At 29.0% G+C, this 53,750-nt stretch overlaps 1 protein-coding gene across 1 annotated transcript; it reads left to right on the top strand.

The window, feature by feature from the left end:
- The first annotated feature begins 28,640 nt into the window (after nt 1-28,640).
- LOC118042553 (pseudo histidine-containing phosphotransfer protein 6) lies at nt 28,641-30,048 on the top strand. The gene is made up of 5 exons (XM_035050254.2): nt 28,641-28,890; nt 29,014-29,144; nt 29,259-29,402; nt 29,570-29,642; nt 29,767-30,048. Exons 1-5 carry the CDS (start codon nt 28,822-28,824, stop codon nt 29,824-29,826), a joined length of 477 nt encoding a protein of 158 aa, XP_034906145.1. The 5' UTR covers nt 28,641-28,821; the 3' UTR covers nt 29,827-30,048.
- The last annotated feature ends 23,702 nt before the right edge of the window (nt 30,049-53,750 follow it).

The raw sequence follows: 53,750 nt of genomic DNA on the forward strand, positions 1-53,750 counted from the left end.
TTAGGAGAAATTAAACCATTAAGTATAATATTTCATTTTCTAAACTAAATAACAAAAAATAAAAATAACAAAAGAAAAATATGTTTTTCCTAAAAACCTCCTTCATTAGAGGGTATATATACACCTAGAAAAGTATACTCTTGTCATAAATTAAAACAAAGTAGAGACTTCATTTTTGTCACGCATCAAAAAATGTCATGAGGCATTGATGATTAAAGCTAGCCTTTTCTAATCTCTCTTCAAGAAAATGCTTAATATAAGCTAAAATATGTTATTCAAAGAGAAAAATATATCAAAGAAGAGCTACAAGTTACCTCCATTCTTATATCATTAAAGCTTGCTAACACATACAAAATTGCCAAAAATCTCAAAAAAAGCTACAAGTTATCTCTGTTCTTATATCATTAAAGCCTGCAAACACATACAAAATGGCCTAGTATTAATAGAAATACCACTCCATTGACATTTTGAGAGACTTCTATATATATATATATATATATATATATATATATATATATATATAACTTTGTGATAATAAGGAATTTATTATATTAATCTTTGAATGGATGTTTATATAGTTAAGGAGTTGTATTATTTCTGAATAAATCAAACCAACATAAATGAATTTTTTTATTATTAAAAAAAAATTAGAAACAATTATATACCCTTCAATATTTTTTTAGGTACATTATAACAAATTTTATAAAATGACAATGTTTTAGCTGTAAATTACATATTATATTAAAAATTACAAATCTTATATATGACATTCATATATAGGCATATAATAAATGGTATGATTATTTGAGGTCTAGAATATAAATCTAAAGAAAATCATACATGCACTAAAATGTGAAAATAATCCACCACTTCTTCAATTGACGCAATCAATATTGGTGCCATGATAACCAAATTCCCTCTTAACTAAACCAACTAGTATTGTTGGTTATTAAGATTGGGAACAAATCATTTTGGATATACTTTCTAATGTTACAACGGTATTTGTATTTGCATAAAATATTTTACTTAATTTGTTTGGTGAGATTTTTTCTATTTATTTTAGCTAAAATTATTAGTATCAATCTCTTCATCATTATCATTACTTATATGCCACCACTGCTAATATTATTTTCTTTAATTTTAGGGTAAATTACCTAAATCTTTTATAATTTGATGGCAATAACATTTTGCTTTCTCATTTTTCAATAATTATAAATAACATCATGAATCAACTAGATTATTATTCACATCATCAAGAACTTGTGAATCCTAAAATACTAAACTATTAATTTAAACACATAATACTCAATCATCTCACTCCCTCACCCCTTTTTTTCTATACACCATTGAAACCTAAACTGAGCTCGCTATCTTTTCCAACAAATCAACCATTCATCATCATCTTTTGCACCAAATCAATCTTTTACCACCACCATATTCTTCAAATTGAACTTGTCATTACAATCATCTAAATCGTAGTACATTTACCCATCAAACCATCACATGTTGTCATCTTCTATACTAAATCGATCCTCCTCCACCATCCTCTTCAAATTAAACTCATCATTACAATCACTAACTTGTAGTCTAACACCTACCAAACCACTACAACGACCATCTCCTTTATCAAATTGACAGTCCACTATCATCATCCTTTTCAAACTAAATCAACTACTATAACCACTTTACCCACATCCACTATAACCACTATTGAATATCAAAACTAAACCAAAACTACCTAGCCACAACCACTATGATCATTAATATCAATAATGATAACACCAACAAGGTTTTCCACAAGTCTTCCCTGTTTTCTCTTTCTCCTATCATTTCTTTTACAGACATCAATAGATGTTAGGCTTGAATTTTAGTGTAATTGATGATACTGACTATCTATTATATAAATGCTTATGAGAAATTAACTTGTATAACTTACTTTTTTATTATCCAAATATTTTTATTTTTTATATATACTAGGTTTATTATTGCAAAAGATGTAAGGCTTGATAGAAGGAAAATTAAAGAGCTACCTCTGTTGGAACTTGAGGGCTTGATTTTAATGGAGGAGATAATAGCTTATAATGGTGATTTTAGTGGTAGTGAAGGTTGATAGTGTTTGAGAGAGAGGTAAAAGCTATTTCAATGATGATGTTTTTTATTTTTTTGAGGGAATGGTGGTTGGTAAAGGCCCATTTTGGTTTTGTTAAAACTTGAGGACTTGATTTTAAAGGAAAAGATGATGGTTTGTAATGGAGGTTTTGGTGTTAGTGGAATTTTTGGTGTTAATAAAGGTTGATGGTGTCTGAGAAAGAGGTTAGCATTGGTTTTAAGATTAATTAGTTTTGTTTTTTAGGGGATGGTTGCTAGAGTGGATTTCTTTTATGATATTATGCTTAGTTTTTATGGTGAAAATAGTGGTTGCTACAGATTGTGGGATATTGGGTTAATTTAGAAGTGGTGGAGGGAGATGATACTAGTGGATGATTGGTTTGGTGGTTTTAATTGAGATGTGAAGGGCATTCTAATTATTAAGAATAAGTAAAAAAATATGATTAATGATATTTTTATAAATTTTTTGAACTTTTTTTATGGATTCTAAAGAAAAATTTATGTGTTAACATAAATTAAATTACAAGATGCTAGGAAATTTTATGATACACAAAAAATAACTAGTGATATCATATTAATTACTTCATAGGATTTGCCTTGAAGAAAGAGACACATACAAAGAGGAAAGAGAATAAAATTCATGATATATCAAAATTGATAAGAATATCTCTACCTAGAATATTTCTCTCCTTATTATATTTATTTTTTTCTTTAAAGTGTGTCATAAGAAATAATTAATAGGATAATACTAGTTACTTTATATGTACCATAAAATTCTTTAAGATATTATATAAAATTCTTTAGGATATCATGTGAAATTACATTACAAAGTATATATAGTTAGATGTAATTTATATTAAAAAAAATAAAAAAAATAAAGATGCAAAGTGTTATTATAAATCATATAAAAAGTTTTAGGTGATTTATCATTTACTTTATCATCATCATTATTTTATTAGCATTCCATTATTGTTTTATTTTTTATATCTTTACTTATCAAAAATAAAAATAAAAATTATATTCATATGTGTGTTATGAATTATTTCATGCAAAGCAATACTCTTTGAAAAATATTAAATCTTAAAGTACAATTTTCTCACTAAATTCAAGTTCTTGTATGTGTATTTTAGAGAAGAAAATCAGTCTATTTTAAATTTGTGAAAATCCTAATTTCATCATTGATGTTTATATGTATGTATGTGTTTATATATATATATATAGAGAGAGCATTTAACGGGGCAATGATGCCCCTCTTGTACTCTTGCCGCGTTATTCCTGCAGACCAGCATTAACCGCTTCAAGCTCGGCTCGGCTAAGAAGCTGTATTTGCAGTGTTCTTGTGGGGTGGTCCCCATGATAATCAAGGATGGCCCCACATCATCACTAGTAGTCCCCCTCTATCTGATGCTTCGATTATTTTTACTTGCGTAACACGTGAATACGCGCTCTTATGCACACGTGGCGAGAAAACATTGGGTGGTCACCTGTTGAGAGAGCCGTCTCCCACATGGAGGGGGAAATCAAAATCAGCTGGGTCAGCAATTAGCATTGGTAAGGGACCATCCGATTGATTTAGTTTTCGAACATTATCTTCAACCAATCTTCTTCTTCTTCTTCTTCTTCTTTATTTTTTTTATTTTTTATTAATATAAATACCTAAATTAGCTTGTGCATATCTCAACTAATTCTACAAGCTTTAAAATTAATAATCATATAAATTTTCAATAAACATTATATTAATAATCACAGAACTTAAACTTAAAATTACATGAAAAATAAATCTTTTAATTCTAAATTTTTACTATTAAATTACTTACTAGATGAATACACCCAATCAATCTTAATCAAAGACTCCATGCACCAATTGTGTTTTTGTTTTTTTTTTTTTTTTGTTGTTTTCTTTTTTCTGTCTTGTCTTCCCTTCTAATTCTTTTTGCCCTGTCTATTAAATTACAATTCTGATTCCACCGAGGAGAGAAATTATATTAATAATATTGGATCAAAAACTTGCTTGAAATTGCCATCCATGTTGTTGTCTGTATTCTTTTTTTTTATTATTATTATCTTATTTTCCGCCCGTGTGATATAGCATTAATCCATTATTAAATGAGAACATGTACATGTCTCAATAATATTCTTCCTATATGCTAATACATTACTTTAAATGTAGATTATTTGTTTAATACCTAATCCGACAAAAAAGGTTTACGAGTTGGATTTAAATTTTCGTAACATATAAAAAATGTTTAGGTTGCTAGGAATTATTCAATATTAAGATTGAACCCGATTCAATATGTTAACTTTAAAAACTCTTGAATCAAATCCTTATTTTTTATGAGTTTTAAATTAAATTATGTGAGAGTTGTTTCGATGTAATTCAGTCAATTCGATGAGTCCAAAACTAACATAAATGACTGATAAAAATATTTTTTGACTTTTTAAAAAATCTCAAGATGATATTTGTTTTTTAATATTAAAACAACTATATATTATATTAACTCGTGTTTCGTAACTTAACCTGTCAAACCCTCCATTCTAAATCAATTTGATTTAGTTATCGGGTTTGATTTAATTCAAAATATCTTTTTAAAAAAATTGATTGAGTTGAATTTTTTTATCCAAAATTACTAATTAAACTATTTTTAACCTCTACTTTGATATGTCAGCATAGGTGATAAAAGGTGTTTTAGGTGATGGATACCTATTGAAAAACATAAATAAAATATAGTTTTGAGAGGTAATTTATTCTCCGTTGATGTAAAAGTTAGTCCAATAATAATTGTTACCCTTGAATAAAAAAAATATGTATATAGTTTTGACCAAGAAAAGTATTTTGTGTTTCGGTCAAGAAAATAATTGCAATACCTAAATCTAATTTTAAAGTTTTTTATATATAATGAGTTAGTAATACAAAGGGACTGACCCGGTAATTTAGAAGGTCTGCTCCCTTATATCCATTTTATAAGATTGGCATTAAAGTGAATATATATACATTCCTCTGCCACGTTACTATTAGGGATGTGTATGGAATTAGTTTTTAAAGTATTTTTTATCTAAAAATATATTAAAATAATATATTTTTTTATTTAATTTTTTTTATATTAATACATTAAAATGATCTGAAAATACTAAAAAATATTAATTTAAAATAAAAAATAATTTATTTAAAAAATATATATTTTTAAAATAAAAAAAATAAACCTGCCTTCGACTCCATTTATATATAAATTAGTAGTTGATATGGTTAAAATTTTTTTTTAAAAAAAAAAAAAAAAAGCTTTAACAAGCATGCATGAGTGGATTTTACTTACCTGCCTGATGTTTATTAATGATCAAAGGATAGATTTCTCCTATTAAAACATGGACAACAAGACAAGGCTTTCTTTTTCTTTTTTTTTCTTTTTTTCTTTTTTGTTTGGAAGCAGATTGGTGGCTGCTAGGTTTCCATTCTTCCTCGAGATTTTGTCGCGTTGAATGGCATTGCCTCAACAACCCAGAAACAAAGGGCCAAGAGCCCATGGGAAGGGATAGCTAGTAGGGGCCCTCGCCCCTTATCCCTTTCAAATGAAGGGTATTTTCTAGAACAAGCTATCCGTGTATTCTCCAAGCTGGCCGCTTGCCCTCCAGGACCCAGGATTGCGATGTTGTCCCTCACGTGTTTCAGACACTGGGCCCAGTTCATGGGTGTAAAACAAAGATAAGCCGAAATAATAATTCTAAATCAGCCCCCTCTTTTCTTTTCTTTTTCTAAAATCATTTTCCAATCTCAATATTTTTTATTTTATTTTTTTACCTCGCAAAAGAAGTCACAAAGCCAAGTTCAAGTCCTCTCCCTTATAAAAACGAGGGTAGGGGCCGTGCAACGTGCGGTGTCTCCCCATCGCAGAAGTTTATTTTCAATTCTCTTGCCATCAATAGCAAGACCAGACAATGCTCAAGCCAAGGAAAATGACAGTGTCGTCCTTTTCTCATCTCAACAAAATTTTGTCTAATACATTACAATGGGATATTTTTCGTAGTCTACCACAAAAAAACAAAAAAAAAACAATATTAAATGAGCTCAGTCTTTTTCTGGGGCTCTATACATTAAAAAATATGTTGACTGTAACAGTGTAAATGCAATTTTACATTGATTAAGCCTGCACTTCAGGGTAAAAATATTTTTTTAATGGGATATATTTGTCATTGTGAAATTGATTGGGAACAAAATAGTCCAGCTATTTTTTTTGTCACAATACAATGACAATTTTGCTCTTAATAGAAAAAAAATCTTTGGACGAGGGGCTCTTTTGTCTTTTTATTAAAAACAAATGGCACACACTCATAAAGGAGGTTGGTCGGGTTTTGGTGGAGGCTTTTTTTTCCTTCACTCTTTTCTCTTTTATTTTCTAGAAAAACACGACTGAATTTTCAAAAGAATATTTGTATCATCTAGTTTGTAATCTTATCGATTTTATTCCTTCTTCTTTTAATTATTATTTATTTGACTTTTGATATTTGGATTTTTTTCAATTTTATTCTGTAGCATTTTATTCAATTTTTTTTTGGTCCCTTTATTTTTAATTGCTCTATTTCTATACTTTATACTTTTCTCGAATAGAATATATCAGAATGATTGTTGCTGCTGCTGCTACTACTACTACCACTACTACTACCACCACTACTACGACCTGCTGCAGCTAGTAGTAGTAGTAGTAGTAGCTACTACTGCTACTCTTGCTGCTGCTGCTACTGCTACTCCTGCTACTGCTACTGCTGTAATGACTTTTAATGCATTTTTTTTCTAAATTACTCAAATCTAAACTGAGGCAATCTCTTCATCCCCATGGTTAACATGTTAGAAATTACACTTTGATTCACCTTCAATCCAAATTGTAGCAGTGATAACCAAACTTACATATTGTATAAATTTTTTTATAATTTCATTTCTTTTAATTTTTTGCATGTGTTTTTCAATTTATTTTTATTTTTTTATTACTATATTCTTATCCTTTTCTTGATTTATCCTTTTTTTTTTCAATTTTATCCCTCGACATTTAATTTTATTTTGTTTTCTTATCTAGTTTTGATCCTCATTCTTTCAATAACTTTTTTAAAATCATTTTTTTAGTTTTTTTTTCCAACTTAGCCCCTCATTATTTTCTTTTATTTTGTATACCATGTTTTGTTTGCATTGTTTGAGTTTTAAATTGTTTTACGGTTATATATTTTATTTTGTTATTTTCTTGTGGTTGCCTTTCAACAGAGCAGTCTTTTATTGAAAATTATTTTTTTAAAAAATTCATCTTTTGACATTGATTATTAAGCCCTTACCTTCATTTTTTTAATACTTTTTTTTTTTGTTGAGTTATCAAGATCTTATATCTCAATCAACCATAGTTGCCTCAAATATGTTTCCCCTTGTTTTTTTTTTATGAAATTAATTTTTTTAACAATTTTATACTCTAGCGTTTAATTATTGGCTCTTGAGCTATGTAATTTTTTCACTTCTTTTCTATTGGGTTATCCTGAATACGAGTTAATTAAGTTAACCTTGGTTAACTTGCATTTTCTTACTCAAAGTTCTGTTATTTAACTTCGGTGCTTTTGGTTAGGTACTTTCTTTGAAAGTCTATTTTTTTTTTATCTCGATCTTATATCACAAGTGGCAGGTTAGTCAAGTTAACCTGAATTGACTTGGTTTTTTTTTTTTTTTTTTATTGTTTTTTTATGAATTTTTTTTTTTAATTTCATCCTTTTGTATTAAATTATTTTCCCTTAGACTTTGTCATTTTTTTTGCCTCTTTCTATTTTGTTATTTTGAGAGCGAGTTGGTCAAGCTAACTCGGGTCAGCTTCCATTTTTGTTCATAATTTTTTTTTATTTAACTCAGGCCTTTTTTATTAGACCCTGCTTTTAGAGATCTAATTTGTTTTTCTTGATCTTATGTCGCATGTGACAGGTTAGTCGAGTTAACCCGGGTTGACTCGAATTGGTTTCCCTAGATTTTTTCATGACTTTTTTTTTTTGAATTTATCATTTTGCATTAAATTATTTACCCTTGATTTTTTTTTTCACTTTTCTTATTGTTTGATTATTCCGAGAGTGGGCTAGTAAAGTAGACTTAGATTAACTAAGGTTTTTGAATATTTTTTTTATTGAACTTTGATTTTTTTTACTAGGTCATCCTTTTGAATTTTTTTTTATCTCAATTTCATATCATGGGTTATTGGTTCGTCAAGTTACCTTAAACTGACTCAAGTTTTCTTCATCGGCGTTGTATTTTTTGAAGTTTTTTTTTTTCAATTTTAACTTCAAACTATTAGACCTTAATCTTTACCATTTTTTTTATAGGTTCTTTTGATCTTATATTTTAAGTCATAATATTTTAATTAATTTAATTTGAATTGTCTTAGATTATTATCACTTAAATATATTTTTTAAATATTAAAAAAATTTAACATGACTTATAGCATAGCATGACAACCTATACACAAGAGAGGTTAGATAAGTGTTTTATTGACACTCTACCTTTGAATAGTTAAAATTGCTCCTGCCTTTCTCACCAACCTCCTACATAATGAATACCTACAAGAAAATGTAAAAACTCGGTAAAGAATCAAGTAGATTGGAAGGGTTTTATTTTTATGAAACTAATACAATTTGGTAGAAATTTTGGGAATATAACATAAAATAAAAAAAATATATTTAAAAAATATCATATTTTCACATAAATCACGGTTGAATTAATAAACCATTAATGAAGTGGTTGAATTAATAAACCGCTAATGAAAATGGCGGTTGAGTCTTTCGTTTCAATGTCTTGGATGCTTTTACTTCGTTCATGTCCCTGTACCTTTCCAGCACCCTTCTTGGACCCCACATAGATTGAAAAATACATCTTTTTTGTTTTTTTTTTTTCTTGATAATGGTTCTATCTCATTTTCAAAGCTAGACTTCAGATCTTATATTTTAAGTCATAATATTTTAATTAATTTAATTTGAATTGTCTTAGATTATTATCACTTAAATATATTTTTTAAATATTAAAAAAATTTAACATGACTTATAGCATAGCATGACAACCTATACACAAGAGAGGTTAGATAAGTGTTTTATTGACACTCTACCTTTGAATAGTTAAAATTGCTCCTGCCTTTCTCACCAACCTCCTACATAATGAATAACTACAAGAAAATGTAAAAACTCGGTAAAGAATCAAGTAGATTGGAAGGGTTTTATTTTTATGAAACTAATACAATTTGGTAGAAATTTTGGGAATATAACATAAAATAAAAAAAATATATTTAAAAAATATCATACTTTCACATAAATCACGGTTGAATTAATAAACCATTAATGAAGTGGTTGAATTAATAAACCGCTAATGAAAATGGCGGTTGAGTCTTTCGTTTCAATGTCTTGGATGCTTTTACTTCGTTCATGTCCCTGTACCTTTCCAGCACCCTTCTTGGACCCCACATAGATTGAAAAATACATCTTTTTTGTTTTTTTTTTTTTCTTGATAATGGTTCTATCTCATTTTCAAAGCTAGACTTCAGATCTTATATTTTAAGTCATAATATTTTAATTAATTTAATTTGAATTGTCTTAGATTATTATCACTTAAATATATTTTTTAAATATTAAAAAAATTTAACATGACTTATAGCATAGCATGACAACCTATACACAAGAGAGGTTAGATAAGTGTTTTATTGACACTCTACCTTTGAATAGTTAAAATTGCTCCTGCCTTTCTCACCAACCTCCTACATAATGAATACCTACAAGAAAATGTAAAAACTCGGTAAAGAATCAAGTAGATTGGAAGGGTTTTATTTTTATGAAACTAATACAATTTGGTAGAAATTTTGGGAATATAACATAAAATAAAAAAAATATATTTAAAAAATATCATACTTTCACATAAATCACGGTTGAATTAATAAACCATTAATGAAGTGGTTGAATTAATAAACCGCTAATGAAAATGGCGGTTGAGTCTTTCGTTTCAATGTCTTGGATGCTTTTACTTCGTTCATGTCCCTGTACCTTTCCAGCACCCTTCTTGGACCCCACATAGATTGAAAAATACATCTTTTTTGTTTTTTTTTTTTCTTGATAATGGTTCTATCTCATTTTCAAAGCTAGACTTCAGATCTTATATTTTAAGTCATAATATTTTAATTAATTTAATTTGAATTGTCTTAGATTATTATCACTTAAATATATTTTTTAAATATTAAAAAAATTTAACATGACTTATAGCATAGCATGACAACCTATACACAAGAGAGGTTAGATAAGTGTTTTATTGACACTCTACCTTTGAATAGTTAAAATTGCTCATGCCTTTCTCACCAACCTCCTACATAATGAATACCTACAAGAAAATGCAAAAACTCGGTAAAGAATCAAGTAGATTGGAAGGGTTTTATTTTTATGAAACTAATACAATTTGGTAGAAATTTTGGGAATATAACATAAAATAAAAAAAATATATTTAAAAAATATCATACTTTCACATAAATCACTGTTGAATTAATAAACCATTAATGAAGTGGTTGAATTAATAAACCGCTAATGAAAATGGCGGTTGAGTCTTTCGTTTCAATGTCTTGGATGCTTTTACTTCGTTCATGTCCCTGTACCTTTCCAGCACCCTTTTTGGACCCCACATAGATTGAAAAATACATCTTTTTTGTTTTTTTTTTTTTTCTTGATAATGGTTCTATCTCATTTTCAAAGCTAGACTTCATAGACTCTCTCGCGGCAAATTCTTTCTCTTCTTCTTCATAGTCCCTATGATCAAACTTTATTCAACAAATTAAATCCTACAATACAATTCTTTTTTCCCTTGTGACAATTACATTATTTCCATAGCATGGCAAGCCTTAGTTTGATTACTGGAGCAATAGGCACAGCAAACTATTTTGACTGGTTTTTGCTACTATATTTTCGATCAAAGAATATTATCTAAATGGATCTTTGCCAATATATGTTTCGGGTAATAACATTTCAGTGTTACATCAACAAATTAAACTAAAAGGGAACAAAAACTAAAAGAAAACAAGAAAATAACATAAACAGATGTGAGAAAGAAAGGGTTAAGAAATAAAAAGAGATGTGAGAGAAGAGACAGTCGCGAAGAGGCTGAAAGCTTCCTTGAACTCGAAGATCTGGTCATCCGTGAGCTCATCAGCCGATTGAAGGGCCTTTCCTACCACTAACACGCCCCGATTTTCCTAAAGGAACATTAATGAGATTATCTGGAAATCTGAACATCAAATCAAAACTTTGCACTCTCATACCACTCTGACGCAGTTTCATCTAACTGAAAAGTCAAGATCACTAAGCGAAAAACCCTTAACTTAATTCCTTATTTTGGGCCCAAAATCTTATCATTCACAAGCAGTATGAAGCTGCATGAACTTGGCCCATTCCTTATTTTGGGGCCAAAATCTGATCCTGAGCCTAGTCCAGACTCAAGTTTCCAGGTTATTTATCTCTTGAGGTTTCTGCAGAGTTGCCTCCTCTCCAAGTTTCTTTATGCAACTCTAAAAGCTATAATAATTGTCCTTAAGACTTCGTTAGCTAAATAACCTATACCCTTATCCTTTAGGTGTTTCATGGTAAATAATAAAGGATGCTGGACAATAAACATATCTGGGAAGAGCTAGCAGATGCAATTGATACCAAGGAAATTATCTACTATTACAATAAACAAGAGCTAAGTTCTTTTATAAAAGCAAACATCAAAGAACAAGGAAATCAGGTTGCTTAGACAACATATTTGGATCCATGTAGCAAGTAAAGGTTGGTTGACTACTTCCGGTGTGTGTATGTGTTTATATATATATATATGACAAAAGGCAAGTTCTCAAGCACTTGAAATTTAAAGTCTGCATGCATGTTGTATCATGATAATCATCCTCCTGATTTGGATCCATGTAGCAAGTAAGGGTTGGTTGACTACTTCCGGTGTGTGTATATTTTATATATATATACAAATAAGCTGAAAAAATAAAAAAATCTTGTCTTTTATTAATAAAAAGAGAGAATAAAAATCTGAAAAAAGAAACTAATTGTATAAAGAAAATATATTAGCACCCATAATATTCATTACTTGAGATATAAGCTACATTGTTTATTTGTCTGATGTAAACTAAGAAACATTTATGTTTTCTAATTGTTGATCTGTTTAAGATTAAAGAAAAGTTCTTCTTAGTAAGAAGATCATTATCTTATCAGATTAAAAACATAATTGTTCTAATGTCAATATAAAAAAGAAATTTTCTTTTATTTAATATCATAAATATATTTTACGGATAAATTCATAATCCCATATATTAAAAAAAAAAACAATTTGTTCTGGTATTTTTTTAAATATAATCAAAATCCTTTGGAATTTTACAAATTTGTAAAAGCCATGCAAAAGTATTTCAAATTTTTTAAAATAAATGCTCAAATTATTTTTTAGGAATGTTGGCCATATTTAATTAAAAAATTTTGTTAATTTAAACTTTTTTATCTTTTTTTTTTATCATTTATGTAACACAAAATAAAAGGTAATAAAAAGAAAACACAACACACACACACTATTTTTTTTTTTTTTTTTTTTACTATATTTTACTCACACACCCCTACAATTACATGTTTACAAATAATAAAAATTCAAATTTTTAAAAACAATTCAAACACATATTAAAATTTTAAAACTTGCAAAATGGTCATTCCAAATGTTGGAAATGAGTTAGAGAGACTATTAGGAACTCAGGACTCGGGAAGCACATTGAAAGACTCTTGGGATGGATGAATAGTGGCAGCATGTCTACTACACGTGACACTGCCACTTGCAACGTTTGAACCTACCTGTAAAACAAGCAAAAAATGGGTGGATTAAGTATATCACTTCTTTCTCTTCATGTTCTTACCAACAATGTCATACACGAATTGGTTTGATTTTATTTTTTCTTTTTCATAGATATATTTCACGGGTTAGTTTTCTCAAATTTTCATCCCCTTTTCTGGTTACAATTTAAATTTTGTTATATTGTTCGATTGTATTTTAATGAGGACACTATGCTAATGAATCATGATCCTTGCTGCTAAATATATCAACACTTTTTTAAAAAATAAAAGCTAGATTTTTATGGATTAAAATTGTCCTTCAAAATTTATTGGTGGCATCAATGTGTACAGAAGAAAATTCTCAAAGGGTTAAAATTGAAAATTTTGACTTGTAAACTTTAAATTCAGAGACTAGGATGGGAGTAAGTAAATTGAAGGCACTTTCCATCAACTTTTAGAAAAAGGAGGGTGATTTCGGTGTTGACATGTAATTTAGGTTGATTTATATGCTTTGTAGCCAATCAGTTAGTTACACATGACACTATTTTATTCATATAGAACATATTTAATTTTATTAAATAAAAGCATTATTTATCTTCAATATTCATTTATATTTAATTTATGAATTTAATATTTGATAAATGAATCTAGAGTAAAGATGAAGTTCATGGAACAAAAACACTTTGCAAACAAAATTATAAAGATACTATAGCTATAAGATTTTTATTGCACCAAAGTATTGTTCCTAAATATTTCTGGTTAAGGCTCTCTTAATATATTATGTTCTTTTCTTTATGAAAGAAAGAAATTGATCTTATAAATTGAGATATAAAGGATACTTAGAACTAAAATGTAGGTATTTGTCAAATGACATGTATACTAAACTGACCCGCATTAGAATTTCATATGGAGATGTCGCTTGTCTTTATGGAAAAACTCACGTAACGGTTGTGTAAGTGATCCTAAGACTTGAGATCACTAAGTTATCTTATATAGAAAGTGTTATGTTTTAATCTTATTATATGTTATCTTGTTAAATGTAACAAATGGGCAGACATTAGATACAACATAAATTATATAAAGGTATTTGAATGATCAAAAAAGGATTCACTACCCTAGGTGAATTAGAAAAAAAATATCCCACGAGTTCTCAAATAGTATTGATTAAATGTTCTACAAGTTCTCAGATAGTATTGATTGTTAAATCTTTGCACAACGTGAAATGAGATTTAAAAAGAGTTTTAAATTTTATTCAAATGATCAATGACTATAATGTTGTGAATAAATATGATTTGACATGGTAGATACACTCAATGCTAAGATATCTAAACAATAATGATGAAGACATCATAATTACACTAAAAAACCGGTCACTGAAAAGTTAAGTCAAACCACCTATGACTTTCTCAATATTTGAGAGATCACAACATGTTGCTAAACAATAATACACTTAACCTTTAAATATAAAATAATCAATTATTGAATAAATTAAATTATTTAATTTATTTATTTATATTTATTTATAATTATAATTTATATTTGTGCCAACATATTAGGAATCTAATAGATCACACACATTGAGAACCATTAGTCATCAATTAAATTGATATAATTAATCAAGTGTAACTTAATTAGAAATAATTTTAGAAATTAAGCATTAAAATGTATTTAATTCGGGAATTATAGTTGTAGTCCTAAAATAATCAAGTAGGGACTTGGTTGATTAAATTTCTAAAATTATTCCTAAATAATATATGGATATCATTTTAGAGGAAAATATATATTTTGTCATCTATAGGGTTTTTAGGATTCTCTATAAATATAAAGCTAAGCTTATTATTTTGGGGTTGTCGATTAGATAAAAAAACTATGTAAATCACAAAAATTAAAGTTAATACTTTAGACTTAGTAAATCCCTATCTCCTAAATATGGATTTAAGATATTTTTTATTGGTGATTTATTTGAATTATTGTTGAAGACCGGATAACTGGATTGGTTGTAATTTGCAACAATTCAGCCTTCAAAGATCAGATCTTGCAACAATTCCTGAACAATTTTAGATTTGTCTAATAGGATCCCAAAGATTTTTAAAGATTATTTTATTTTATTTTATTATTTTCATTGCTTGTATGATATCAGGAACCAACAATTTATTACATAATTAAATTCTAATCAAGTTAACATGTTATTATAGTATTATTTATATCTTATTTTTATATTAAAAAAAAAGGTACGCGACTATGAGTCAATTAAATAGAAAACAGTTACAATCTCGAGCCACGAGTCATTAAACATAGTATTACTTGATAACCAAATTAAAGAACTTGTGTTTATGGAAAAGCTCACGTGATGGTTGTGTAAATGATTCTAAGACTTAAGAGCACTAAGTTATCTTATATAGAAAGTGTAATGTTTTAATCTTATTACATGTTATCTTGTTAAACGTAACAAATGGGCAAACATTTAATACAACATAAATTATATAAAGGTATTTTAATTATCAAAAGAGGAATATTTATCGCCCTAAGTGAATTAGAAAAACATACTCCACATGTTATCAAATAATATTGATTAAATGTTCCACAAGTTCTCAGATAGTATTGATTATTAAATCTTTGTACAAGGTGAAATGAGATTTGAAAAGAGTTCAAATTTTATTCAAATGATCAATGACTATAATGTTACGAATAAATATGATTTGACATGGCAGACACACTTCATGCTAAAATATCTAAACAATATTGATGAAGACATAATAATTACACTAAAAAACCAGTCACTAAAAAGTTAAGTCAAACCACTTATGATTTTTCCAATATTTGGGAGATCACGACACATTGCTAGACATTACACTTAATCTTTAAATATAAATTAATCAATTATTAAATTGATAATAAATTAAATAGTTTAATTTATTTAATTATATTTATTTAGAATTATAATTTATATTTGTTCCAACATATTAGGAATCTAATAGATCATACACATTGAGAACCATTAGTCAAAAATTAAATTAATATAATTAATCAAGGGTGACGTGATTATAAATTAAGCACTGGAATGTATTTAATTCGGGAATTATAATTATAGTCCTAAAATAATCAAGTAGGAATTGATTGATTAAATTTTTAAAATTATCCTTAAATAATATATGGATATTATTTAAGGGTCAAATATATATTTTGCTATCTATAGGTGTTTTTAGTATTCCCTATAAATATAAAGCTAAGATTATTATTTTTGGGTTCTCGATTAGATAGAAAAACTATGTAAATCATAAAATTAAAGTTAATACTCTAGACTTAGTAAATCCCTATCTCCTAAATAAGAATTTAAGAGATTTTTCATTGGTGATTCATGTGAATTACTATTGGAGACTAGACAATTGAATGGGTTATGGTTTGCAACAATTCAACCTTTAAAGATAAGATCTTGCTACAATCCTAAATACCTTTAGATTTGTCTAATAGGATCCCAGAGATTTTCAAAGATTATTTTATTTTATTATTTTCATTGCGTGTATGATATTCAGGAACCCAACAATTTATTACATAATCAAGTTCTAATCAAGTTAACATGTTATTATAGTATTATTTATATCTTATTTTTTCATTTAAAAAAAAAGGTACGCGACTATGAGTCAATTAAGTAGAAAACAGTTACAATCTCGAGCCACGAGTCATTAACCATAGTATTACTTGATAATCAAATTAAAGAACTTAGCCTCATGAGTTTTCGACCTCATTGAGGATTAGTTAGTCACTAGAAAAAATGTGCTTCAAGCTTTAGGGTCTAAAAACAAAGAAGAAATTAAACTCTCCCGACATTTGGAATATCAAAGCTGAAAAGAAAGGACAAAAAAAGAATGTTTTGTTTTTACCAGATAGTAGATAATAATGGCTATAGTAAATAAGCACGGGAGCTCAAAAGCATGGCGATGATGGATGGAGTCTGTTAAATATTATTATTAATACTGTTAAATATTAAATATTATTCTTCCTTAAAAGTGCTTCCTAAAACAGACAACGTGCTTACATCACTCCAAAGCATGCTTACTTCCCATCTCATATAATATTCGAACGAGTTGCCTGTTGGGTTCGCTTCTCAAGATTTCAGGCCAACACATGACCAAACCACACGATCATTTTCAAATAATTTCATTGTCTAACTTAGCATGTATGACGATACAGGACAACTTATCGACATATATATTGCATTTTCCTTATGACTTTAGAAATTATTAGATATGTTACCTCTACTTCACTGCAGACTAAATAATTTTTTATGCAAAAAAAAAATGATATATTATAAAGAATTCAAGTCCCAGGATATTTGTTCAATTGTTAATTTAAATAATATAAAAAAAAATAAATAAACTGACAAAAAAATAATTAAAAAATTTTTAAAAAACTACACTTGAATTTATTCAGATTATCAAATAACTCAATGCTAACCTAATTAAAGAAAAATTGATAAAAAATAAGTAAAATTTACAGGAAAAAAAAACAGAAAACATTAGCTTAGAAAAAAAATACTAAGCAAACTCATGCAAACTTTCTAAATCTAATTTAATCTAAAAAGGCTACAACTTGTTAAATTATGGACTCAAGTGCAATTAAGAAGCTTAAATGTCATTTAATTTAATTTTAAATGATAGAATTGTTGAAAAATATTAATAAAAAACTTGTAAAAAAAAATAAAGCTAAAATCTGATAGGAAAAAATACAATGAGGATGAAATTTGAAAAATAATGATCCCAAACAAAAAAAAAATACAATTAAATAATTATGACCAAACTTGAAAGATTAAAAATCATAGGCAGTAAGATTAAAAATCATTTGTAATATGATAGATTATTTATATATTAAAAAAATAGTATGGGTGAAATAAAAAAATATTACGGGCTAACCCAATAGAATCAAGCCAAAAAAAAAAAAAAGTTAAAAAAAGAAGATAAAAAACATCAATTTAGGGAAAAAAAAAAAACACAAACAAACAAACAAGGCAAACCCAGCAAACTTTTAAAACCTTGTCTAATCTCTAAAAGTCCTTTCCAGTGAAATCTTTGACCTATATTTAATTAAGAACATAATTATCGACCAATTTAATTTTGAATGATGAGATTGATAGAAAAATATTAATAAAAAAACTTAAAAAATCAATAAAACAAATCAACAAAAAGAATGAGGATAAAATTTGATTGAAAAAATCCAAGGAGGATGAAATTTAATGAAAAAAAAAATTAAGCTGAAATAAAATAAATAGCAATTAAAAGAATAAGAATTTTATATATTAAAAAAATCATAAGGGATCAAATTGAAAAACATATGTAAAAACCAAGTGAACCTGGACAAACATCCTAAACCTGGTCAAATCTAAAAAAGCTCGCAACCTATAAAACCCTGTATCCGAATCCAATCAAGAATTTTATTATGAGACAATTTAAAAGTATAAATTTTAAAACTTGTAAAAGCAAAAAAAATCAGCAATCAAAATAACATGAATTAAATTTGATAAAAAAAAAGATGATTAAATCATAAAACAAAATCAATTTAAAAAATTATCCGAAATAAAAACTTGTTGCGCACAACGTTGCGATATCAGGATCAAGAAGTCGCCACCTAGTTATTTGGTCCAGGGTCACTAAAAAACTTGAGTGTACTAGTTTTATCTAAAATTATAGAGTAAATGATTGGTTGTGGCTAGGAAATGTATTAGCACCCCCAGCACACCTTACCTAAAGTAAGCAACATTGTGTGGTGTTGATGTGGTTTGAAGGTGTTGATGGGTTTCTAACCAGTGATTTATCTATGACTCAGAACAAAGATTTACGTTTATAAATAAATCTGACATTTTGAATTTATTAATGGCTTATATGCCCAGGTAAATTATTATAGGAAGAATCCATATAGATGTTCTGACAAGGTTTACCTATTCAAAATGATGAAAATGTTTTCCATAACTCATGTATTGTGATGAAAAAAAATACTTAATTGAAATTGGTGATTATCCAAGATAATTATGAGAATTTTCAAGTTAACTCCTAATATTTAAATACCAAAGGTCCAACATTTATATTAGAATGTTAATATTTATTTTTCAGAAATTAAAGTTTTTAGAATTATTGAAATAGTGGTTAAATACTTAAAGAATTTTACAAACTTATTGTAAATTCCAAAAAAAATACAAAAAAAATTTCTAAAACAATGTAAAAAAAAAAAAAATCTCTCCTTTTTATAAATAAAATGCAATTTTTATTAGGATAGTGTTGTACATAAGAAGCAAAAATCATTGTTTGTTTTTTTTAGTATTATCTTTTTGTTATTATTTATTTCTGTAAGGCCATATTTGACAAAACCATCTTTTCTTTCCCTATAAAACTATCAAAATAAATTTAAAGGTGTGTTTTCCAAACACTCTTTTAGGGAAAAAAAAAAATTCTTTAACAAAAAATTATTCAAACAAACAAAGTCTTAAGCAGTCAAAACAAAATCGAATGTGTCAACCCAAAGACACCAGTTCAATTATGAACAGAACCAAAAATCAAGGTTTGACCTAAAAATTAAACCAAAACAAAGGATTTAAACTGAAACAAAATTAAAGTTGAAAATTAACAAAAAATATAAAAAATTATACAAAAAAAAAAAAAAACTAATCAAACACTCAAATTGTGAAAAGCATAAAGAATATTCATCAAGAACCTAATAAACACAAATCATGCAAGGGGCAGGGTTTTATTTGAAATCATACAAAGATACATAATTTAGCATCAATTCACTTTGATTATTAAAGAGTAAACACGATCTTGTCAAATTAGATTTTGGTTCAAAACCAAAACCATAAGATTAATACCCCTAGAAACTTGTTTATTAATACAAATAAACCGTAGATTATATGTTAGTCAAGTTGCTTGAATGGTTTAGTGTAAAGAATCGGACCAAAGTTAGTCCAGATCATAGGGCTAAGGCAATGTTCTTTCCAAGAACATGAAAAAACCAAAAATCTAGCAATCCAGAAAATTCTCAGCCTACTATTAAACCTATAACTAGCCTCTTAGGCTTCTAAAACATGCTACTTTTGTTCCTTAAAAACCACATTACCAATACTAAACGTAGTTAAATCTAAAAAAACTAGCAAATAACATCAAATCATCAATAAGATGCATCAAGTTTCAAAGTTCAAAACTACCAAAGCTAAACAACAAACATATTCATGCTATTTGGATTCAAAACTTGATATTTTTAACATCTATATGCCAAAACATACTTGTAGAAACAATGAACTTGCACTAAAAGACATCAAATTGATCAACATACTTCTAAAATCTTTAATCCACAAACAAAAACAACTTATTATTTTATTATAAAGCATATTCAAACACCAATCAAAATATCTCAAATACATCATCAATATGCTATTAGGCTAAAAACACAAAATCAAGATTCGTGCCCTTAGTGCAAACCTTTCTAACACATTATTTGACCAAAACTAAAATATACTATCATAACGAAAGCTTGAGCAATCTAAAACATGCTTAAAACAAGAACAAAAACAAAACAAACTCTACCGAAAAACATCAAATTATTCCAACAACAAAATCAAATCAAAAAATGCAAAATAAGCTCAAGCAACATAAAAAAATAAAAAGAAGGTTTAAATATTAAGAAAGCATGAATAGGCAGGTCACATAGACTCTAACCTTAAAATTTTACATGGTTATACATTATTCAAGTTTGTTGGGTATAGATTGTTGTTTTCCTTCTCTTTACTTTTCTTCTTTCCCTTTCACCATCATTTCCTTCCAAAGCTTGTTAGGCTTTTGAACCTTTACACCGAGATATTTTCATAGTGTGTTTCTCCATGTTTTTCCTCTTTCTTTTTTTTTTTTCATTTTCTAGGGTGTATTTGTAGGGTTTTACTAGGGTTCTTGATGGATTTAAAAATAAATTGATCAAAGCTTAGTTGTTTGATCAAAATGGGATAGTTCTGGAATGATGGTTCTATAACAAATTTTCCTAGGTGGTTTTCTTTTTCTTGGAGATAAAGGCATACATCTCATGCTATTCTAAAATTAAATTGTGTGAGAGTTGTTCCAACATAATCTAGTCGACTTGATAGGTCCCAAGGCTACTTGAATGACTAGTAAAAAACATGATTTGATTTAAAAGAATAATTCAAGATGACCCTTTTTTTTTTAATATTAGAACGATAACATATTAGATCGACCTGGGCTTCATGGCTTAACCCTTAAAATCCACAATTCAGGTTATGGACTCCACTAGGTTTAAGAATTTTTTTTATTCAGAATTTTTTTTACTTAATTATACAATAACAAAAAATAAATGCTCATAAAATTAAGTATAAACCAAATGTCAAGACATTTGTTATATATTACGATAATCTTAAAGAAAGCAAATTAAAACAATTTATAAAGACAAATCAAAATCAAGAAAAAGTTAAAAGATGAAACTGAGAAAATAATGAAAATTAAAAAAATATACCTCTTTCACTATTCATATAAACAGTGAAGGAGGTGAGTTGGTGTCCTAACTCTTTTAGATGCAACTAGTTTATTGGTTTGTGCTATGCTACAAGTCAGATGAAGTTTTTTTTTAAAACATGAAAAAAATGTGTAAGTCACAGGAAACTATTTGGTATTGTTATTAAACCCGACTCAATGTGTCAACTTTGAAACCTCCTAACGTGACTCTTGTCAAGCTCGAATTTAAAATTAACTCGTGTGAGAGTTGTCTTGTCATGATCTAGTCAACTTGGAGGGTCTAAAAGTAACCGAGATGATTGATATAAAGTGTGGTTTGACTTTAACAAAAAATTCAAAATGATATTTTTTTATTATTTTAATATTGAGACAGTGATATATTGTATTTTCTTGAGCTTCGTACCTTAACCCATCAAATCCATGACTCGGATCATAAACTTGAATAGGTTTAACAACTACGTTTATATACTATTTGTTACTTAATGATATGATAATAAAAATAGATACTCGTAAAATTAAACACCAGTCAAATACTGTGACATTTGTTAGAGACTATAATAATTTCATAGAAAAAAAAAACCAAAATAAATTATGAAAACCAATTCAAAAATCAACTAAATATTGAATGATGAAATAAAAAAAAAAGATTTAATTGAAAGAAAAGAATTGGATGAAGAAATTTAAGGGTAAAAAAATAATAAAAGGAAAAAAAAAGGAGTTTAACCTAGCCGGTCAACTTTGAAACCTCTCGACCTAACTTCTTGAATAACATGAGTTTAAAATTAACTTGCATGTGAGTTTTCCCGATGTGTCCTATTCAACTTGGATAATCCAAAGACAATAAATATAACTAGTAAACAACATGATTTGACTTTAAAAAATTCAAGATGACATCTTTTTTTAATATTGAGATTGTAACATTTTGAATTGACTCAGGTTTCACGACTTAACACTCAGAACCTGCGATCCAGATTGTAAACTCCAATGAGTTTAATAACTCTTTTTTTTAAAACTATTTTTACATAATGATATGATAATAAAATTAGGCACTCGCAAAATTAAAAATTAACCAAATATCAAGATGTTTGTTTGAGACTGCGATAACCTCATTTACACAAGTTGAAATAAATTACGAATAGCAATTGAAAATCATTGAAATATTGGAGGATAAAATGGATTTAATCAAAATAGACACTCACAAAATTTAGTATTAACTAAATGCCAAGATGTTTATTTAAGAATGCGATAACTTTATAAATAGTAAATTTAAATAAATTATGGAGATCAATTTAAAATAAATGAAATATAGAATAATTCAATTGAAAAAAAAAAGTTAAAAATAATTCAGGTGGTAGAAAAAAAAAAGATAGAATTACAAAAAAAAAAAACAAATTGGGGAGTTGGGTTTTATCCAAATTATTTTAGAGCCTATTTTTTTTTTCATTTTAAAAAATATTTTTGAAAAAAAATTGAATTTTTTTTGTTTCAATTTTTTTTTATGTTTTTGTATTATTTTGATATGTTAATATCAAAAATTAATTTTAAAAAATAAAAAAATATATATTATTTTAATATATTTTTTTAAAAAAATACTTTAAAAAGATAATTGTGAAAAGATTTCGTGTCAAACACATGTTAATCAACAGAGAAAGGTTGATTGGAATAAAAAAATCTAAGGTTAATTGGATAAATATGATAATAATCTGACAACCCATGATGTATTGTATGTGTAATTAATTAACGAATATAATTTGCAGACGTCATTAGAAGGCATGCTTTTCTAGTGAGTTTGTCGAGGTTATATAGAGACAAAAATACAAGAGGGTGATTAACTAATAGCTCGGAAGGCTTCTGCTTTTTGTGAGTGTTGTACGGTTTTCAGACGATATAGGTGCTATCGATTGCTACGATGTAGAATAACGCATGTGTACCTTCATAGTACATTTCTTATTATAATTAAATAAACTAATTTATTCGAGGTCTCGACCTCTTTCCATGATACTTTAAATGATAAAGTGCTTTCAACCAGGCAGAAAGGGATTATAGTGAAATTGATTTACTTGGAAATAGTTTAAATAGTTAGATTTTAAATTTATTTTTTAAAAATTATTAGTTTAAATTTTTTAAATTTTAGAATAATTAAAAATTTACATGATTGTTAACTTTAGAATTCAGAATAATTAAAAATTTATATGGCTGTTAACTTTAGGGTACATAATTTCTAGGCTTTTAAAATAATTTCTTTTAAAAAAATAAAAATTATTTTAATATATTTTTAAATAAAAAATACTTTAAAAAATAACTAAAATCATATATTTCTTTTAATCTTTTCAGCTCTAAATTTTAAAGTCGATGGTACCTTTATAACAATATATTAAAGTCTTTTTTAGTTTTCCAGCCTGGCCGGGATTTACAATTTGGATGCCTATGAAAATCGCAAGTCTTGGAAACTATAATTTATAACAATATATTGTAAATCTTTTGTGAATATTTTCACTTTAATATTCATATGCTCTTAATCTTTAATTGATATTTAGGACATGTACACATTTGTTGATAAAATGTCAAGATCCACCTTTATAAACGTACCACCTTCTATTTTTAGGATAATGTAAAACAAATTAATAAATAATTGCGTCAGTAGGCTTATATATGGTTTTGCCAACAAGTGAGAGATTACGACTGATTCATCTCTTTAATTAAACCTCCTCTTTGTAAAACAAAGTGTTGATAATCGATCCAGCACTCCAATGTTAATAATCCTTAATTTGTTATTTCTTTCAACTTTCTCTCCATATTTTGCATATAAAAATAACAAAATGACTTAATTAGTTAGGTGTAGAAAGGCTAAACCTGAAATAATTGAGAACCCAAATAACCTTAAATTCATGGGAGGTTTGAACAGTTTAGCCGTACTTAATTGCATTCCTCTCTTTTTAATAACATTAATTGTTCAATTTGGTCCCTCCACTAACACGTCTCTAAATTAATTCTATGATAATACAAACGTTTAGTATAATTTTCGTGATCTAATATGCTTTCAAGTATCTTTATCTGAAGGTTCTGAATATTCTACATAAAATATTGTTGAGCTACCCAACTTTCTATGTTGAAGAAGTTCCTGCAATGTATAAATTAATGAGTATTTTATAAACAAATTATTATATGTATTTAAGTTTGAATTTTATAGGATTGTGAGAAAATGTACAACAAACATGTTGTGGATCTAGTTATTAAATATTTGGGATATGATAGTGATCTTGCAAATAAAATAAAAAATACTTTCTATAAGTAAACACTCATGAAATGTATAATTAAAATTAAGTATAATGAAGAAAACTGATAACATATGTGGTCGACTCTAAAAGAAGAAAACATCCCTATTTTTACACGTATATCACAATAAAAGATACTAAAATTGCCATGAAATTACGAAGCGTTACAAAAGTTCACAGACAAAAAACAGTCTCTCTTATATTTTTCTATCATTTTTTCTTTACCATATATTATTTATCATCCTATATTTACTGATTTTGATAAAGAATTTGTTATACAAGAAACACTAATCTTAAAGAGAAAAGAATATATATTCAAGCTCAATGTCCATAGCTTAAATTGTTGTCGAGGAAAGCCTATTTTATGGGTGATCATTTTTTGTTCAGTTTTTATAAAGCAAAGTAACCAAACCAAATTAAAAAAAAAAAAAAAACTGAAATCGAACCAAAACCAGTTCAAACCGACCGATTTTGGTTCGGTTTTTTAGGACAAAACTGGTTCAAACCGGTTTGGCTCGATTTTTTTTTTAGTTTGGCTCGGTTTTTTTTTTATTCTTTTGGTTTGGGTTTAGTTTTGTTTGATCGGTTTCAGGTTTATAAAACCGAAACCAAACCGAACCAGTTGGTTTTTTTAAAAAATTTTAATCGGTTTATTCAATTTTTTTTGCTCACCCTAGCCTATTTCTCTAAGAAGATTTCACAACTTTATAAAAAAAATATATAAATATTTGATCTAGGGTTAAATGATTATTTGTAAAAGTATTACTGCAACATAGTGAATTTGTTTTAGTATCAATTATTGTATTTGAAAGTTTTTTTTAGCTTTAATAATGAGATTATCATAGGGATTTAAAAATATTTTCTTTTGGTTTTCTTTTGATTGAGATTTTTATTAAATTTTTTTTATTTGAATTTTCAAAACTAAGAAAAATAAAAATATGCTTTTTATATAAAGATAGGTCAAACTTGCATGTTGTTAGTGTTAGGCTATGGAAGGAGTAATCTGTTAGCAGTACAAGAATGAATAATTCAAATAGAAGTAGGAGAACGAAGGATTGGTAAATGGGTAAATTTTCAAATAGAAAAATTTAATTTAATTTATTATTATTTTTTATTAACATAGATATCCGTACCAGCTTGTGAGCACTTCAATTAATCCTACGAGTCATTAAGTTAATAACCATGTAAGCTTTCAGTAGCTTTAAGGTTTATGACACTCGAACTGATGATTCTAAAATTTGATTAGTTGAACTATACCTCCCATAACTTTATTATTATTATTATTATTATTATTATTAGTAATAGTAATAGTCCTCTTTAATTTCTTCTAACTTGACATTTAAAAAATGGGAGTAAACTGTAATTATAAGTGGTTTTTTTTTTTGTGGAAGAATGTAAATATTAGGAGTGACGTACTATAAAGTTTATAAAGGTACATAATTAAATAATTTAAAACAAAAGAAGAATGAATAATTCCAATTATATATTCAAGCTTGCAGTTAATCATATATATAAAAAATTAAATCATATGAATCCGGATTACTTGATGGAGCAATTAGAGAGAGAGACCTCTATTTGTGTGCTAGCAAACCATACCCTGACTTTTGTGTCCAAATAACGATCACTTTCCCTTTTGAAAAGTAAACATCATTATTATCATCTAAGTCATAATATCATTAACAGAGACAAAATCTTGCAAGCCAGACCCAAATTCCTCACAGGCTAATTTTGTTTTGAAAAAATTGGTGCAATAGTTTAAAAAAAAAAAATGGTTGAACTCACATGGTTTATACTTATCACGCGTGTGAAATACATTTCTATTTAGAATAACATCATTATTTAAAAAATATTAAATGAAAAGGAGAGAGAGATGAGAGAGAAAGTAAAAAAATATCTAAGATATATTAAAATTTTGATTACAATATTACTAATACCATAAAAAATCTTGATAAAATAAATATAACGATAACCTGAGGAGGTTACACTTATTATAGAAAACAAGTGAGTCACTCTCCATATTTGAATCACAAGTGTGACCCACTTGTGTCACTAATAATAAGTTTTTTTAGTTTGATTTTTTTTTATGATATTTATGGTATTATAATTGGAGTTTTCTATGAATTTTTGATTTTTTTTTCTCTCATTTTTCTTGTTCATTTAATATTTTTTTAAATGATATTGATATTTTGATAACGAAAAGCTATAAAAATTATATTTTCTAATTGTAATATATACGAATTATACTGCTTTATCAATATTTTTTTAACCATGTTATTTCATTGATATTTTTAATTAAATGTGATAATTTCAGAAAAAAAAATATTTTTCAAGTGTGTCATCAGTAGCATCTAGAAAGTGTACCTGTACTGCACACACCACAGCTAAAGCCTTGTTTTTTGGGCTCCTTTTTTTCTGCACTCAACATTTTTCTCGAGAAAGAAAAGCAAAGCCAGAGAAAAAGTGAATGGGGGTAAGAAGTTAGCCCAGGTGTAATAGGGTCATTTTGGCAACATGTACAAAAAAGTTGCAAATAGTTTTCTCTGCTTCTTCAAATTTTTATTTTATTTTTTTGTTTAATTCTTAGAGTAGTGTGTGTGCTGAGGTGACTGACAAGCAACCGGCTGCAGGCAGTTGTCGGGCAAGAAGTTGGGCGGAACGCCGCCCTAGCCTGCCAAAACAGGCAGCACGCGAAGCAACTGGGAACGGGAGCAACAGGTCACCACCTCCCCATACCTGTAGTTTGTAGGGGATGGTCCGGTAGATACCCCACATTCACCTCGATAAGGACCACACCGCACGCCCTCCCTCCTCCTCCTCCTCCTCCTCCTCCATATAATACTAACAGAAATATATTTCTGCCACACTCTCACTTGCGCCACGTGCCTTCACTTTCCATGCCTGAGATAAGTTCATGCCACCACAAAGAAGGGCTTAAAAAAAGTTGATGCTCCTTTTGGTCTGGAGTGGAAATTGAGATTGGAATTTATTTAATTAATTAGTCAATGTCGAAATTGGACAAATCATGATATTTAATCTGTCATGTTTAAATTACACAATATTTTCAAAGGTTTAAACTTCTTCAGAATATTGTTGTTTTAAAAAAAACAACTTTCTGGATAATTACCAAAACTCCTTTACAAAAAGATTTATCCTATCTAAAAAATCCAGTAAAACATTCTTTTATTTATAAAATCTAATATCAAAATCTTCATTCCAAAACCCTCAACTATTAACCAATTTGTGCACAAATTATCTCTTTTACAAGGATATATATGACAACTTTAATTGATTTATATTAGATGTTCAATTTCATGTTTGTGCGTGTAAAACATAATTGTACATATGATATAATGATTATAAATAAAAATATATTTTAGACATATTTGAATATTATAGATATTAAACCTTATAAAGTTTCCTATTTTAAAACTCACCAAAATATTCATGGCATTAATCTTACCTTTGATTTTTAATTTAATTGTTAAAGTAAAACAATGAAAAAGTTCAACGTACGATTAGTCAAAAGTTTCGTCATCTTTAACGTATCTCCATAGTGAATTCACTTTAAATTCTTTGGTTTATATAAGAACATGAAGAAAAATTGAAAGAAAGAAACACGAAACAATCTGAATCGATCCAAGTAGTAGTACTTGATAAGGCACTAAACAATTTCATGGAAAAAGAAGAAGAGATCGGAAGAGCGTAAACATTGAATAAAGATGTTCTTAACACTTAGTATGTTTAAGGAGGAGTTAATATATTTATACATGCGCCTTTCGCCTCGGTTTGAGAACATATTCTATTTGATGAATATTTAATTAATTAATTTACCATTAGCAAATGAAAATTCTTAGGAGCTATTTTACTGTAGCATGTGTTGGGGTGGGAGGCAGCAGCACCCTTTAAATAGTTGTCATCCAAACTTCAGGCCCTGAATACATGCATACTTACAAAAACCAGATAAAACCCTAGCAAGCTAAACCCACCCCTGCACGTATTTGATTAATGCAAACTGTGTTCTAGGAATTACTCCTAGCCATAAAGAATTTCAGCGCCTTGTGGGATCAACCAAGTAAGCAGCCAAAACGGGTCTTCCTCTGTGGATGCTTGGGTGGGGTGTGGATCGGTTACGAGCCGATATGAGCCGTTTGCTGGCAATACTATTCCACCAGGTAATTAACCTCTGTCTCTGTGTGTGTGTGTGTCACCACCTTTCCATGTTTCTTACAAATTTTCCTTAAAGTTTGCTCTCATTTTAAGAGCTCATGACACCAATTTTGGGTTTGCTGTGTTAGGGAGTGCTAGATGAGCAATTCTTGCAGCTCCAGCAGCTTCAAGATGAAAGCTCCCCAAATTTCGTATCTGAAGTTGTCAACATCTACTTCCATGAGTCCGAGAAACTTCTACGTAATCTGAGGGGCCTCTTGTAATCATATCCTCCTCCCCTCTCCTGCTACTACTCCCTTTCTTCTTTCTTGCTCCAATGGGCTTTGCTTTAATGGGGTGTGCAGTGCAAAACTGATGGGTGCTGCGATTGCAGGTTGGATAGAGAGTTCTCTGACTACAAGAAGATGGGAATCCATTTGAATCAGTTCATGGGAAGCAGCTCCAGTATTGGTGCCAAAAGAGTCAGAAATGTGTGCGTTGCCTTTCGCGCCGCTTCTGAACAAAACAACCGTGCTGGGTAGGCCCCCCCTCCCTCCAATTTCCCCTCTTTATTCGAGCTCATTTCTTTTTTCTTACCTACTCCCCTAAAGTGCACGCACACATGCGACCTAGAGAGAGAGAGAGAGAGAGAGAGAGAGAGATTGCAGGTAGCTAACCAGAGATGTCTTGAGTTTGTTAATTCAGGTGCTTGCGAGCTTTGGAGTTGCTGGAGCACGAGTACTGCTACCTCAAGAACAAGTTGCACGAACTGTTCCAAGTACACTGCTAACATTTCCAACACTTTATAGATCTTTTCGTTTCTCACTTTGCAGTGTATGTCTTGATGGAGACCAACAGAAACATTATTATAATTATGACTTGTATCGTTAATTTCCGAGCAGATGGAACAGCAGAGAGTGCTGGCAGCTGGTGTCAGGTACCCACTGCATCAGCAGCTTTAAAGCGAAGACGATGACTTTTGGTTTCCATCAAGCTTGTCCACCTGAACCATTCCTAATGCTGATGCTACTTATATATATAGGCAAAGAAAATCAAAGGGGCTATAGCCAGTAGCCACTGTTACTTGTCTTCAATGTTTTTTTTTCTCCTCCTCCTCCTTCTTTTCAAATTTGAATCTGTTTTGGTTGGATGGATGTTTGACTGCACAAGAAATGGAGTTGAAGTTGCAGTTTTAGCTCTGATATCAAATCAATCTTCTTCTTTTCGTATTATTATTATTTTATTATTATTATGTACGTTTTCTATGATGGGCTTTCACGTCAAAAGTCATGCCATAAACTTCTTTAACACCTGTCTTGTTTTATTACGTTCACATTTTACAATTTCCATCTCTCAATACATTATAAGAATATTTCAGTTCTGTTACCCGTGCTCCTGCAATTAGAATTTTAAATTATTTTTTTAATGAAAGAGAAAAGGCATTAGTATTATAAAATGTATTTTTGAATATTATTGTTTATTTAATTGAGAAATAGAAAGGGTTGTTTATGTTTAATAAAAAAAAATATAAACTAATAAATCGAAAAAAAGTTGTTAACACTAATTAAAAAACAAATACATACAAAAATATTTAACCACAACATTCCTTCTTAATTTATATGTTTTTATTAATATTATGTTAGAGGTTAATTCTAGTTGCTAAGTTTATTTTTATAAATTAATCAAGAAAATATATTTATTTATATAAACTATAAAAGGAAAAAAAATAATTAAAGTATATTAACAATAATCTCTTTGAGGTATTATAAAAATTAAAGAACAAAATTAAAAATATTATTTATTATTTAAAAGGGTGAACTAAATAAGATTTTAAAAAAAGACTATTAATTAAAATGCAAATTAAAATAATTAATGAAAAGAAAAGGAGAGAGATGCTTTTAATTAAAATTTAAATAAAAGAATTAATCAAAAGTACAAAAAAAAAAAAAAGGGCAACCGTTCTTAGGTTTAGCACGTTAGGAACGAGAAAGCTTAGGAGTATATGACTGATTATTTTTTTAAAAGGAGTTGCTACAATATTCTTTGTCTAAACAGATGAAATGTTGTAATTTATGGCAAATGACATATCTTTCATTCTTGATCAAATAATAGATAAAGTACAACTTTAGAGAGTAAATTGAAGTTTTCTATACCAATATTCAAATGGGGTTAGTTTTTTTTTTTTTTTTTGTTAAATCTAGTCCTTCCTCTCTCTCTCTCTCTTTAATTTATTTTCTAATTGCAAATAAATTTTTATTTTTTTAAAAAAATTAATCTTTAATTCACCATCAAAATATTCATTGACACTTTTGATGAGGTTCAAAACTTCCCCTTGAGATTGTGGGCCAAGATTTATATCTTGGTAATTGATTAATCTCTTGGTTCTGACAATCTAATTTACCAAAGTGGCTAGTGCTTGATCCCTATAAAAGGTCACATTTGATGAATTTAAACTCTTATATGTTTAAAAGTAAATATCGTTTGAGAGAAAATATAATCATATTTTAGAGAAGAATTATAAGAATAGATATCTATAAAGAGTTGAAGAAAAAATCAAACCTTTTTGAAGGATTTTCATGGCCCTTTTTATGGCCTATATAGCTTGTCTTTTTTTTCTTTTTTCTTTTTTTATAAGGGAAGGGGAAAAATATAATTAAAATATCTTTGACTTGTTAAGGAGTAAGATATCTTTGGACTTGTCAAGGAGTAAAATATATTTTGACTCATTAAGAAGTAAAATATCTATAACTTATAGTCCAATCATGGAGTAAAAAAAACTATGGGCTCAGCGATTGGTTGAGTCTAGAGATGGTGGATCTGACAACTCGTTAGACCCATGTATGCCTACGCCCAACACTTGGCTAAGCCTAAAAAGATAGGGTTATCACCCTATCTTTAGTCATTCCTTAGAAAAAAAGATCCAGGTAAAAAAAAAAATGATCTATCAGTAGCCCCTCAATATATTTATATGTTATATATAAAGATTTTGGGAGTCTATCAATAGTAAATGGGAGTCTTTTTACCATCTTCAGAAGACCTTGTGTGTCATTTGAGATCTTTAAGTCTAGGTTGCTCATCTTTACACGGAGGAGATGTTCCTTGAGAAATAAAATGGTGACTAGCTTTCAATGTAGTAATTGAGTAAACTTCTTGAGATCTGTGATGACATGAAAGGTTTTGCATTTGATGGTGGGAATGAACAAATTTTTTCTTTATAACCCTAGTTGTTCATGCTTCTTGACTTTTCTTTTACTTTCACTTTTTGTGATTTCTGAAAAACTGCTCATACAAAGAGACCCCAAATCATCTATACTTGAATATGAGAGGATAAAAAACCTACTTCAGGCATTACCTTTACCAAAACCTTTTTCATTTTCTTTCTTTTAAATAGAATAAATGGACACTAGAAATGTTTGATTTGTCTCCAAAAAGAGAGGTGCTCCTACCCTAGAAGAGGAGTTCAAGTTTCAACCAGAGCCTAAAAGAAACGATAGGGGACAAGAGCCTATTAAACCGGGTCCTAGAACAAAAAGGGTGGTACATCGGTGTCCTTCTCTGGTAGGGAGGCGAGCAACCCTTCTTCAACGAGTTATTCTCTTGCCACTGTTAAAGATGTTCAAGATAGAGGGAGGTTGATTCAGACTCCTAAGGATGATATTCTCAGTAACATATATGTCAAAGACATAAAATACATGCCTCACAACCAATAGAGAGAGTGTGTGGCTTAAATACTCGTCTCTACAAAGCATATTAGCCAATAAACCCTAAGTTCCACCCAAGGTTACTTTGAAATCAATGCCTTATCTATATGTATGTAATGGGGTATTCTTTCCCTTTTTAAGGGTTCACAAATGAGGTGCTTAGTTACTATAAACTAGGTCTAGGTTAGTTGCATCCTAATGAGTGGATAAATTTGTCCTTATTTGAAAAGTTTTATAGGTTCTTTGGGCTCAAACCTATGGTTAATATTTTAAAAAACCGCTACCAATTAGATGTTAGCACTAATGATGGCAATGACCCACTAGCACCATGAAGGGGATGTTGTCTGAAAAGCCACCACATGTTAAGAAGTGGAGGAGGAGATGATTGGTAGTATGATACAATAAGATAATTAATCCTAGAGAGGGGTTGCAAAAAGTCTAGGGATGTTCCTATTACTGGAGGGTCCCCCCTATGAAGTAAACAACAAGCCTTGTCTTAGCTCGAATGAGGAAAAAATCTGTGTTGTATTGGCCTTGACTTCAACTAAATACGAAGTTAATAAGATGGCCATAGGATACTACCAGGTTACCTTACATAGTATGTTGTTTTTCCTATCTTTTTATTTCTTTGCAGCTAAATTCATTTTTTCCTTTCTTTGTTGTGTTTTTGTTTCTTAGTAGGACTCATAGATAAAGGAGAAGGAGAAAGTTCAGGAAGGTCTGTGAAAAAAAGTTCACTCAGAAGGTCTTTGTTGCTGATGGAGGCAACGATGAAAAAGTGATGGAGGACTACCCCATCATAGTTGGTGAACTCCCTTCAATTGAGGGTTCTATCCTTGAGGAGACAATAGTGGGAGCCATAACCCTTATAAAAGTTAGGGTAGTGATTTCCCCCCAGCTAGGAAAGAAGCAAATTTGACTCCTCTTACAATGATTATGGGTGTTATCGCTTGCTTTAAAAAGAAGAGGGTTTATACCTTGATGGAATCATGTGTTCCAGTCTCATCTATTGAGGCTCCTCTCGTGGAATTTTCTTTGCCTTATTTTCCTGTTCTACCAGTAGAGGGAGAAGTAATTGGGTCTTCCATTAGAGTTGGCCTTGAGGAGTTCAAGGATGTTTTTTCCTATTTGGCTCTTAGCGGTGTTACCTTCAATTTTCCCTCCTTAGAGGATGAAGAGAGGCAGGTCATGAAGGTTGTTGTTGGTTGAAAGTTGGGTCTTAGAGAGACTGACCTCAATGTGGTGAAAGTGTTGAAAAGGATCCTCACTATCGCGTCAGACATCTATATGATGTCTCATGAAAGCTTCCATCGCCACTTAGCTTTAACTGGCCAAATGACATTTAACATAAAGGATCCTTTTGTTTTTGGGTTTCATGATGTTCTTCCATTCTAGGAGATGCTGGGTAACTGAAAATAGTCATGTGAAAGAGGTCGTGGTTGCAAAAACAACAAATCAAACTGCCTTCAAACAACTTAAAAGGGAAAAAGCTATTATAAAGGCCAAACTGTAGAGCCTTGAGGTGGCATATTCTATGCTAAAAGACCAAGTATAAGGCATTTCCCTTTAGTTGAGCTTTAGTGAAAAATTGCTTCAGGTTGACTATAACCAAGTGGATCTTCTAAGATAGGAGATCCTTGAAAGGAGAACCACTCAAGCTAGTCTGCTGGTAAAGCTTACTGCTGCAATCCCAGGCTAAACTAGAGGGTTTAAGGGACTCTCTTCAGGAGTTATAGGAATCATTTAGAGGGTCAATGGATTTGAACGAGACGGTGAGGTATAGGATATTTCTTGTCATGTTCAACATGTATTTCTTCAACTTGTCAAGAGGGAATGCAAGTGGCTTTCCATATAGCCTTTTATATAGTCTTGGTTCTAGATTTTGCAGACTTGTTCCTAGTCAAGGCTGCTACTGCCTAGTGTGAGAATATCTAGCCGAGGAGCTTGAACAATATTATTAAACCCTCATTCATATACACACACTAGTCCCGATCTTGTGGGATTTATTCATGTAACATGTACATCATTTCTCTTTTATAGAATTCACTTATCTCACTATTAATTTTGAGTTGTAAGGGTTTAGAGTTCTTATAGACATTTTATCTTGGTCCAACAACCATACTTATTTAAGCATTTGTGGGTCTAAAACTCGTACTTAATTAAATGTTTTTAGGTCCAACGCCTGTAATTAGTTAAACATTTCTGGTTTTTAAGTTTCAAATCATCTAACTTTAAAAAGATTTAGAAGGGTTCTACCTCCTTCTTGGAATCGAGAAGAGATCTTGTTGGCTTCCACTTTTTAATTTAGATGTATCTATAATAGGTTGTTAAGAAGCCATTAGGTAGTAAGTTGCATTGAGAAACTTCAAATTTAATCCGTGAAGGAGCTTAAGGTTATCTTTCTTAGAAGAACACAACATGTTTGCTAAGGCGTTGTTTGTCCTATCTTTGGAGGAAGAGTAATTGTATCGGGTGAATGGAACCTATTCTTACTATTGTAATGGTGTTTGTCCTATCATTGAAGAGATTTATGAGTACATTAAGAAGACCATATTAATTCCTTTCAAGGTAAATTATATTGTAGCACTAGAGAGATGTTTGATTCCTTTCAAAGTAAATATGCAATAACACTAAAAGGAGTGAATCCATCACATCCTTGAAAGGTTGAAGGGCTATCACTTTGAGGAGACCGTATCCATCCTTGTTGCTAAGGTAATGTTTATCACATCCTTGGAGGGATGTGTGATTACACCAAGTAGACCATGTCAATCCTTTTCATGGTAAATTATGTTATAGCCTTGAGGAGACATTTGATTCCTTCCAAAGTAAATGTGTAATCACATTAGATCGAGTGAATTCATCCCATCCTTAGATGGTCAAGGGGCTATCACCCTAGAGAGACCGTATCTATGTCTATTGCTAAGGCAATGTTTATCCTAATCTTGGAGAGATATGCGATTGTACTAGGGAAATCATGTCAATCCCTTCCAAGATATATTGTGTCATAGCACAAGGGACATGTTTGATTATTTCCAAAGTAAATGTGCAATCACATTAGGGGAAGTGAATCCATCCCATTTATGGAAGGCTGAAGGCTATTGCCTTAGGGAGACTATATCCATCCATGTTTATGAGGCAATGTTTATCCTATCCTTAGAGAGATCTGCGATTGCACAAAGGAAACTATCTCAATTCATTCCAATGTAAATTATGTTGTAGCATTAAGAAGATGTTTGATTCCTTCCAAAGTAAATATGCAATCATATTAGGGGGAGTGAATCCATCCCATCCTTGGAAGGCCGATGGGCTATCGCTCTAAGAAGAACCTAGAGAATAGAAAACATCATTACTTTGAACAACTTAATTTATATATAAGAAACTTATATTTTTAGTCATAGACCATAATACATTTCTATTTCCCCTTAAGGTATAATGAATTTTAATAATATTTTTGCTAAGATCACAGTTTTAATTCTAAGAGGATGATGCAAACCTTTTTGAATACGCGGTCAATCAACCCAGACGTAAAAGCTAAGCAAATCAAGTTTGATAGGAGTGTGACACAAAGATAACTTGTACCTAGGCACTAGCACTATTAGAAACAAAAACCCCCCACCCAATGAATATTGATTCGAGAATGAGAAGTATAAGGATAATGTCACAAAGTCAGTTGTTCTTTGATAAGTTATTTTTCAGTTCTTTAGAGAACCAATGAAGAGAGATTATCCCATCAACACACAACACGTGTGGCAAACAAGAAGTTTTATTAATCTGGATTGTCGAACTTACATGTCTGGTTATTCTTTATTTATACTGACTCTAAACTTGAACAAACCCTAATGGACCCCTTATGTGAACATATATTATGCTCATTTATAATTAAACCCAAATAATATAAATAAACCCTAAACTAAGAAAAAAAACAATAATAAATCCAAATTTAATATCCTGAGTATGATAAGATCAAATTTATTACCTTTTAGAAGTCACATATAAGCTAGGAGAGTCAAATTTGAAGTTGCCTCCTTTTTAGTTTCCTTGTTTACAAAGTATTCGTAGTTGACTTGAAAACTTATTTAATGATACATTCCTACTATAATATGGATAGAATAATTGTTTCCATACACCATAAGAATTCCACATTAATATGAAGTTTATATTACACACGAAAACTATGGTGTTACCCATTAAATATCCTTACAAGACTAGAAAATTCCCAAAACCAGCTGCCACATCCTTGTAGAAAAAAAATCATAGTCAAATAGAAAGTCCACAAGTTAAAAGGAAGTAAAAAACAAAATTCACACAACCTTTGTTGACCAGTATTGTAATGTCTTTCCAAACTCAGATTGACATGAACTTTTAACCTAGGATAGGACAACATGTCAGGAGACTCCATATAAAATGTTAGCATAATCCAATGGTTGAATGGAGAATTATGATTGTTTATGTGAAACACATCAAGTTTTTGTTGCATCTCCCCTGGAATACGGGATAGACTCTTGGTTTCTTTTTTAAGAACACTAATCTTTTTATTTCTCTCCCTTTGATACCACCTGTCTTTTTGTATCCTCATCTTCTTTCACAGTAATACCTCATCAGAATACATTAAATCCTGATTGTAATACTCCCTTTGCATTTATGTTTTTGATATCAGAACCTAAAACAAAAGCTAATGACAGTAAATAAAGTAAAAAGACATTGAGGATTGAAAACTAACATAAAATTACATGGACTTTCAATTGACGAACGCAACAAACCCCTTTAAACCAATAAAAGGACCCTAAACCAAACAACTTCCACATGGTCTAAAATTTGATATTTAGAGAAAATTCACGCCAAAAAAACCATAATATCAAGTTTGATACTTAATTCTGAATTGATTTGATATATAGATGTGAAATTAACGCGAATGAGCCCCTTTAAAACCTGAATTTGGAACCTAAACCAAATGATGTCCAGATGAGTTGAAAATTGATATATCATGCGATTTCACCCTAAATAACCAGAATATCAATTTTGACACAATTACAATATGGATTTTTAAGTGTACACAAAACAAAAGACAAATAAATCCCTTTGTCATACATAACGTTTTTTGATTTTTTTTACTCTAAAAAGAAATTATGGAAAGAAAGAGCAATATGACACCTCTTTTTTTTAATCCAAAAAGACTCAATTCAACACAACTAATCAAGAATAACATAGGAAGAAGATAATCTGACCAAAATTGATTTGAAACAAGATTAGACCTAAAATAAAGACAACACAAAGAAAAATTGACGCAGAAGGTATAAACAAAAAAATAAGAAATAAAAAGATATAACCTGATGAATAGAGCCAAGCTTTGATGCCAAATGATGCAAATCTCTTACCACATGGTCAAGCAACCCACACACAAAGACACCAATTCCTGGAAAGGCAAGTAAATTAGGTTTGATAAGAGTGTGACATAAAAATAACTTATATCTATGCACCAACCCTATTGGAAACATAAACCCTTACCCAACGAATATTGATTCGTAAACAAGAAGTATAATGATGACACCACGAAGTTAGTTGTTCTTCGATAAGTCATTTTTCAGTTTTTTAGAGAATCAAAGAAGGGAGATTATCCCATCAACACACAACACCTGTAATAAACAAGAAGTTTTATTAATCTGAATTGTTTAACTTACATGTTTGGTTATGCCTTTATTTATAGACTCTAGATTGAAACAAATCCTAATGGACCTCTTATATGGACTTATATTATATCCACTTATAATTCAACCCAAATAATATAAATAAACCTAAACTAAGAAGAAAATAATAATAAATATAATAAATTCAAATTTAATATCCTAAATATGATAGGATCAAATTTGCTGCCATTTTAGAAAACCCATATAAGCTAGGAGAATCAAGTTTGAAGTTGCCTCCTCTTTAGTTTTCTTATTTGCAAAGTATTCTTACCTGACTTGGAAACTTATTTAATGATAGATTCCTACTATAATAAGGATAGAATAATTGTTTTCATATACCATAAAAATTCCATATTAATATGGAATCCATATCACACATGGAAACTATGTTGCTGTTCATTAAATATCCTTGCAAGACTAGAAAATTTCTAAAATCAGATGTCATATTCTTATAGAAAAAGAATACTAGCCAAATAGGAAGTCCATAACTTAAAAGGAAGTAAATAACAAAATTTGTACAACCTCTATTGACCAATTTTGCAATACCTTAACGAACTTCGATTGACCTCAAATTTTAACATAAGGTAGGAAAACATGTCAGGAGACTCTACATAAAATGTTAGCTCAATCCAATGATCGGATTGAGAATTATGACTGTTACCGTCAAACTAGACAGTTGTGCATTTTACGTTAGAATCCGTCTGATTATTTTTATATTGCCAGGATCATTTAATGAGAGGATAGAGTTTTTCCAGTAGATGTCTTCTAGGCAATCACAAAATAGACTTCTTAAATTATATGGTTTGAACCAACCATCCACTTATACTTATTGAAGGCTTTTCAAAATCTCAAGGCTTCAAATCCGTTTATAGAGTTGACATATGTATAACTTGAATTTTCTCACCTAGCTAAGCCCATGGGAAAGTAGAAGGAAATCCAACTCTGACTTAGAGTGATTAAATTATTGCATAAACTTTCCTATATAATGAAGAATTATCGATACACCAAAGAAGCAAATATGCTAATAGCCGTAAGAAAAGTCATGACACATCTCATTCCAATAGTGCTTTATAATATACCTTTCATGGTGATTAGAGGTATCAGTAACCTGAATCTTGAAAAAAATAAACGATGGCCTTTCGATCAGTCTCCACAGCCAATACCACTAATGAGGTTCAGAACTTCCTTTTGAGATTACAGGCCAAAGGCTTATGTCCTGAATAATTATTTAATCTCTTGGTTTTGAAAATATGATTGATTCTTCCTAACCAAAAAGATCAGTGGCTAATGTCTTCCTTTGATGAATATAAGCACTCTCTAATGTATAAATAATCATCGATTGAGAGAAAATACAATTATATTTCAGAAAAAAATTTTAAGAATAGATATGCCATACAATCTTTCCTTGAAGGATTTTCATGGTCTCTTTTATAGCCCATGTGGCTTGTCTCTTTCTAAAAAGAAGGGTCCAAAGTATAAGTAAAATATGTTTGACTTATTATAGTAAAAAATCTCTAACTCGTTTGAGTAAAATATCTTTAACCATCTCGTCAGGGATGGTGGGTCTGGCAAGCCACATATGTCTAGGCTCAAAGCTAGAGACATATGGTTATCACTTTATCTTTAGCCATTCTTTAGAAAGGAAGATCCAGGTAAAAACAAAAAAAACATTCATCCATCAACTTCATATATGCAAGATAATACAAATTAAAAGAAATCTAAAAATAGTTTTATGTTGATGTAACTTAAGAAAGATAAATTACAAAATAAAATAAAATTTGATGATCAAAATGAAACAAATTGCACTGTTCATGTTACTAGTCCAATGAAAAATGTATTTGGATAAGGAGGAACACTACAAAACACAGATTTCAGTTTTCCAGATCTTTTAATATATTTTGTATTGGTAAGGACATGTGACCATGGAATCTATATCAAAATTAGGCAAGAGCTTCATTGTCTAGTCAATGCACATTTCATTAACTGGAGTTACTCAAGCTTTAAAGGGAACAATTAGGTATTGGTTCTCTAAAGGGTAATATAGGTTCAAAATTTCAGATTCTTGAATTTTAATATGTAAAGGAAATTAAGATTAAGAAACTTGTTTTTAAGAAAACTAAGAAGGGTGTTGTTTGGACTCCTGACCCTACTGCCTCTCGGTCTTGTAGCTAGTATTGGAAATTGTTTATTACATTTCATTACAAAAAAAAAAAAAAAACTAAGAGAGATAAAGGTTTCATGTAAAAAGAAATATTGTGTACACACCCATAAATCATTATGGTTTTAGTAGTAACTTTTTTTAATTTTAGTTATCAAACTTTTTTCTTTTTTATTTAAGCTTTTATTGGCAAAATTGATGGGCAATTAAGTATAACTTGTTAGATTGGAAATATCAAAACATAGAGAACAAAGTGAAAAAGTGAAGAAACTGGGTGGCACTTTTATATTTATAATTTCACTTTAAAATGATATGATTGAATGATTTTTGAAATAATTATTTATTTAAAGAATAATTGATGTAAACCTCATTGATATAAAGGTCTAAAAACCCATAAGGAAGATTGACCCAATCTTGGAAAGCCAAAACTTAGATTTCATAGAAAAGTGTGTCAAAAACTATTACCTTAAATTGAGATGCCAACATTATTGGAATTTCAACCACTACGTAAGGCTTAGCTAATCACGAATGAGAAGTTTAAGGAAGAACACCACAAAATCAATAATATCTTGATAAGTTCAATTGTTCGTTGTTTAAACAAAGATAAAAATATGCTGCTCTAAGCAAAACACAAATTTTATTCAATAATCAATGACTGCCTCAAATTTTACAGCAATAAATAATTTAAATAGCCTCTGCCTCAAATTTAATAGCAATAAATAATTTAAATAGCCTTAACAAACAACCCTAATAAACCTCATGTATTATTGATCCAAGGCCCAAAAAAATCCCAACAAAAACTATAGCCCAAAATACTTAATAAACCTAAAACAATGACTGATGGTATCTTATGAGCCCAAATTAAAGTAAAGTCCAAATCAATACTAAAACAAGTCCAAAATAATGAAGATAACCCAAAACCCAAATAATAAATAAAGTTCTTTATGAAATAGCCCAAAACAATTGCATTCCTTGCTTAGAATCCCTTATGGTCAAATTTAGCATCCTAGAAGGCCTAAGATAGTTATAGCCTCCCTTAATGTTCCAAATTAGCTAAGAAAACTCTTGTTTTAATTATTGAATTAAATCCCTTATGCTGACACCCTTTCAGTTTCCTTATATAACATAAAATCCTTGCGATTCATAGAAAGAAAAAGACATGTTAATTCATTTTATTGACACCTCTTTTAGTTTTTTTTTTTTTTTTTAACAAGAAAATTTCCCAAAAGTATTATGCCATTAAATACCACTAGCCCTAATTTCTTTGTGTAACTAAAATAGATAATAAATCTTTTTAAGAAAAAATATTTTGGAATATTTAAAAGAATCCTTTCCACACTTTAAATCTATGTTGTTATCCATTCAAAATCATTGTAGAACTAGAAAAATCCTAAAAATAAGTTGTTGAATATCTTTGTATCATTAGGAAAAGAATCATTTTTAAATAAGAAGTTCTCAATTCAAAAGACAACAAATAACAAAATTCATACATGACCTTCTAACATGTATTACGATGCCTTCTCGAACTTCGGTTGACTTGAAATTTTAACTCAATAAAAAACAATACCTCTAAAAACTTCTAGTAAGATTTTAATCTGATCCAAGTCAGATTGAGAGTTAGGTTTAATAAATAAAACTAGATGGTAGACATAATTACACTAGAATCTAAATTTTCTTATTCAACATTTTCTTGATTTGTATCATTCTCTCTCTCTTCAAGATGATTCATCGTTGAATCACCACTAGGTATAATGGATGTTTTATAGGCCTTTTTCTAAGCCTTCAAAGCTTTTTTCCTGCCAACACTCACCTTTAATAACTTTATATAAAAGTAATAGTCTCTTTCATCTTTTATCCATTCAGTATTGTTGTTTTTCTCTCTCTGAAGCTTGCTATTCATAGACTTGTTCTTTTAACTTATCAAATCCTTGCCTCAAAACCCCAAACATACGAGATAAGTATATGTGTTCTTGAGAAAGAACTTTTATTTGTTCTTTCTCTCTTGGTGGATACATGACACAAACAAGAAAAAAGAAATGGAAGACAAGAAAGATATGATATAAAAAATATTGCGGAATAGGAATTTTGACCTAAAACTTCAAATTTAAAACTATAGGTACCTAATTAATTTTAATAAGACCAAAACTTGAAAACTTCAATTTACCTTGCTATCTGAATGAATCAGCCCCTATTGAATTGCGATCTAATTGTTTCTTTTTTTATTTAACTCTTAAAAGATAAATTGGTAAAAATAAATGACTTGGCTTATTTTTTAAAAAAAAAAAAATCAAAGACCCCACTAATTCAAACTAGACAATAGAAAGAAAGAAAAACCCAAATTATAAGCGTTTGACACCAAGAAACTTGAGTTGAAGCAAATAAGAAGATAAACTAAAAGAATTAGTGTGGAATCCAAACAAATCATAAAGAAATATAGGACATACCTTGATTTTTAGAGGCTAGCTCATGTATCAATTGATGCGAATCTCATAGATATTAAGATCCAAAAACCTATAAGCAAGATTGACATAATTATAGAAAGTCAAAAATCAAATTTGATATAAGAGTATGACCAAACAATTACTTTCAATTGAGGCACCAACACTATTATAATTTGAACCTCTATCCAATGATTAACAAATTGAGAATGAGAAGTATAAGAAAGAATTCCACAAAATCAATTATATTTTTTAAAGTTTGATTGTTTTTTGTTTTTTTTTTTAAACAAAGAGCAAAATATGTTGGTCTAAGTAAAATACCGATTTTATTCAATAATTCATGGATGCCTTAAATTTGACAACAATAAACAACTTAAATAGACCAAAAAAAAAACCCTAATAGATCATATACCTAAAGACCGAAACAAAGCCCAACAAAAACTAAAATTCAAAACACTTAATGAACCCTAAACATTGACTAATGGGCTTTCATGAACTCAAATTAAAGTAAAAGTTGAAATTAAAACATGTCTAAAATAATGAAAATAACACAACACCCAAATAATAAATATATTTTTTCATGAAACAAGATTAAATAGCCCAAAATAATTTCTTTTCTTGCCTAAAACCCCTTATGGTCGGATTTAACATCCTAAAAGGCCAATGATTGTTGTAGCCTCCCCTTGATATCCCAAATTAGCTAGAAAAACTTGTTTTAATTGTTGAATCAGATACCTTATTTTGCTACCCTTTAGCTTCCTTATATAACATGAAATCATTGTAATTCATGGTAAGACAATAACATATATTAATTCTCTTTATTGTCACATCTTTTAGTCTCTTTTTGTTAACAAGGAAATTACCCAAAACAAGCAAAATAATCTTCCATTAAATACCATCAACCCTATTTTCCTTATATAGCTAGGTTAGATAGGGAATCTTTGTAAGAAAATGATTTTGGAACATTAAAATCCTTGTAGAACTAGAAAATTCTTCAAAATAAGTTATTAAATATCCTTTTATCATTAGGAAATGAATCATTTCCAATTAAAAGTCCATAAGTCAAAAAATAGCAAAATCCATACCTGATCTTTTGACATGTATCGTGATGCATTTCCAAACTTTGATTGACCTAAAGTTTTAACCAAATAAAGAACAATACCTATAAGAATTTTTTGGAAAATTTAGCTTGATCCAACTTACATCAGAATCTGAATTTACTTGTTCAACCTTTTCTTAGGACGTATTAGGATTTTATTTTAAGAGGAAAAAAAATGACAAAAGAGGCTAGATATGCATGGGCCAAGACTGCAAGGTTAGCATGCCTTGCTTATAGAAAACCCATGATACTTAGGCCTAGCTAGAGCCATACACTTGGTTTTATTTTATATGTGTGTGAATGTGTGTATGGATGGCATGTCATTCTCCTAGGCAAACAATATGTTTTCCAATGTAATAAATTTCAACCTTTTTCGATACCCAGAAATCAGGTTTCAAGGTTTTGACATCTAAAACCCCTTCATTTTACCTAAAAACAACTTTGAGAACCTTGTTAACCCTGCCATTTACAACCCCAAAACACCTTCAACCTCTAAAAACTAAAAATAAGATCGAATAAAAAATATTTTTTTCAAACCTTGATTTACTTTTGCTTGTATAATTAAAGATTCATACCACCTTCATTAGTTACCGCTCATTAAGACAAACACATCAATACAAAACATTGGTTTTTTTTTTTCTCCAAATGTGACCAACCAAAATATCTCTCTCCTCCCCTTTTTCAAAGACTTTACCTCTCCTATCTCAACATTTAAAGATTGAAATGCAATAGAAATGATATTTATGACTTAAATGTAAATATTTAAAACTATAGGAATCAAATATGAAAAATAAGGACCATATTGTATTTTTACACACCTAAGGGTCAATAACTTTTACATTATAACAATCCACAGTGCATGGTGTCTTTAACTATAATATAATGAATAATAAAAGCACTATGAATTTTAGTTTCTTTTTAATTAAATTTAATGTGAATCAATAAAAATAAAATAGAAAAATTAAAATTAATTCTAAGAAATTAATAATAATAAAAAAAGTAATTAAGAGTTTAAAATCCAATGTATAAGAATGATGACAATTTTTCAATGCAAATAACTTTATACTTTGTAATAAACCAAATCTTGGTAGCGGTTTGAATTATTGTTTTTAAACCACATATCTTTTAATAAAAAAATATATTTTGTTTGTTCAAGAATAGACGACATGTTGCCCACTAGTTTAACTCTCAATCACCTTTAAGGGATTGAAATCAAGGTTCAAGTTTTTGCATTCTAAAAACCTATTTTCTAACTTGTCTTCACTTATAAACACTTAAAAAAAAAAGGTATCATATGATCTCATGAAACTTGTTTTTAACACAAAACTCTCTAAAACAAAATTGAATTGAATAATTACAAAACCTCGTCTATTCTTTTTATGGCAAGATGAAAACTTAATGTAAATACTCTTTTTAATATGTACTCATTAACGCCAAGATTGGACACACCAAACCAAAACTTCAAGGATAAAACAAAAGTTTTATACACCTTTTGAATAGTGGGTTTTTTTTTCCTCCAAATATGGCCAACTAAAAAATCTCTCTCCTCCTTCTTTTTAATGGCTTTCTCTTTCCTATTTCCACATTTAAATATTTAAATGCAATAAAAATGATGTTTATCACATTTATGGACTAAATTGTATTCTTATGCAACTAAGGATCAATAACTTCTGCATTTAGCAATCCATAATGTATTATGTTTGTAACAATAGTATAATGAATAGTAAAAGCACGATGCCTTTTAGCTAATTTTTAATTAAAATTAATGTGTATCAATAAAAATAGAAAAAAAATATTAAAATTAAATTTAAGAAAATAAAAAAGTAAATAAGAGTGTAATATATTTGAATGAAATTTGAATAAATCACATATCTTTTAATATTCCTAAATACACATGACCAAATTTAATAGTTTAACCGACAAAAATTTCTATCAGTATTTACACTCACAGTTTGTTGGTATGAATATTACTAACGGGCTCACAAATGGTAATAGTCCATTAGAAAACTTTCATCGATAATATATGGATTGTCGGTAATAAATATATCAATGGATTTACAAATAGAAAAAGTGCACCTAAAAAACATTTACCATCTTCATCTCGTCGGTATCACCATCGGTAAATTTAACATATCACCAACAGGAAAACTGCATGTAGTGCTCTCGGTGTTTTTATTTGTTTGCCGTATCACTAATAAAATACCTTTTGTAATTTTGTTGGTGAGTTAATAGTAGCAGTTGCCGAAATTCGTTTCCAACTCTCTCTAGAATATACTAACAGAGTTATTCGATCGATAACCATGTCAGTAATATTTTAAAAATATATTTTAAAAAAATAGATTGAATAGAAGTAGAAAAATAATTAAAATTACATAAAAATCAAATATTTAATAAAAATTTAAAAATTTATACATTCATGTACAATAAATCTAAAATAGAGGCAGCACTAGAGAAGAAGTATGAGGAAGCTGGTCATCACAGGGACCGTGTGGTCAATTAGTGGGGTGCACATGTACCACTCATTTGTGATCTCATCTCCATTATTATCATGGCCCAGAAAAATAGTTATTTAAAAGAGTTGATTGGTCTCTCTCAAGTAAATATTTTCTAAAAAATTTCGGCATAGTCTCTTTTGTATTTTCAATACCAAGTTATCGACTCAAAAATCAAAACCTGTAAATAATAACCACAAACTCATCCCAATATAATTAAGCATTACAACTTCACTTAAAACCTCAATTTCCATGCCCTCTATAGTTTTTTTTTTTTTTGAATAGTTAACATTGTGTGATTTCAAATACAAAATTTAAAACTAATTTATTCACAATAAACATTAATTTCATAGGACACAAACACAATCAAATATAAATACAACAAAACTATATTGCTAGTTAAAGTGAGGGTGTTATCCTTAATTACATACCCGACAAATGAATAATTTAAAATTTTTAAAATTTCTTAACATACAAGCGATATTATAACATTATATCAATACTTCCAATACAAAAATTAAATTAAAGAGAGACTTTTATTTATGCATCTACTTTCCAGTTCGAGGATGCGAGATAACTAACAACATATTTATATAACATGTGAATATTTGGTAAAAACTAGAAAATTTACACTTATTAATAATATACAATTAAAATAAAGACTATTCGACGCATGCATTATAATATATGCAATAGCTCATTAAATGAAGTACTTATTGTCAATACATTAATTTAATTTAAATTTTATTTTTGCCAATCTTTAACTAGATATCTTCTTCATTAACCAAGATAAAAATTTCTCAAGTTGTCCATTAATTAGTACATTAATTTTGAAGTTCAAGTAAGAAAGAAAAGAAATAGTTCAACCAAAGTACCTTTTTCAATAGGATATTATTTCCATTAACTAGGAAATAATCTTTCAACGCACCCATTTAACAGGGCATTTTTTTTCATTAACTAAGAAATAATATTTCGGCACGCCCATTTATTTAACATGGCATTATTTCCATTGACCGGGAAATAATCTTCTGGCACACCCATTTATTTAACAGCAGATTATTTCCATTCTTTTTATTTTGCAATTTCTACACTAAAATTACAATAAAAAAAATTATTATAAAATACTGAATTAAAAAATTAATTTATTATAGGGTATTTAACATTTACCTGATGTTTGTAGGCGTAAAGTGGTCCCCTGTTGCTGATCAGGTCCTGGGACCTCTTCTACACCAACATAAAAATCAACATATCATTTATTATTTGTAACCAAATGATAAAAATCTCATTTCATTTTAAATTAAGAAGAATAAAATTCTCCTTTTTAACTCTTCATCGAAACTAACCTTCTAATTCTCCAACAATCCATCTGATTTGTCTAAAATCACTCTTTTACATTAACAAAATCCAAGTTGAAATCCTTTTTCTCCTTTTTATATGTCATGGCCGAAATCCCTTCATGGAAAAAGGGTGAAATTTTTTTCTCTTTTTCATTTTTTTGTAAAATCCTTCACCATTCCATTTATTAACATTTATAAGCCTATAAATTCCCACAATTCCTAAACAATTGCATTAAATTCTTCAATCTCCCAAATCTTCTCTTTTTGTCGAGACCAATAACTAAAAGAGAGGGGTTTGTATCTTCCATTTCTAAATTAAACACTTACCCATTAATAATTTATGCTTCCTAATATAGTTTAATCATTAATTGCATCATTTAATAATTAACACCATAAATCCCCAAATTCACATAATCCTAGCAATTTAGATTCTTCATTAAAACACAAAATTATAACAATTAATCATTTTAAACATGTTCTTCAACTTGGATAAAGATTCGAGGAATGGATGCAAGAAAAATTGAAGTTTCCCTCTTCTCCCTTTTTAAACCATAGGTTTAGATTTCTTTCTTCAAAACAACTTCCAAGCACTAAATCACCCATCTTAATTCTTTATCTAAGTTCTAATCACTCTAATTACACATCTCCTCTTCTTGTTTTTATATAAATAGCAAGAACTAGCAGTGATCCTATCCTTGCAATGTGCAATAAATGACCCTAGAATCTACACAAATTATAGGATAAAAACAAATAAATGATTCCTATTTAAAAAAAAAAAAATCAGCAACACATCTCCTATACAAGAGACCACTTAAAATTTTTAAAGATGCAAATACATAATATATATGTCACAAACCAAATGATATTATCACTACAAGATTTAACAGTTTTACCAACGGAATTTTTCCATCGGTGTAAGACACATATTCCATCGGTAATTAATTTACCACCAAAATCACCGATGAAAAATTTCTATCGGTAATTTTTTGTCCGTCGGTAATATTATTACCGACGGATTTACTGGCAGAACAGACGCGTCGGTAAAAATATTTTTTTATTACCAACGGATTTACCGACAGAAATTTCCGTCGGTAATTATTTAAAACATTTTTAAAAAAATTCATTTTATAAAATTATAAAATAATTAAATTAACATAAATCAACATTGTATAATATATACTCAAAATGCTTGGAAAAAAGAATAAGAAAATCAACTCAAACAAATTTGCAACAAATAAATAAAACAAAAAAGTTAATTCAACTAAAAAAAATCATATGAAAAAAATGATGCAATTCCTAAAAATTTAAAAATCCTATAAATTAATCAACAAAAAATTGATCTCATATGAAAAAAAAAATCTCACAACAACATTTATACAATTATTAAGAACAAAATCAATTAAAATTAAATAAAAAACAAATATAGTGAAAAAATCATGAAAAAATAGGAAAAAAGAAAAATCTTACCTTAATATACTTGCAAGTGAAGCTAAGGAAAAACAAATTATAAAGCATATTAATTAAAAAAAACTAAGAGGATAAAAGAAGAAAGAAGAAGAAGACATACCCGAGCATGGAGGAAAAGAGAAGGAGATGAGGAGAGAAAAGAAGAGAAAGAAATAGATATTGATGTTTTTTACATATAGTGAAGAAGAAGAAGTAGAAGTGGTAGAAAAAGAAAAAGAAATAATGAGTCTGTCTCTTGTGAAATACGTGGATTGAGGTTTTTTATTGGGGCGCGTTACCAACGGATAATTAAATATTAATATTTTTTAATTATTTCGTCGGTAATAATTAATTTAAATTTTCAATTTCGTAAAAAGTTTTCAGAAACTGCCAAAAATTACCGATGATTTTTCAATCCGTCGGTGATTCCGTCTATAATATTTAAATGAAAATTTTAAATCAATTGAATTTTTTCAGAAAACCGCCAAAACACACCGATGAATTTTCAATCCGTCGATGATTTTGTCCGTAAAGTAAAATAATTAACAGTGCAATTGGAAAATGAACAGTTCTGGAGCTCTTTGGAAAATACCGACGGAAAATTCCGTCACTAATTCCCTTTGTAATTGACATGATGAACAGTGTTCACAGTTTCCCAACGAAATAATTCCGTCAGTAATTTTGTTGGCAAAAAATGACACGTCATCATTTTTTTTGCTTTGTTTTAATTTTTTTTCCCACGGTAATTCCCTCGGTATATACCGAGGGAATATTTCCGTCGGTAAATTTCTGAGGGATTTTACCAACGGAAATATTCCCTCAGTATTTCCGTTTGTATTTATTGATTTTCTGGTAGTGTATTCAATTTCAAAGAAAATTTTCATTTTCTACATGAAAATATTTTCAATCCTAAATTTTAAAAAAACTATTCTAAATTTTAAAAAATTCCTAAAAATAATTAAAATTAATCCCACACATTTAATTGAAATTGAACAAAAAAATTGACAAAAAAAAAAACCAACTAAAATTCAACAAAATAATGCAAAACTTATTACAATAACAACTAAAATTCAACACAAGTTTTTTCTAAGTGATAATATTTTTAATCCTAAAATTACAAAAAATTATTCTAAATGGAATAAATACAAAATAATAATTAAAATTAATCCTACATATTTAATTGAAATTGAACAAATTTGAAAAACAAAACTAAGATTCAACAAAATAATGCAAAAAGTATTTCAGTAACAACTAAAAGTCAATACATTTATTAATTCATAAAATTATTAAGAACTCTAACCTAAAAAAAAAAAAAAAGATGAAAAAAATAATGCAAAAGAAAACACAAAAAAAGAAATGAAAAAATTCTTACCTTAATGGTGTGCTTAATTTCAACTAATAATTAAAAAAGAAAGAAAAAAGAAAAGAAAACAGATTGTTAGTAAACCTAAAAAGAAGAAAAATAAGAAGAACAATGAAGAAAGACAACATACCTTGGGATGAGAAGAGAAGTGAAGAGAATGCTTGATTTTGGCTGAGAAGGAGAGAGAGAGAAGAGAAGAGAATGCTTGATTTTGGTTGTGTGAGAGATGACGACAGAAGAAGAAAGAAGAAGATGAAACCCCGTCTATTTTGATTCTGGTCTTATAATTTAGTTTAACCAACAGAATTACCAATGGTGTTCTGTCTATAGAATAAAATGGAAATTTTTAACTTGCACAAAAAAAAAATTATAAAACCCTCCAAATATTACTAAAGACTTTTCATTTCGTCGGTGATGTCATTGGGAAAAAAGTGAAAAGTCAAAAAAATATTAATTATCAGCACATTGAGAGGTGAACAGTTCCTATAGTCATTGGAATATATCGATAGACACATTCCATTAGTATACTTATAGGTGAAACCAAAACTAAAAAACTTCTGCTTATCATATTTAAAACCAAACATAATATCACCATCCTCCAACACCATGTCATAAATTTTTTTACACAAAAGAAACGGTGGTTCAACCTTACTTTCAACTCTGCCAATAAAAAAGTCATTTTTGTTCTTTCTAAACTTGTGATTCGTTAGTAAGAATTGCTAGTGGCAGTTAAAAAAAAAATATAAGTTTTACCATTATTTGTTAGCGTGAATGCCTTGTTATTTTTTATATAATATAGATATGTTAGTTTTCGATGCGTGCTCCAATCAGAAACCATTTCATAAGCTAGAAAATCATTAATGGTCCTTATCAAAGCTTCCTTTATCAGAAAATTATGTTTTCTTAATACATCATAAGTTAAGATCCTAGATGACCGCAACTACTTCAACTCATCAATAAATAGTCAAAGACAAATATCTATATTTTGACCTAGACTATTAGGACCAGGTATGACCGTAGATAAAAGCATAACCTCCAACCTCATACACATCCCTAGTTGAAAATTATAAACTGTGAGTATCACCGCCCAACAAGAATAAGGAGCAGCAAATTACCTGAATGGATTGAATATGTTTGTGCATAACCCAAGACACACGTTCCTTGTTTCCACTAAAAACTGAGGATGCACACTATTAAAATATTTATAGCCATCACCATTAAAAGGGTGCACCATTACTTCATCCACCGCATTATATGATTGGTGCCGTGTGTCATAACCTAATTTTAGGTTTCCCCTAAAATTACCATTTTTCTTTTGGAAAAAATGGTTAAGATCAGGCTGAGAAAGGTTTCAAATATATGAAGGAACCAAGATGGAGTTTTGGACAAAATGTGAAACCCAATTATACCCATGTTTGAAAGACAATGCAAATACAAGGTTAAATTAAATGATTATTAGATGAATGTGCACAAAAATTAAGTTTAAGAGTTAATTTGGGTCAAATTAAAAGATTTAATTAAGTGCAATGACTTAATTGAAATTTTAATGGGTCAAATTAATTTTATTAGGGATTTAATTTGTGAAAAATTAAGTTTGAAACTTAATTTGGACTTGACTGAAAAGTTTAGAATTTTAGAGGACCAGATTTTTTGATTTTATGTCTAATTGATTGAAATCAAGGATATATTTGTAAGAAAATTCAAGTTCGGTAGTCAATTAAGAGTTAAATTGAAGAAATTCAAGCTCAAGAACCATTATGCAAAAGGCTCGTTAATTCGAGATCCAAATTCGATTGAAAACAAGGGTGAAGTTGAAGAAAATTAAAAGTTGAATGGTCAATTTAGAATAATTCGCATGAATCCAAAACCAAGGACTAAGATGGAAAAGGCATTGAAATAAGGAGATTGTTTTTAAAATCTGGCAAGGGTAAAATTGAATTGATTCTTAAAATAAATTTATTTAAGGACTTGATACGGTTCAGCCTTATGATACAACCCAAGTAAGGTCAGATTCAGATTTTGGCGTAAAAAGCGCAACAATCCAGGTTTACGGCAACAGTCATAATTCTCAATCCGACCGTTGGATCGGACTAATATTTTATGTGGACTCTCTAAACAAGTTTTACTACCTTGGGAATACTAGTCAACAGAGGTTGTACGAATTTTGTTATTTACTTCCATTTGACTCGTGGACTTCCTATTTGGTTAGGATTCTTTTCCTACAAGGATGTGGCAGCTAGTTTTGGGAATTTCCTAGTTCCATAAGGATCTTTAATGAGCTGCAATATAATCTACAAGTGTGGCAGTGATTCATTAATGTTTCAGAATCCTTTTCTTATAAGGGATTAGTCTACAAGTGTGGCAGTGATTCATTAATGTTTCAAAATCATTTTCTTATAAGGAATCCCTTATAATTTTTGACCTGGAAGGATGATCATCGCGGAGCCGCACACATGTGACAACATGATAATTTATGTAGTTTATGTGTGATTGTGAAGTATCTAATTTTTCTATTTAGAACAAGAGTCTTTCCCCTGCCAGTCATGGGTTTATAACAAGAATGCCTAATAGTTCTACACTCGGTCAACTCTACATTTTTAAGATAGTATAATATGTAGAAGTTTGGATATGAATCATTTCTTACACTAATAAAATATAAGACAAATTTGTATAAGAAAAAACTATAAAACAAGTAAACACTTAAACAAAATACATAAACTATAAAAATATGCAAAAACAAATAATATTTTAAAATTGAGTTAAAATAAAAGAAAGCAGATTTACTTAGAATCCCCTCTAAAATTTGAATTAGAACACGGATGCTGACAAACTAGGTGTTATTGTGGTTGAATTTGTTGTGGGAGGTTGGATTGTGTTAAGATTAGGGGGAAGCAAGTGATTGTTTGTTGAAGAAAAATATACATAGGAAAAAGGAGAAATGGGGAGAAGGAAGGTTAATCATCAGGTCATTAATAAAAAAATAATTAAAGGCCTTACCAACATAATTATTCTATTAGTAACTTTGTCGGTCATTCTATCAGTAAAAAACCATATCACCATATGATTTGCCTTTTTTGAATCTCATTATAATACCCTTCATAACTCCCTCAGTATATACTGAAAAAAAAAAAATTTCATCCGTATATTTACGGATGTACATTACTATTG

This window comes from Populus alba, chromosome 1, assembly GCF_005239225.2.
Source record: "Populus alba chromosome 1, ASM523922v2, whole genome shotgun sequence".
Classification (NCBI taxonomy): domain Eukaryota; kingdom Viridiplantae; phylum Streptophyta; class Magnoliopsida; order Malpighiales; family Salicaceae; genus Populus; species Populus alba.

Excerpts from the sequence above, each read along its gene's own strand:
- LOC118042553 (XM_035050254.2), top strand. The coding sequence starts at position 28,822 with ATGCTTGGGTGGGGTGTGGATCGGTTACGAGCCGATATGAGCCGTTTG. Across the intron at positions 28,891-29,013 it reads TGGCAATACTATTCCACCAG|GGAGTGCTAGATGAGCAATT; the intron begins GTAATTAACCTC and ends TTGCTGTGTTAG. Across the intron at positions 29,145-29,258 it reads CGTAATCTGAGGGGCCTCTT|GTTGGATAGAGAGTTCTCTG; the intron begins GTAATCATATCC and ends CTGCGATTGCAG.